At 41.9% G+C, this 71,051-nt stretch overlaps 6 protein-coding genes across 9 annotated transcripts in view; 2 read left to right on the top strand and 4 right to left on the bottom strand.

Moving 5' to 3' along the window:
* LOC308332516 (myoferlin-like) overlaps nucleotides 1-3,459 on the top strand; it is a 41,569-nt gene extending 38,110 nt beyond the window's left edge. For both annotated transcript variants that reach the window (XM_080788461.1, XM_080788460.1), the window contains 9 exons: nucleotides 1-3; nucleotides 298-386; nucleotides 490-585; nucleotides 1,144-1,285; nucleotides 1,448-1,547; nucleotides 1,879-2,072; nucleotides 2,177-2,286; nucleotides 2,737-2,884; nucleotides 3,122-3,459. The exon at nucleotides 1-3 is cut by the window's left edge and continues 137 nt beyond it. In XM_080788461.1, the coding sequence (XP_080644587.1) occupies nucleotides 1-3; nucleotides 298-386; nucleotides 490-585; nucleotides 1,144-1,285; nucleotides 1,448-1,547; nucleotides 1,879-2,072; nucleotides 2,177-2,286; nucleotides 2,737-2,884; nucleotides 3,122-3,160 (921 nt within the window). In that variant the 3' untranslated portion in view covers nucleotides 3,161-3,459. The remainder of the gene's footprint in view (nucleotides 4-297; nucleotides 387-489; nucleotides 586-1,143; nucleotides 1,286-1,447; nucleotides 1,548-1,878; nucleotides 2,073-2,176; nucleotides 2,287-2,736; nucleotides 2,885-3,121) is intronic.
* Nucleotides 3,460-8,643: 5,184 nt separating this feature from the next.
* On the bottom strand, nucleotides 8,644-13,720 carry aarsd1 (alanyl-tRNA synthetase domain containing 1). Of its 2 annotated transcripts, XM_080789967.1 has the most exons (12): nucleotides 13,613-13,720; nucleotides 13,054-13,182; nucleotides 12,399-12,558; nucleotides 12,006-12,063; nucleotides 11,494-11,650; nucleotides 11,202-11,318; nucleotides 10,929-11,059; nucleotides 10,326-10,392; nucleotides 10,146-10,237; nucleotides 9,999-10,053; nucleotides 9,815-9,909; nucleotides 8,644-9,128 (listed from the first exon to the last, which is right to left on the bottom strand). In XM_080789967.1, the coding sequence occupies exons 1-12, from the start codon at nucleotides 13,649-13,651 to the stop codon at nucleotides 8,990-8,992; spliced, it is 1,239 nt and encodes a 412-aa protein (XP_080646093.1). In that variant the 5' UTR covers nucleotides 13,652-13,720; the 3' UTR covers nucleotides 8,644-8,989. The 2 variants fall into 2 exon arrangements, with proteins under 2 accessions (XP_080646093.1, XP_080646094.1); XM_080789968.1 differs by lacking the exon at nucleotides 13,054-13,182 and having other exon boundaries at nucleotides 13,613-13,702.
* A 761-nt stretch (nucleotides 13,721-14,481) lies between these two features.
* Nucleotides 14,482-17,426, bottom strand: LOC308332540 (putative protein PTGES3L). The gene is made up of 7 exons (XM_080788492.1): nucleotides 17,270-17,426; nucleotides 16,558-16,671; nucleotides 16,335-16,401; nucleotides 15,861-15,959; nucleotides 15,446-15,535; nucleotides 15,043-15,105; nucleotides 14,482-14,734 (listed from the first exon to the last, which is right to left on the bottom strand). Exons 1-7 carry the CDS (start codon nucleotides 17,317-17,319, stop codon nucleotides 14,726-14,728), a joined length of 492 nt encoding a protein of 163 aa, XP_080644618.1. The 5' UTR covers nucleotides 17,320-17,426; the 3' UTR covers nucleotides 14,482-14,725.
* A 2,022-nt stretch (nucleotides 17,427-19,448) lies between these two features.
* Nucleotides 19,449-21,670, bottom strand: ptges3l (prostaglandin E synthase 3 like; the record flags this gene model as incomplete). Its single annotated transcript, XM_080790031.1, has 6 exons — nucleotides 19,449-19,457; nucleotides 20,006-20,095; nucleotides 20,356-20,454; nucleotides 20,884-20,950; nucleotides 21,253-21,366; nucleotides 21,633-21,670. The coding sequence occupies 6 exons, from the start codon at nucleotides 21,668-21,670 to the stop codon at nucleotides 19,449-19,451; spliced, it is 417 nt and encodes a 138-aa protein (XP_080646157.1).
* Nucleotides 21,671-23,794: 2,124 nt separating this feature from the next.
* kat7b (K(lysine) acetyltransferase 7b) lies at nucleotides 23,795-34,552 on the top strand. Of its 2 annotated transcripts, none has more exons than XM_080788549.1 (14): nucleotides 23,795-23,969; nucleotides 24,374-24,527; nucleotides 24,754-25,002; nucleotides 25,145-25,227; nucleotides 26,573-26,656; nucleotides 27,242-27,340; nucleotides 27,540-27,650; nucleotides 28,380-28,571; nucleotides 29,017-29,106; nucleotides 29,698-29,838; nucleotides 30,001-30,094; nucleotides 30,852-30,998; nucleotides 32,370-32,476; nucleotides 33,505-34,552. In XM_080788549.1, exons 1-14 carry the CDS (start codon nucleotides 23,952-23,954, stop codon nucleotides 33,604-33,606), a joined length of 1,671 nt encoding a protein of 556 aa, XP_080644675.1. In that variant the 5' UTR covers nucleotides 23,795-23,951; the 3' UTR covers nucleotides 33,607-34,552. The 2 variants fall into 2 exon arrangements, with proteins under 2 accessions (XP_080644675.1, XP_080644676.1); XM_080788550.1 differs by having other exon boundaries at nucleotides 23,795-23,980.
* On the bottom strand, nucleotides 33,746-35,481 carry LOC308332585 (uncharacterized protein). Its single transcript, XM_080788551.1, has 6 exons — nucleotides 35,357-35,481; nucleotides 34,960-35,053; nucleotides 34,822-34,854; nucleotides 34,606-34,659; nucleotides 34,376-34,447; nucleotides 33,746-34,225 (listed from the first exon to the last, which is right to left on the bottom strand). Exons 1-6 carry the CDS (start codon nucleotides 35,465-35,467, stop codon nucleotides 34,185-34,187), a joined length of 405 nt encoding a protein of 134 aa, XP_080644677.1. The 5' UTR covers nucleotides 35,468-35,481; the 3' UTR covers nucleotides 33,746-34,184.
* Nucleotides 35,482-71,051: the final 35,570 nt, after the last annotated feature.

Genomic DNA, 71,051 nt, shown 5'->3' with positions numbered 1-71,051 from the left:
CAGGTTAGAGTTCATGACATGACAGTCTCAAACTTTTTCATTTCATGCCAAATTAACATATTTGGCCATGGACAAACCATCTGAAAATATATTTTTTCCAGGGACCACCATACAAGATTTGCGTTATTAAAATGTATCAGATATTATGAAATGTTTAACATTCTTCCAAGATTTTTGGGAAGTGAGAGACAGATCGCACATCGCAGTGCAACATACATGATGATGATGGTTGCATGGCTGCATAGAATTGTAATGAGGGGCATGTGCATTTGACATACATACATTGTCTCTTTTTAGGGGAGGCTTCAGATGTGGGTGGATGTCTTTCCAAAAAGAATCGGAATCCCTGGACCTCCATTTGACATTACACCACGCAAACCTAAGAAGTATGTTATTTTACCTTGTATAGTTATACTCTGCCTGTGTAGATACTTGCTTTAATATGACATTGGATAAACATTAAACAACAATTGCTTCTGAATTTCTCAGGAATCTTCTGCGAGTGGTTATTTGGAACACCAAAGATGTCACTTTGGATGAGACGAGCATCACTGGAGAACACATGAGTGACATCTACGTCAAAGGGTAGGGTGATGGACAAAGTACATAATGTTGCAAATTTAAGATGTCATGAAATGACTCATTTGCAACCTTTTTGCAAAGCTTTATGCCTTATTTCTCACCTCATATGTTTTCATTAACATTTGTTTGTTAAGTGTTATTTCCATAGCACATGCCCCTCCAAACAGACCTACCTTTAATTATGATGCCGTTTTGAATTTCTTTTCAGGTGACAGTACATTTACTGTCACCTTAAAAGAAATTCAAAACATGTTTCTATGGGAATAACACAGGTGAATGAAATTGTGATTCATATTCATTCATAAAGGCAGTATGCTTGCTTGTGTTTGACAGGAAGTTATTCAGATTGGTCCCTTTTAGAGACTTGACGTAAAAACACAAAATAATTGATTTCTGCAAATATTTTTGCCATCTATTGTTTGGTATGTCCTCATTATGACCACTGATAGGCTATGCTCTAAAAGTGTGAAAATGTTATTTTTCATTTCATTGCCACTTTTAAAGTGTATTACTTACTTATACGGACCAAATTTAAGTAAAAGCTGTAATTGGCTCTACCAGCTGGATGCCTGGCATGGAGGAGGACAAGCAGAAGACTGACGTCCACTACAGGTCTCTGGATGGAGATGGAAACTTCAACTGGAGGTTTGTCTACGAGTTTGACTACCTGCCTGCTGAGCAGCTCTGCCTGGTGTCCAAGAAGGTGAGCGTCAGCTGGAGTATGTTAAAGAAATACTTTAATAAAAGCTTTTCCCGTAGAGGTTTACAGATAAGGGGTGGACTGGATGTGCGTACATTGAATTCTGATTTTATTTTCATTGATGCAATTTGGTCATTTTTTAATTTCATGTTTTCTCTTCGATAGGAACATTTTTGGAGTCTTGACAAAACAGAGTTCAGGACCCCCCCTAAGCTGATTGTTCAAATCTGGGACAATGACAAGTTCTCTTTGGATGACTATTTAGGTGAGGCTTTATTATAAATGGTAACCAAATACAATTTATGGTCTTGATTTATTTACCTAGTAGTTACGCCACACATTTCCACAGAAACCTGCCTTCACATTGTAATTCTGAACTGTCCAAATGTGTTATTACCCAGCACCAAGTCCTATTAGTACTGACAGTAATGACTTGAATGAAGCGCACAGAGTAGGGTGCAGAATGTACAGTATTCTTTATAAATGGACTCAGCTGAACAGCAAAATCCTGAGTATTTAAAATCAACCCCCACTCTTGAGTTAAGCTATCACTTTGCCATAGGTTGATTGGGATCTGACAACATTGTAATCCACAGGTACAGTGGAACTTGACTTGCGGAACCTGACTCCTCCAGCCAAGAGCGCAGAGAAGTGTAAACTGGAAATGATGGAGTGTCTAGATATTGGAGAACCACGGAAGGCTGATCAATCCAAATCTCTGTTTGCACAGCAGTCTGTGAGAGGCTGGTGGCCCTGTGCAATAGAACAGGATGGTAAAAAGGTTCTGGGTGTAAGTACAGGCAAACATGGCCTTTCCATAACTGTGCAAATAATACAGAACTCCTTACTGTTATTATGTTATCATTCATTTTGTGTTTATTATCTGTTTTATAGGGAAAGGTGGAGATGACATTGGAGATTGTAAGTGAACAGGATGTCGATGAGAAACCTGCAGGGAGAGGCAGGGATGAACCCAACATGAACCCCAAGCTTGACCCACCAAAGTAAGAAAGCCCTATATATTCACCTCAGTATTCACTGGAGCGGTAAAATAATTCCAGTCCATCTAACAGTGGTTCCCAAGCGGTGTGCCAACCTTCAAGGCACACTGGTGTGCTGTGAGACAAGTCCATGTGTGCCTTGGGATTTTGTGACAACTACTGTACAGTGTACACATTATTGCAAAATGTAAAACTGTACAAAAAAAGAGTTTGGGATTCTGACTTGCTTGTTAGTAGGCGTTGGGTACCAACTTTGAAAACAACTGATCTAGAAGATGCAAGGCTATGAGGTTTGCTTCATAGTATGCAAAATTTGCAAATATGAAGAAAAACTCCCCCAATAAAACATGTTTTTTGTATGGCACATTACATACTCTCATCACTGTTTATTCATGTAAAACTAATATTAAAACAAATATTTGCCTCTTTTTCTTTTACACCAATAACCACCAGACGTCCAGACACATCCTTCTTCTGGTTCACCAGCCCCTTTAAAACCTGCAAGTTCATCGTGTGGAGAAGGTTCAGGTGCCTCTTCATCGGACTCATACTTCTGATTATAGTGCTCCTCTTCATCGGAATCCTCCTCTACTCTTTACCGGTAAGGATGGCCAAGTTGGTGTTACATCCACTACCCTGGCAGACCCACTTGTGACCTATTTTGGGGTCCTGACTCACAGGTTTAGCCACTGCTCTGCAAAAAAAAAGCTAAAATGAGGCTCACTACTTTTATGTACGTTGCTTACTCACTTAACACACAGAGACTGGTGTACTAAGTCATTACTAATGAGAGTGATCTGAAGAAGTACTGATTTGATTCATTGTTTTTTCATTCCAGAACTACATCTCAATGAAGATAGTGAAGCCATATCAGTGATAAAATGGATCCAAAGGCGAATTTAAACCTCTCAGCAGACCACGGCCACTGGATACACCTTCAACATGAATGAAATGCTTCAAACTACATTTTTTATCTGCACAACTTCACTTCTAATGGGAGAACCTTAATGCACCTTTGCACATTAGTAAAACAAATTCTACACACTTGTTTTCAGTCCTTTCATAAGCATACAGACATGCTTACTTTGTCGCCACCTCCCACTATGTTCCATTTGTCTATCTCTCACACACACACATCTACACATTTGTACTTGAATGCACAATTTTATCTGAAATATCTGACAATCTCTTGATTTTTAATTAAATATATTTTAAATCCAAAATAAATGGACAAAAATGGTTTTGGAGGCAAGCAAACATTTTCTGTAGCACTGAAAACTGTTAACATGTAGTTTGGCCCCAGACTGCTCCAGCTGTCTCAGGTTTATTGGGTTTGCAGCTGTTACCTGTAGGAACATCAAGTTGTTTGGAGATGGTCCTGACCTATTGCCTATTGCACACACAATGACAAACAGCAGACAGTCTCTATTTAAATGGCCTATGATACAAAGTAGTTCAAGTGATATTTTTTGGTTAAAACAAAGTTGTTAAAAAGTTAAACTCTATTGTCTGTTAGTAATGATTGCTACATTAACATTACAACCACTGGTTAGTGTTACATTTAGGACAAATAGCATTATAGCAAGTTCACCAATTCTAACCCTTTGATATGCAAAGTAACATTTGAAACGTTTTCTAACCCTAACAGAATCTAATTTACAATGTAAAATCATTCAGTGTTCATTTTAAATGGCACCAAATGGACCTGTTACCATCCTATTCCTAAACGTAACCCCAGTAAAACTATGCCTAACCCTAAAGTTATTTCTAACCTTATTCTCAGTCAAACAAAATAAAGAATACAAGAACCGCCGCACCGAGCTGTCGGCGGAAAAAAGTTTCTTCCGCCGACAGCTCGGCCGGCCGTTACCTCCAAGAGTAACTGCCAGGACTTTGTTGGCCTTGTCTGGCTGTAACTTGATCTGGACTGGTAATGTCTGTTGTAGCCTTGGATCAAGACTATCATACTTAGATGTATTTTATCGATCATGAAGCCGAGGTAAATTGTTTTGCATTTTGTTATTTTTTCGGCCAGACGTGGATGTTTGTTGTGTAAGAGTGGGGGCTATTTTACCGCTGTACCGAAACAGTGCGTGGTAAAATAGGAGTATGAATCGGCCCCTAAGAAAGCCATTATCCATACTGTATACCGGTACGCCATGTTGTTTGGGTGTGCTGCTCAAAAGGTGACGCTTGAGGAAATATAATTCGATGCCAAATGTATGTAAAAAGATAAATCAATCCAAACGTCCGCTTACAAATGTTCATTGTTAGTGTCAGTCAGATCTAACTAGCATTTGTATAAATACTTGGCAACTGCCAGGCCAAACTGACGAAGTTTGTTTACATGCATTGAGAAATTACGTAATCTAGTTATCAAAACAAATGCTTGAAACAAAGACATTTTGGCTGCTTAGTCATATCGTTATTTAAAACCAGGCCATCACAACCGAATAATTCAAAACATCAATCTACCTGGCAGAGTTAAAGCACATGAAGTGGTGTTGCCTTGATTGCATGTTATAGTAGCGATGTGTTAGCATAATGCTACTGTAACATTATCTTAATGGCGTTCAGCTGAATTGAAGTTGATTTAATACCATTCTCCGACAGAGGACATCGCACATAATGTCCATCCGTAAATAGCATTTATTTGTATTTAAATTTAAACTTTAGTACGGTTGCTTCAGCTCGGTGGGCGTGTCACGAATTCACTTCGCTCAAGATGACGGCTCAAGGACGCGTTACCCTGGTTACCCTGGCGCGATGCGCTGCTCTCATTGGACGCGCTTTGTTGACACAACACTAGCAACGCGCTCATTGGACGAGCTGTGTTTTTCAAAATCAGCCAATGTGTGACAACGAAGCCGTTGCGTTGTTTTTGAAGAGTGCATAAAAGGTGGTGCGCGGCAACGGAACGTTCATTTTCTGCTTGATGCTTGATGGTGATGGTAGTGATGCACATCATGGAGAAGATCATTTATGATAGAGATTTCCTACTGAGCCTACAGTTAATCTCAGTCAGCATTAAGAAACCTGAGGAGCTGCCAGTCATCAGAGATGTCGTCCTGGACAAAGTCAACAGCAAGAAGCCTCTGGGAAAGCTGCTGAACCCAGCCAGGCGTCTACCAGGAAGCATGGACCGTGGCTCTGATTTCAGGCCTTCCTTTGGAGAGAAAAGCTGGAGAGATGGGCCTCGTCGCCAGTTCTCTCTGTCAGTCGACGTGAAGCTCAACAAGGCCAAGGATGCATGGACCCCTTCTGGAAAGAAGCAGCAGAGTCGTGAGGCGGTCAAGGACACAGAGGAGGCCATGACCCAGGATCTGTTCAACAGAGTGCGTGGCATCCTGAACAAGTTAACCCCCCAGAAGTTCCAACAGCTGACCAAGCAGGTGAGGGAGCTCACCATCGACACAGAGGCACGGCTTAAGGGGGTTATTGACATCATTTTTGAGAAGGCCATCTCAGAGCCCAGCTTCTCTGTGGTCTATGCCAAACTGTGTCACTGCTTTATGGATCTTGAGGTCCCCAGTGCAGCTAAGCCGGGAAGCTGTGTGACTTTCCGCAGGCTGTTGCTCAACCGTTGCAAGGCACAGTTTGATAAGAAACTGAATGCTGCCCAGGTGGAGGAGGAGGAGAAGAAGCTTTGCAAAGAGGAACTGGACCATTACAGAAACAAGGCCAGGAGGTGCTCTCTGGGCAACATTAAGTTCATTGGGGAGTTATTCAAGCTCAAGATTCTGACGGCGGCGACCATGGACAAGTGCATCATCAGTAAGCTGCTCATAACACATGACGAGGACTCCCTGGAGTGCTTGTGTGCACTTATTTCCACCACTGGGAAAGCCATGGACTTTGAGATGGCCAAACCTTGCCTGGACCAGATGGAGAAGATCATCAAGGAGAGGAAGAACTCCCCCAGGATCCGCTTCATGCTGCAGGATGTGTTGGACCTCCAACAGAATAACTGGGTGCCCAGGCGAGGAGACCAGGGTCCCAAGACCATCGAGCAGATCCACAAAGATGCTGAGATGGAGGTGCAAATGGAGCAGTTGAAGATCCAGCAGGCCGTCATCTCCAAGGAGTCAATTAGAGGCTCAGCTGACAGATTGGGTGGAGGCCGGCCCGGCAGACAGGGCTCATACACCCCACGACCAGGTAGGGTGGCCAAGGGCTGGAACAGCATCTCCATTTCAACCAACAACAAACACATTAACAACCAGCTACTGGCCCAAGAAAACAAAGGCTCATGGGGTAAAGGCAGCAGCGGTGGACCCAGTGTCAAGCCTGCTGACCCTGGCTCAGAGCTGGGCAGCCGTCCAGCCAGCCAGCCATCCTCTTCAAGCTCCTCTCTTCACTCAAACAACAGAGTGCAAGCCAGGAGCACAACAGAGAACATGAAGCAGGATGCTGCTCCTAACCCCCCACCCCCCCAGACCCCCACCAAGCCCGTCTTGCCCGAGGAGGAAGTGGAGAAGAAATCTACAGCCATCATCGAAGAGTACCTCCACATTAACGACATGGAGGAGGCACTGCAGTGTGTACAGGAGTTGAACAGTGGTCAGTTGCTCTCTGTGTTTGTGCGTAATGGCCTGGAGTCCACGCTTGATCGCAGCGCCATCGCCAGAGACCACATGGGGCAGCTGCTGTATCGGCTCATCAAGGCTGGCATATTGCCCATACAGCAATACTACAAAGGGCTTCAAGCGATTCTAGACGTGGCGGAGGACATGTCTACAGACATCCCACACTTCTGGCTGTATCTGGCTGAGCTGATCACTCCCATGCTCCACAAGGGAGGTATCCCTATGGAACAACTTTTCAAGGAGATCTCAAAGACTCTCATTCCACTGGGTATGGCTGGAAACCTGTTGATAAACCTTTCTGCATGAGGACAAAAACCTCAATACTGTTTTGAACAATGATCTTTTAAACAATTTAAAGTGTTTTAAACAATTTAAACAATGTATTTTGTCCATACTGTTTTGAGCAATTATCTTTTAAACAATTTAAACAATGTATTTTGTCAATACTGTTTTGAGCAATGATCTTTTAAACAATTTAAACTGTTTTAAACAATTTAAAAATGTTTTTAACAATTTAAACTGTTTTAAACAATGATAACATGTAAATATAATGTATTTTTAAATACCTCAATCATTCTAATGACATCTAATTGTAAATATCATTTATGAAATAAACTATCTAAAAATGTAAAATGTGTCTTTCTCTAATATGCATCTTCAAAGGTTTAAGGTTTTTACTGTTAAAGCTTGTGTACAGAGTAAATTTATATTGCTAGACATTGGAGCAGCAATAGTGTAATAGTGTACAATAATACAGTAGAGTACAGTTCAACAATATTCATGAAATAGTTTGACCCAGCTTCAGCTGATTTGAAAGGTGATTTTTGATAAATCTTGAGATTTCTTAGTATGCTCTCTGACACTGAAATGAATGAACAGTCAGCTTCTCTGAGGCTCTCTCTCTCACACACACACACACACACACCTCACATTTCGAGATGTTCGAGAATAATTCTCCTTTTTAATTACACTTTGGTGGTCCTCTTCACAGATTCCAGTAAGTAGCATGTTTAAGATCAGGTAATTTAAAATGAATTAAATTAAGTTTCCTTTCCACTTTCACCATCTAAGGTTCTACACTCTGGCTTTCACTTGATTAATGACATCCTACAAGTTAAAGAAGCAGGACAAGAGGGTTTAGGTAATAGGACATAGAAGCAGGTCATAGGGTTGCATGATTCTGTCCATGAAGTGAGTGATACACTGTATTCAATTGGAAATACACCTTTTGTCAAGTGAGAGTTGAGCGAGAAGCTGCTCACTTTACACTACTAGAAATGTGTGCAGCTGTCACATTCAGCTGTGTTCAAAGCACCCGTCTGTGAGAGTGGGGAGGGCAGCAGGTGGTGTCTGCCAATGACACCTTAGCTAATGACAAACTAACTTAAAGTACATCCACCTCCTGTATAAACAGCTGATAGAATAATAAGTCAACTTTGACTTCATGCGTGACATTACCATCTCATTGCCACTGGAAGATACTAGCTCTGAAACCAAGACACTTCACAGCAGGAAGTGATAGGATTGAGAAGAGCTTGTACTTGCTAGCTATTTTCACACAAACAAATTGTCCCAGAATAGGTTTCAAGTTGTTAATGACACCAATACACTAAAATGCTCAGGTTGGGAACGCATAACCTATATGCATGAACATATTATGTTCATGCATATTTCCCCTTGCATCTGTATACATAAAGCAGGTGATTCTGAGATCACATATTTACAAAGCACTGGACAAAGAAAAAGGCTGATTATTGTATTTAGAGTTAATTTATATTTACAGTACATATTATGAAAATGCCTAAATCGTGTACATTAAAAAGACAATCATCACAACCACATCTGTACAGGCTGTACATGTGTATTAGAGCAAGTCGTTACCACAAAAACAAACAAATTTAATTAAACTAAGATAATCTAGTCACATCTCCAATAATGCTGTTCTCTTGTCGTTCATTGGTTTCATTCGCTGGATTGTATTGTATTGCTGGACCATATTACACAGTAAAATTCTCAGTATTCATTTGTAACCGAGTGTTCAATGTAATAAAATTCAGTTACATTTGTACACTCAGATAAATAAACACTTGATGATTTGACCATGTTAGTCAGTGCAGGGTTTATTCCTCCTCTGAAGTGTGGTGGTTGCAGTACTGCTGTAGTAGGAGATCCACCTCTGCTCTCTGTGCCAGGCTGTTGGCTTTACCTTGGAAGCGCCCATTCTTCCCTGCTCCCTTCCCCTGGAGTATCTCAAGCACCCTGCAGAGGGCAGACAGTACAGCAGCATTCAGATAACCATAATGGGGGTAAAGGACTACAGTTACCTCTAACATTTGTATACCGGTAATTAAGTCCCATGTGTACACAATTATTAACCCACTCCGCATGTACAGTACACCTCCCACACATTTTCATTTATGTGCCAAATTCATATTCCCAGTTAGTTCTCACCTTTCATTGTTGACTGGCAGAAAGGCATTTTATTGAGTGCCAAACAATACTATGCACCTTTTTAGTACCTTACTTATAATGTAGTAGCAACGATAGCTCAATGTGAAACTGGCATAAATCGCAATAACACTCTTGAGATGCTGTGCAATATTGGTGCTGGTGTGCATATATGGCATGAGGCTGAGGTCCAACTGCAGCACACCAGTGCCAATATCTCATGTTATAGCACTCCCCCCTGTTTATGTAAAACTGCTTTACCACTTTGAACCTGGCGTCCCTACATTGAGCATGACTATGATATTTGAACAAATGAAACAAAAATAAACTTGAAAAAGCTGACGGTTGTGAGCTTGATACATTTTCTCCACGCACCATTGTACGACAAAATATAAAACGGGGCTTAAGTGGTAATTGGTTACATATTATATTCAGGTTTGATAGGGTATGCTTCCATATTTCAAATGTTGGGTGTAAGATCCAGTGGTATGTCTTACCGTGGTCCCATCTTGGTCACTGTTCCACTGGGTCCGGCAAGCAGAAACAGCCCAGGTCCCTTCTCCTCTCCAACAGTCAGGAATACCAATGTTTCCTATGAGCAGACAGTAAGAAGTCAGTGTTGACAAAATGGTTTCATTGGTAAGAGAAACAGAAACTCAGACTGTTAAGATAAAATCTTACCTCTGTGCCTATTTCGTTGGCAATGATGTTCATGAACTCGTTATCGCCTTCTTTTCTATGGGCAGAAAATAACATAAGTGATAACAGTTTCCACTCAAAAAGAAATGGGAATTCTGTTGGATATGCTTGTTCAAGAGACTCACTCACTTGTGCAAGCTGAAGAAGTTTCCTCTCTGTGTGTTGCTCTTGAAGTTCTGTGCAATGAGGACAGCCATGTCTCGCAGGAGGCTCAGGTTACTCTGTCAGCAGTTACAATTAGTGTAATGTGAGATTACTGTACGTTTACAAAGGAAATACAGGGTATATTCAAAGGATTTTCTGGCTTACTTTCTGTAGCAGCTTAACAGACTTCTGGAGTTTGTCTACTGCCTCTACATGCTCGTCAGGCCCAGTTCTGTTGAAAATACATGGAAAGAGAATTTTCTCAGATCAAGTTGTTTCACAAGGTCTTGGAATTAGGTCTGCACATTGCTGAAAGATCTATAGAATGATGTTTTTGCTGTTCTTCAGTGATACTGTAGGTGTTGACAGAGCTTCATAACATAATGGCTGAAAGTCTGAAAGAAATTAGATCATGCTCTGGATTTACTCTGAATATGAGTTTTCTTTGAACTTGCATGTTTACTTGTATGCCATTGGCAACTTGTATGCCAAGGATTCAATGTAGAAAACTACAGCTGTTAACTGGCATACTGTTTTTCAAGGCGCCATGTCATTGTTCCGACGTTCCGACTGGCCCCATACTAACCCTATCCCCTAACCCTAACCACATGCGGAAGCCACAGGGTGAGTCTTAACCGGCCACGTAGTCGGACTAATGGGATGTCGGAATTATGGCAGTCCGCTTTTTGAATGTGTTGTGCAGTCCTATTTGGAATCACTAATTTGGGATTATGATCGTTTAGAAGTGTAGAGTAACTAAGAACTCACTTCAACAGAGAAACCAGCGACCGTTCTGTGCTGTAGCTTTTCTCAGCATACTTCAGAACCCTGTTCCCTGCCAGGAAGATCAAGTTAGTTTTATTCTTCTTCCCTTTCTCTGTCCCAAGTAGCTTTATTACCTAAAAGGAATTATTTGAGATTGTTATAAAGTGAAATAAACTGAGCAAGAATATGCAAAAAAAATATTATATAAACTGTCAATGTTTTATATTATATAGGTTTTTGTGTTTCAGTGTGCCTGTGCATGTTAGTCTGTTTCACCTGTAAGTGACTGAGATTAGACACATGGGTTCCACAGCACATGTTGGCATCAACACCCTCAATATCAATGATCCGAATTGGTCCTGCATGATCATCTGGCAGACCTCTGCTCCTCACCTGTGTAAAAATGTACCCTTATTGGTCATATAAAACAAGTAGCATGATGAGTTAATCCATATAGTAATTTAGTCATGAATTTTAATTCATAAAAATAAATCAGTGTCGTTTGTGAATAGAAAAAAAGTGAAAGTAAATAAAAGATAATGCTATGGCAGAGCCACAGAGTGCTTACCTTTTCCACAGCGGGGTCGTCTATAGACAGAAGCTGTACATTGACAGGGACCTGGGCTCTGATCTTGTCATTGACAGCTTCCTCCAGGGCCAGGAGCTGGGCAGGCTTCATACACGGAGTGTCCAGCTCTATGGAGCTTCGCTGACGCCCCAACTCCCTGCAACAGCCCAGACCACAGAGACAACAGTCAAAAGAGGAGTAGTCTGTCTGTCTTCAAAATTCTTTATTGGGAATAACCCCTTGAGATAAACCATGTCTAAAAATCATCTGGAGAGTTGACAATGATGAATTCCTTTCAATGATTAGGATTTTGATCCAAGTTGCTGGAGTGATACAAACGGAAATATGACGAAAATAGGACAAAACTTGATTGATCAGGTGGGAAATGTTCTAGTTTTAGTGGGCAATTATTCTATACAGCAGCAATAGCATGTAACCCCTAAAATACTTAATACAATGCTGCAACTAAAAAAACCTGCATTTGTGTCATAAAAGTAAAATCATGAATATACCAGGATGTGGTCTTGTATCCAAACATGCTATCTGCCAATGCAGTGATCAGGTGTTGACCTAATTGAAAAGAGAAAAAATAATTGTATTTATTATTTTATTATATTTATTATTTTACTTATCCAAACTGTACGAACAGCCAAAACAATAGGGTTTCAGTGCAATACATAATATGTATAATTTCTGCATTTTATGCAGAAATTGGGAAATTCTTCTTTTTAAGATTTGTTTTTGGCTTTTTCTGGCTTTATTGATAGTTTCAAGTGAAGACAGGAAAGAGGGAGAGAGAAGGGGAGAGACGCCGCCTAGAGTAGACCACTAGGCCACCCAAGAAATTGGGAAATTCTGAGAGAATATTTCTCTACTTCTGAACACCTGTCCTAATTTCAGCTCACCCGAGTGCTGCTGCATGTGGTCAAACCTGCGTTCCCAGTCCACCTTCAGCTGCACCTCCTGCCCCTCCTCCAGAGCAGAGCACACAAAGTGCACGGCCTCAGCCCCCTGCCTGGTCACCCTCAAAACAGACACGTCTGCTATCAACCCATGGTCATCTGGCTGAGGAACAACAAAGCAGGGCATGATAAGTGCCAACATACTGTAAATTAATTCAAGTGTGTGTGTGTGTGTGTGTGTGTGTGTGTGTGTGTGTGTGTGTGTGTGTGTGTGTGTGTGTGTGTGTATGCACGTGTGCTTGTTATTTACCACTAAACCACAGCATGCCTATTCTGGGGGAACATAATGCCAATTTCCCCAATTTGTGGCAAAGATATTTGGTTTAGACAGAAAAATCTGCCAATCACGATTTGCGACCTCACTTTTGTCTTCAATGTTTGTGTTTACACACTTTTGTCTTCAATTTTTGTGTTTACACGAACCCTCAAAGCTGGACATAGGAGAGGAGCCCCACAAAAAACAACTACCTGTACTGAAATTGAATGATACTCTACAGTGTAGTGTATCATTCAAATACAGAATCATTACAAATACAGAATTTACAGTAAATGTATAGTGTAGTGACTACACTATACATTTACTGTAAATTCTGCTTACTTGACCACCTCCCTCAGGAAACAAGATGGTGTCTTGGAGTTTGACATTAAAACCCTTCAGGGTCTCTTTCTTTCCATTGACTTCTTGCTTCAGTTCGGCAGGGCAGCAGGACACGACCGAGGTGACAAACTACAACAGAATTATGCATAATAACTTAATGCAAGTTATGCAAGACAAACATTCAACTGCTGTGGTTAATATTATGCACCAGGTGCATGCATGAGGTATTTTAATTACTTCAAAGCTGTCTGAATGTGTGTATAAAAGTAAGTCATATAACATGTCACTATAACTACCTATTGCTTTGAACAAGTATTACATTATTAGGAAAAGCAATAGACATTAGGCTGTGCATTGCATTCGTTACAGGCTGCACAGAGAATAAAACACGTGTTCTGTTTAGGTCCCATAAAACTGTAAACTAGCACCATGCTAACGCTATAGCTACTGTTAGCTTGTATGAATCAATTGCTGTCATGGTTCTCGAGCTTCCATCAAGCTTCTGGTCTTGCAACGTGGACTAGTAATCGCATGCATGCAGCTAATACTTATTCCATACCTCTTTCATATAGCAATCCCGCTGACACTGGAAAGCCATGTTTAAAATAAATGTATAAGACAGTTATACCACACTCGCACGCCTTACAAAACAGCTGCCTGTGACAGTAAGTACGGAGGGCAAGTTAGGACATATTTTACGCACGTGCAGCTACAGTGGCGAAGTGGGAGGTCGCCCCATAGAGTATTAAAGGGTCGCACAGGCCCTAGCCCCCTATGCCCTAGCCCCGCTCGGAACCCTACGTGTCAGTTTGTTAACACTACACTTAACTGTACGTAGGGTTCCGAACGGGGCTAGCCCAAAATGTTAGATTCTCGTAGAGGTTTTTTTTTTGGGCTAGCCCAGACGTTGCAGAATGGTTAACTTCTCTCAACCTGCAGGGTCCCCACTTTACTGTCCCCAAATGACAGTAAAGTGACACTTAAAACATATACAATATTATATTGTATTGCATAGCGGTATGTATATAACTATATGGTCTTGTACCTGTAATGTATGGCTATGACTGTAGTCTAATGTAAATTAGGCCTACGTTTTTAGGGTAAAGAATTTCTTTTCCCGATCGTATTTTGAGCTATAGCTATGCAAATCCTGTTTGTCTGTCAGGCACTAGGGAAGCTGGGTGTACCAGCCAAATTCTACAACCTCCTGTGGCAGCTGCACGACGGGATGAAGGCATGTGTGAGCAATGGTGGCCAACAATCCCCTTTTTTCAGTGTGGTGTGTATTCTGAATTATCACAGCATCTTGGCACCACATATGGAGGGCCCTGTGCAAGGACAATCAACTGTTCATGTCTTATTTGCAATGCCTGCCTAAATGACTGTTTTCACCAAAACCAATAGGCCTACATTTTCTCTCACACAGACGTTGGTTAATTTTTTTTATTGAAACTCTATTTAGCATATGCACAAAGCGATAATGTCATACAAAATTTCACATACGTAATAACTTAAAAATCAGCACAAAAGTGTTCAAAATAAAATATGTACAAAGTTTAGCACACAATCTTCTAGGTGCACCTTATCAGTGCACTATCATGGCAGCCAACAAAGATCCAGATCCAGCCATATGCAGATCCAGAAACAACCGTGGATGTATGGGAAACAACAATCAGTCAGACTGAGGGAGAAGAAGAAGGTGATCACAGTCATTATTTCAATTTTCATGATAGGATCATATTGGAATATATCATTTGTGTTGGGGGTAAAGAGTAACATAATATGAATTATGTAATAATGTCACTATCATCTACATTCATCATTCATTTTACAAATTGGGTAATAATAGTATTACAGTTACTATGTCAAGTATTTCTTTCAGAAACTATACAATATGTATTATTATTTTTATTAACAATAATGCAATAAACAATAATAAGGCTGGAGTACTGTGGTGGGAGGGGTTATATAATACATTACTACACTTACATCAAAGAAATCATCCATACTAGGTTTTGTTCCAATGTTTTTGCTGCCAATGTCCGCCAATGTCTGAAAAGGAAGACCAAACAATCAAAATACTGATACAAATGTAACAATGAGTATTTTGCTGTATACAGTTCCACTTCAACTTAGACAAAATGTGAAAAACAGCACACTGAGATAAATGTCAGATGCAACACATTGGGATCAACTGAGATAAAGCCACAGCACATTGAGATCAACTGAGATACATTATATTCAGATCAACTGAGATATAGCTATAAGTATACATTGAGAGCAAGTGAGCTACAGCCATGCAGTGTATCGAGATTAGAATGAGATCCAACGGAGATAGCCAACAGTACTTATAGTACATCGAGATGCAGCTGATCCCTTTATCTCAACTCACATCCATATAACCCTCCAACTCTTCCTTTCCATCCTCTTCCTCATTTTCCCAGTCTCTCCAGTTGTCAAAGTCCGTATTGATCCAGCTGGGCTACAGAGAAACATGGAGAAAGACCACATGATGACTGTGTTGGCTATAAACCCTATACTTCATAACCCCTAACCTAGTGGGCCACTTTTGGTAAGCAGAACTGGCGGTGCTGGATATGACAAATAGCCAAAAGAAGAAGAAAAAAATTAAATCGCATCGCATTGATCTTGTGAGCTTCTAGATCGGCAAACACTGGCAGTACAGTACTACATGATTTAAAACACATATAGTATATATATATATATATATATATATACACACACACAGATTTATATACAGATCTTTTTAAACATAGTATGTCTTGTAAATATTTCAAAGCACATACCCTGGCCTCGTCTTTCTGCAGTCGAGGCCATGCCACATCAGGCTTGAGCTTCCTCAGCAAAAAATTGATGGTACGATCATACACCCTCTCTCTGGAATCCTTTTGAGAAAGAAGGGGGTTAGCTGGAAACGTAACCTTTTAAAAGTTTCATTAATATTCTTTATTATATTCATATTTTGAATCTTACAATGTCTGTATAATATGCAAAGAAGATGTCACCTGACCTAAATCTTTGCTTTAGGATCACATACATAAGTGCGTATGTGATCCCCCATATGGTTGAGCAGAGTCCCTCAAGGCTCTATGCTGGTGTATTTTTTGTTTTTTCCTCAAAATAGCAGATCAACAAGCTCACAAGGTGTTGCAACTTGCAACGCATTGTAAACATGTCAATCTGCTATTTTATGCGAATGTTTTCCCTCAGAATATGGATCCCAGGGTTTAAGTGGATAATACAAAAAAGCGGATATTTACCCCGAGCATGACTTTGGCATAGAGGTTCACCTCGTTGTAGATCCATTCATCTTGATCATTTTTGCAACTGTTGTGGGTACACAGAAGATAGATACAACAGACACACATAGAGGATACAATAATGTTATTACACACAGGGATTACAATACACACAAAGTATTAGGTTACAATCGATTTACAGAGGATACAATATACTATATTACTATACTAATATATTACATACCATAGAACAATTTTCTCCTTCTGAATATCAACCCGGACTTCCTTTGGTTTCGTCACCCAGACGTTGACATGGACATACTTTTTCCTGTCAAACCATACCATCTTTGCTGGTTGACTATTAGGAGAAAAAAAACACTGTTATTCTTGGTATAGCCTACTCAAGCTCAAGCATTGGGTGTATGAGTGATGATGATGAATGATGATAACTTCATGAAAGTTTATTCAAGAGCACTATATGACTGTATTCAAGCGAGACTATACTTTGCTTAGATTAGAATAGTCCGGCAGCTGACTTTCCCAAATTTGTCCTGACCTCATCACATTTGTCATTTGTGTTTTTAGCCCAAGGAGTGTTTGTTCAAAACTAATGCTTGGAATGGATTCAGTAGCATGAACCCCCCCCCCCCCCTAGTTGTGTCACATGTCACATGCTACTTAAAGCATAATAAAGTTTGACATTTTGGCCTGCCATAGGATGTTAATGGTATGGTCACAAGAAACCCCTATAAGAAATGCTCAATACTGACAACCGGTCAGCAACGGGATTCATGAACGTATGTATAGACAATATTTTTAGGCCATTAAAAAAGACTATACCAAATGTCCCACTTTAAACAAAAGAAGCCTGTCGGCTGCCGCACTAGAAGCACATGGTGTCTCTTGACCCCAAACCAAGATTTCACATTACATAGTGACAAATCCACAACACTTACCTCTCCTCTGGCCTGGCAATCTTTGGAGGCCTGTTGAACCCTCTCTCCATTTTGTTCTGTAGACTGTAGAGTGTAGACAATTCAGAAGGTAGAAGCTTTTGTATGGTATTCCCTCTGAGAGTGTATGAACTGAATAGAGGTGGTACAAACCGCCTGGTATACTGTATCTGTTCAACTGCAACCCTATGGCACTATTTATAGACCAGTTGTATTCCAGCTGCTTGGGGTAAATGAATCCCTCAACCCCCGCCCCCCGACCCTTTAGGGGTTGGCTCTGGAACTCTCTGGAAAGCTGAGGAATCTGTGTGTTTACTTCAAAGCTGACTGATTGTGTGTGGATAAAAGCAAATCATAAAAGCATCATTAATATGTTGCTTATATATCTCTCGAGTCTCGAGACAGATTGTTAAGGTGCTGTTTTCACTTTGTTTTGTTGATGGGTTCCCATATTGCTTTCTAAACGTAATTTTTGTTAAACCATGCAGTAAACACGGGTATATTTTAATATATACAGCAATACATGGCAACTTGAGGTACTCTTCTTTAATATTTCATCATGACTTTTCACAAAAAAACAAAAAAAATCATATCCTGGGGGGGCCCTATCATAGGGGGGAAAGATCGATGAAATATGTGGGTATTATTTTAATAAATATCACACCCGTGTGAAGTGAGGGGCACTATTATAATCATACATCATCATATATCATCTAATTCTGGCCAATCACAATTTGCGTCCTCACTTTTCCGTCTTCACTTTTCTGCCCTGACTTTTAGCTTCAATATGTACTTTGCTCAGCCAATTAAATCATCGCTATGGGGTGATCAGTCAATCACTAGCCAATGTTTGTGTTCACACAAACCCAGAAAGCTGGGCAGAGGGGCTAGCACCCCTTTGGTCCACCCATTCCTGGGTGTATGGGATTTTTCTCTATCACTAAACTCAGGTGAAATTCACCCGAACGCCTGTAGAAACAGGGATATGGGCAGGGAAACAAACATATCATCTATAATATGATCACTGAGCATCATGAATGTACTGAAAGACCCACCCACCCCATACATGATCAACAACATTTTGAAAATTGCAAAAATATAATTGTCCGGTTGAAAATCACCTGTGTTTTAGTGTTCTAGGGTTAAGCAAGTATTAATAATAATAAGGGGTGCACGATTATGAAATTATGACCGATATACGATCTCCGATTATTTGCATTCAGGTTTTTTATAACAGAAGCCCAGGGGCAAGTATTAAACAGACATAATACAATATGAAAATAAAACTCAATCCCCTATCCCACCCTCCCCCCACCCACAACACCAAGGATAGTCAGAAAAACAGTCAGATTATTTAAGACATATCTGCCAATAATGATTCTGATCGATTCCAATATTATACAGAGGACCACAATGGAAACAAGCCTAGGCCCTAGGCGGGGCTTGGCCCAAAGCCTGTTAATAAAGTATTCAATCAATCAATAAATAGCCTATACTACTCTTTTCACAACTGAATGAGATGAGTACACAAATTAAATGAATAAAAATGTAAAGTTTATTTTTTTACTTTACATATTTGAATTGGCTTTTGTTCTAGACTAGAAGTACTAGACACTTTTGATTTATATTGAACTCATTGATGAGTTTATTTTTCTTTCCTGGTGAAAACCGATTAAATAATCGGGATTATTTTGAGACATTTTTTATGGACGATATGGCAGATTCCGATATGCTACCGATTATATTGTGCATTCTTAAGAATAATAGCTCAAATGTATATAGTGCTTATCTAAATACCCAAAGTGCTTTACATAAAGCACTATATAGGACCAGACTTTAATCAAGAATACAAAAACAGCATTACAACATGATTAGGAACATGGAGGGACAATCAATGTAGTTCACCAAAACACACACAGAACAATAAATTGGTTAAAAAGCATTTAATTTAAAGTCTATGCAGCATACACAAAGCAATAATTGTCAATAATGTCATATTACAAAATGTCACATACATAAGTAAAAAAAATTGGACAAGCCAACAAACGTCAGCACAAAAGTGTTAAAATATGTACAAAGTTTAGCACATGCTCTTCTAGAGGTGAGACTAGTATCAGTGCACTTCTCATGGCAGCTAACAACGATCCAGAACCAGAAGTGCAGATCCATGTATGGGGAACGATCAGTCAGACTGAGGGAGAAGAAGAAGGTGATCACAATCATTATTTCATGATAGGATTATATTGAAATATATAATTTGTGATGGGGGTAAACGTGTAAAATATGAATTATGTAATACTATTACTATAATGAGTATATCATTCATTTGGTTAATATTATTACAGTTACTACGTCAAGTATTTCTTAAAAAAACTATATATCAAATGTATTATTATTATTTATTTTTAATAGATTACTATACTTACATCACTGAAATCATCCATAGTAGGTTTTGGTCCTATGTTTTTGCCCACAATTTCATTCATCGTCTGAAAAGGAAGAACAAACCTTTATGAGTATTTTGTTGTATATACTTCCACTTCAATTTAGACAAATCGTGAAAAACAGCACTTTGAGATACACATAGATGCAATACATTGGGATCAACTGAGATATTCTATACAGCACATTAAGATCAAGTGAACTATAGCTACAGTGCATTGAGATCCAACCATAGAGGATCCAACAGAGATAGCTAACAGTACTTCGAGATGCAGCTGATCTTACAGCTCAACTCACATCCATATAATTGTCATACTCTTCCTTTCCATCATCTTCCTCATGTTCCCAGTCTCTCCAGTTGTCAAAGTCTGTAGCGATCCAGCTGGGCTACATAGAAACATGGAGAAAGACCACATGATGACTGTGCTATTAACCAATGAAGCCCTATACTTCATCATATGATATGACCAAAATAAGAAATTAACCAATTTAAAAACTCACAACGCATTGCATTGTGAGCTTGTAGATCAGCAAACACTGACACTCTGACAGTACAGTACTCCATTATTAGCAACACATAGGCCAATTATAGTAAATATATATTTCAAAGTAAGTTTTACTGTATATCCTGAAGAACATTGAAATACCTTGGCCTCGTGTTTCTGCAGTCGAGGCCATGGCACATCACCCTTGAGCTTCCTCAGCAACAGATTGATGGTACGATCATTCACCTTCTCTCTGCAATCCTTTTGAGCAGGGAAAGTTTATTATATTCTTTATTATATTCATATTTTGTTACAATGTGTAATATGCAAAGAAGATATCGTCGCTGTCAGGAGGAAACCACCTAACTCCATTTTAGATTTTTTTGTTTTTTATTTTTTTGTTTATTTTCGTTGTGAGCTTGTCGATCTGCTATTTTCAGCAAAGATATTTAATGTTGAGCAAAAACATTAAAGACACTATAGCATAGAGCCCTGTGATCCTAAAGAAAGAAAAGGTTATGGTCAGGTGAGGAGAAACCACCTAACCAGGAAATGAAAAATATACTTTTCAGGAAATAAAGAACACCTTATATTTTTTAAACAATGCAATACTGCTTCAATTTAAGATCAAGTGAACTACAGCTGGTATTGTGACTATATAATGGATAATACAAAAAAGTGGATTCTTACCGCGACCATGAGTTTGTCATAAAGTTTCAACTCGTTGTAGATCCAATCATCTTCATCATTTTTGCAACTGTTGTAGGTACACAGAAGATACAACAGATTATTATACACAGAGATTACAATGCATGAATGCACACAGTCAGAGAATAGGCTACAATAGATGTACAGAGGATACAATATAGCCTACTATTCAGCTGAATTTATATACTGTGCATGCGTGCGTGCGTGCGTGCGTGTGTGTGTGTGTGTGTGTGTGTGTGTGTGTGTGTGTGTGTGTGTGTGTGTGTGTGTGTGTGTGTGTGACAGAGATTAGAGAGGTGAGAGAGAGAGTGTGTGAGAGACGAGGGGAGATAACAATAGTTCTTGACTCACCGTAGAATAATTTTTTCCTTCTGAAATTCAACCTGGACATTCTTTGGTTTCTGCACACAGACGTTGACAGTGACATACTTTTTCCTGTCAAACCATATCATCCTTGCTGGTTGGCTATTAGGAAACAAAAGCAGTGTTAGCTCAAGCATTAGGTCAATGATGTGACGGCCCTGCCCTGATGATAACTTTATGAAAGTTTGTGCTCTTTAATAAACTTTCATAGTTATCATCATCACCATTGCCCTTATACTCTGCTTATTCACGAGGATTTACTTATACATTAGAAGCACATGATGTATTTTGACATAGACTAAGAGACCCCAAACCAAGATTTCATATTACATAGTCCAGTGACAAACTCTGAAACTCACAACACTTACCTCTCCTCTGGCCTGATAATCTTTGGAGCCTTGTTCATTGTGTTCTGTAGGCAATTCAGAGGGTAGATATTTGTATGGTATTTTCGCTGAGTACTTGAACTGAACAGAGATACAAAGAGTACAAAGTAACAAATGCAACCCTGTCCCTGTGGCACTATTTTTAGACCATTGTTATCACCTGCTTTGGGGACATGACTCCCTCAACCACTTGGGGGTTGGCTGTGGGAAAGCTGAGGAATCTGATGGTTAACAGTGGTTATCAGGACCACCCCCATTTGGATGGGAGGGGGCTCAGGAGGGTTGGGGGAAGGTGTTAAAGGGGCTCAGTCAGGTAAACAAACAGACAAACAACAGATGGCATTCTCACAGGATGCATGCAGGATGGTAAGTTAACGAAGAGCCCCACATTGTTTTGTTTGAATATTAGTGGCAAGTTTTCCTTTCATTTTATTTATTCAATTTCTGGCTTTACAAGAACAAGAACACCTGGTGTAGGACAGTGGAGGGAGAGTTGAAGACCCTGCATCACACCTGGGGTCCTGGGACTTTTTTTGCTGCCCGACATGCCAGCCGGCATAAAAGGCAGAAATTAAGTAAGTGAGTACATGATTGCATTCATGTTTGGAACCAGGCTGCATTTCCGAGTAGGCCTAATGAAAAATGGTCAATCTGATGATTTGAACATTCAGGTACAATAACAGACCTATAAATGGTAGGATGCAAGGAGGGGAGAGGACAGATGGTGGAGGTGAACGGAACACTGTTCCCCCCCTCCCAGTGAGCTGTGGCGTTCCACAAGGAAGCATACTAGGGACTTTACTCTTCCTAATATATGTAAACGACATGACATCAGCTTGTGAGGATCTCCTCACTGGTCAACAAAAACACCTTGAAGACCTTCGTACAAGGTTTCTTTGACTATGCATGCGCCTCTTGGTACCACAGCACCTCAAAGGCCCTTAAAACAAGGCTCCAGACCTCCCAAAACAAACTGGTCAGGCTCCTACTTGGCCTCACCCCCCGAACCCACCTCACCCCTGCCCACTTTGACAGGCTGGAATGGCTTAGGGTCAACGACAGAGTACAGCATCTTGCAATGGGTCTGGTCCACAAGATTCGATACACCACCAAGATACCCATATACCTGTGTAAATACTTCCTTAATGTTAAGTCCACACCCACAACACCAGAGGGTGTGCAACAAACCATGTAGCCTACAACCCAGATTCGGCACAAACAAGGGACTAAATTATTTTCGCTCCTATGCCACCAAAATGTGGAACGCCCTACCAACAGTCATTATGAATGTGAATCCCTTGACTCCTTCAAAACCGCTCTCAAAGGGCACCTACGGACGGCTGCAATTCGAAACTGTCCCCGTAAAATCTGAATCCCCCAACCCCCCCCCCCTTTTTCCCCCTCACTGTATATGTTTCTTTTACCTTTTTACCTCCTTTATGATGAATTCCTGTTCTGTTCTTTGACTATATAGAAGTGTCTATTTGTACGTCTCTAAATGTTTTGATGAATTGAACCCTCTTGTAAACAAGTGCAATGCTTAATTGGGTCGTCCACTCACAGTTAACAGTCTTTTATTGAGTTTGTGCTCGAAATATACTGTTATTCTGGAAACTGTTAATAAATATTTCAATCAATCAATGTATCCTTCAACGTCTTGTTTATGCCCGAAATTATTGAATGTTACTACAGGTTTTGTAGCAATTTAGTAAAAGTATTAGACCTTATTGTCGAATGTTCAAGATTTTCTAATCATGTATACTTTACATTACTTAGCCTAATACGAAAATTTTCCAAATATTTTCTTTTCTTTTTTTTACATTTTGGAAAGAATAGGCAATTTTACATAAAGTGCTACTGCCCTCCCTTCCTAAAGTCGTTTTTAAAGTACTAAAAAAAATAAACACCATTTCCCCTAAAACTACAACTAGACAGAATAAGACATATAGGCCTACAGGGCATGCGTCTGTGCACTCACTGTATTGCACATGCACATGGATAGTGCATGTAATTTATTTTTCTCCAACAATACAGTAATAGCAAATGGCCACTATGTGTCTCTGTAGGGTAAGAAGACTCAGGTCGCCTCCTAGTGGAATAGTGTGGAAGTCTCAGACCGGAAAAGCAATGTTATGTGTGGAAGCTGTGGCGCCAGAGCCCTATCCTATGCTGTGTACATACAAACTTTTGAAGATCAAAATCGAACCTTGACACGCTCTCTTTTCAGCCGCTGTCACACGGTTTGGGAACTTATATTGTTTACAAAATCAGGGATATAAAAACTAACTCGTAGAGGAAAATATGCCCCGTAGGCGACAGGTAAGAAAAATGTAGGTCGCACCCAACACAGGTTAGCTTAGCTGGATGCTCAGCTAACTAATAAAGGGTTGCTACGTCGCTTAGCCTGCTAACAGCCGCTGCATGAGCTATCTAACAGAAGCCATACTGTTGGTTTGGTCACACAACGACAGTGATGGATTTGTAATACAATTACCGATATCTTAAAAATACAAGAGAATACATGATATCTGTCATCTAACTGCTCACTCATAATCGTCTGCAGGGAATTAATTTAATTGAGCATGCAGTTGTCATTCATTGTTGACATGTCTTGCAGTGGCTCAGACAGCACAGCAGCTGTCTGGCTGCGTTCAATATGTCATGTGCTGCTGTTGAATGGTACTGGAATGTCATTCTTTGTTTGTGATTTGTTTCCCTGACAGAGACATGTGGTTGGCAGTGGTTCAGATGGGACCGAAGACTCTGACTCCTCTGCTGAAAGAGAGCAGACCAACAGTTCAGAAAGCGATGGGACCATGATGTCCAAGAGGCAGCGCCTCACCAGAGCATCCACACGCCTTAGCCAAAGCTCTCAGGGTTAGCCCATTTAGCTGTCAAATCTTTAACCATTTTTGCTTAACAACTTGAACCCCTGCACCCTTTCTCTGGTGGGAACATTTGCCGAAATGTGGCGTGGACAGAAAAATCGGGCCAAGTACAGAAGCAACTCATGTTCGTTTTGACTAAGAATAGAGGGGTTTAAGTGGTTAATAAATTTCACCCTGTCCGCGTTAATGATGTTTTTTGTCCACTGTCACTTCAGATACCCCAGATTTGAAACGAGCCGGGGACCATGACGAGTCTCCACCGTTGACGCCCACAGGGAACGCCCCTTCCTCAGAGTCTGAGCTGGACATCTCCAGCCCCAATGCCTCTCATGACGAGAGCCAGGCCAAAGACGCAGCCAGCAGGGACTCGGACAAGGACCTCTCCCATCGCCCCAAGCGCCGCCGCTGCCATGAGACCTACAACTTCAACATGAAATGCCCCACACCGGGGTGTAATTCTCTTGGTAAAAAAATCTAGTGCCACTCTTGGTACAACCACTCAAGAAGACTGACACCATTTGGATGAAGTGAATGTGATTAATGTTAATGCCCCTTGTTATAAGCTCAGTGATGTTGATCTGCACTTCCTCCTTTTCTTCGGTCCAGGTCACCTCACAGGGAAACATGAACGTCATTTTGCTGTATCCGGATGCCCTCTTTACCATAACCTCTCTGCTGACGAATGCAAGGTGAGTCTGAAGCCACTTATGTGAATTGGAATGGTTAATGCATTTAATTGTGTCATCCATGCTGTGGCTAAAATTTGCCTCAGTTCTATTATTACATAGGGCCTGAGAAGTCCTTTAGTCATAAGTCACTCTGATATTTGTTTATTAGCATGGCATTATTGCTTTATCTGTAGCACAAGCTGCTATGCTTGCCATGGACAGATTGTGTCCTCGTGATAAAGTCTAAGCATTAAGAATGAGTCTATAGAAACATACAGTATAATCTGGTGATTGAAAGCCATACGGTAAACTCTTCCTTAGAGATGTCATAGTGCAGAATGCCTCAATAACATTGGATGGTGGTGGTGGTAGATTGTCTGTAGGACTGCTTACTATACTACTTAGTCCAGATTAGCTGGGTTTGTCTATGAGTCTGTCCACTGACTCATAGTATAAAAAATACTTTTAATGGGGTCATGTCACAGTGACCAGAGGTCATACTTGTGTCCAAGAAAGTGGACTTTGGACTGAAGTCATTAGATTTGCGTTCACAACGTTGTGACAGACAGAAAACTCAAAAGCATTATACCTCCAGCATGGCTGTCCGCTGGCCTAAGTACCCGACTTATGTGTTCGGTCACTGATTTTCCTGGAGCAACTGATGACACTTATCACAGTGAATACCACAGCCAAACTACTACTAGTGATGCTCAGCGCATCATCAAGGACACCACCCCAGCCACAAACTGTTCACAATCCTACGACCGCGGCTAGGCAAGGAGGCCTACCTCTGTATCAACGGCCACCAGGTTTCTGAACAGCTTCCACCCGGCTACCATCAGATGCTGAACAAAGGCCTGACCGCCACCTGTCTTCAGGCTGGCCATGGATTTTACTTTTCCTTGTGGATCTATCATGTGGATTTTACCTTGAGCCTGACAATGTGCTACACTCGCACCATAATGTCTAATCTCCTGTACATACCCCCTGCTGTGTAACCTTATGTTTTACCCCTACTGTACCAACTGGGTTGTGCCATGTGTTATGTAGATATCTTAGAATTTTGTCTATCCTTGAGATAATTTTCTTTACAGTTTGACTTTTTTCCGCCTTACTCTAACCGTCTTCTATTACTGAAAACAATAAGAAATATGGAGCTTGCACAAAAACTTTACTCCTGTAAACCTTTGATATGACAATTGATTCTGATTCTAAATGTATCATGGAGGCCCCCATGAATTGATTAATTCTTCTGTATTTAACACGGAAGCACATTGTTCCTGTAAATACATTTTCTGTGCCATACATTTATTTCTATGGTACTTCTTTTTTTTTCGTGCATAAATTCTTTGATATTCATCCCCAGGTGAAAGCTGTCAGCCGTGAGAAACAGGAAGAGGACATGAAGGGACAGGATGAGGGCAACACACGCCACGCCACCCGGCACCAGGTATTCTCATCTTAAACTGAGATTGAAGGGACATTATCTGAATTTAACATTATCTACACATTAGTAGGGCTGAAATTCCATTAGGAGTTTTCTGTACGTCTCTGAAGAAACCCTGTTGTTGTGCAGAAAAGGTTACTCTAGTGATGATGTCATTGATGTCAAATCCATGAATGTAAACATGCTGGTTTTAAGCTGCTACCATCAGTGGCCGTGAGTGATATTGTCCTTCTTAGCGACAATGTGGGTGAGGTTGATGTAATGTCGACCATAGAGGCATATTAGTCTGTATGGACATGTTGTTTCTATGATAACTATCAATAATTTAATGAAATTACACAAAGGGTGTGATAGTACTCTTGTTCTTCTCATTGCTGAATGCCTGTGGGCCGTGATGTGGATGATATTGGTAGTTTGTCCTTGATAACGGTGTCTGCTAAATACCAACATTATACCAATTAGCCCTTTACTAAATCCCACCCCAAAAAGTGATTGTCCAATGTCAATCCAATGTCAATAGGGGGAGTGTTGTGAACATGTTTCATATATGAATGTCAATGATTGATGTGTTTGTATCATGTCTCTCAGAACCCCACATCAAAGCAGAGCAGATACAAAGAGCAGGTGACTGAGATGCGGAAAGGGAGAAACTCTGGACTGCAAAAGGAGCAGAAGGAGAAGCACACGGTACATGTACATCAACACTCCTTTTGCTTTGTGTGTGAACACATGCCAGTGCCAACCTCCTATTGCTGTTGACAATGCACAACTGTGCGCCCTTTTCATTGAAAACAATGATGGGTGGGATAACTCTAGCACTTGTGAAGAGGGGTTTCCCAGTGGGACTGTAACTCAATCTCTGCCCCTGTTTCTGTGTGGTCCTCAGGAGCATCGGCAGACACACAGCAACACCAGAGAGCCTCTGTTGGAGAACATCACCAGTGAATATGACCTGGAGCTCTTCAGGAAAGCCCAGGCCCGAGCTTCTGAGGACCTGGTAATAGACTGTTATTTATCAATATCTCTATCTACAAGACTATTTTGTAAATAATTGTCTAGACTGAAGTGAGTGGTTATTACGATATGGCTACCATTTCCACCCAGCTGGAAAATTGTATACACTTGTCGAACACTGTGTCTTATGGGCTTTAATGGATAACTGTGTAACAACTGTTGCTGATGTAGATCAAACAGCTGGTAGTGTTTACCAAAAATGTCATTTTTGATTAGCAGTGTTTTGTTACACTTTTTCAGCTGCTCTCTGTGTTAATTTATTCCTTTTCGCGACAAGTATTTTCTGGTGCATCCGGCTTGGCCGAGCATTTATATTTAAACACAGTTGGCTTTTTGGGGAGGAATTAATTAGCATGACTAAATGAAAAAAAAAACTGGTAAAAATAATTGTCTAATCTAAATGGAAAAAAGAGAAGGGGGGCAGAGTGGCAGTTTTCATTTTCTCTCTCTTAGTGCCCATTTGTTTGGAACACCCGTCATTGATCATTTCAGGGGACTAGGGATGTCCCGACGTTTTTTTACTCCCGATCCGATAATTTGATTTTGCTGATCTGCTGATCCCAATTTTCCCTGATCCGAATCATTTGAAAATGAGGTGATTGGCCCCGATTTCCAATCATGTGATCGGACAGCCCTACTTGTATGAAGAGCACAGACAGACATATTCCATGTGTAAATCGACCTTCTCGACCCCACGTTAACCCGTCCACAGGAGAAGCTACGTATCCAGGGACAGATTACAGAGGGCAGTAACATGATCAAGACCATTCTGTTCGGCCGCTACGAGCTTGACACCTGGTACCACTCTCCCTACCCTGAGGAGTATGCACGCCTGGGCCGCCTCTACGTCTGTGAGTTCTGCCTTAAGTACATGAAGAGCCAGACCATCCTCAGGAGACACATGGTAAGAGCTAGAGCACTGTTTCCCAAACAGTGGGCCGGGACCCATTTGTGGGTCGCGGACACATTGTTATGGGTCCATTAGTTTTTGTTTCCTTTCCTACATTTGGGTTTTTATTATTATTATTTAAAAACATTTTCAAAAAACAATCCTAAAAATGCTAAACTTTTCATGAATTAATGACAAAATCCAATAATGCTTTCAGTAATGTCATGAAGAAATTAAAACAATCTAAGGAAAACAATATATATAAAATTAATAATAAAGAAACTATATTGGATAAAATAATAAAATTAATTCTATCCAAAATCCAATCCCTGTTGCTGGTAATATTATCCAATCCTGTTTTATAGTTTTATTTTTTATTTTTTATGTCTTTGAAACATTTTGTTGTTTATAATTTGTTTATATAATCTATAATGCATTTTTATTGTGGCTGTGTTTCCAGGCCAAGTGTGTATGGAAACATCCACCTGGAGATGAGGTCTACAGAAAGGGAGCCATATCTGTGTTTGAGGTCGACGGTAAAAAGAACAAGGTTGGTGAGATGTGATGACATTGTGTCGTTTCTATTGTCCATGGCTAGATTCATTCTGGTCTCAAAGACCATTGTTGGTGTTCAGGTAGATCTTGTTGAGACCTGAATGGAATCAAAATGATCCTCTTCTGCCCTCCTCTTGTCGCTGTTCTAACACCACTGTTCTTATATGATCTTATAGGAACATTGAGATGTTGTCTAAGCATTATAATTCCGACTGATATAAAGTATGAATTTAAGTTTATTTCATTAAAAGTATAATAAACAATTTAAACATAATGCCTTGTATTTTGCGGGCAGTGATGCTACTGTTGTCGTCGGCACTACTGATAGTTCACAAGTTTGACAGCAGCGGAATTGGAACAGCTGGCACTGATTGACTAAAAAGCTTTTGCAAAAGGACTGCCCCCATAAGAACACTGGATTTTTTAATTAATTTTGTTTTCGCTATCCTGTTAAGCTGGTTTGCGTATAAAGGTGAAGAATAGGGATGCCATTTCATTTTGTGTTTTGTGTGTAAGGGGAAACATGTGAAAACATGGCATCACCCTCAAACTAGAAGCCAATGTGTAAATGATGCTTTGTCCCCAGATATACTGCCAAAACCTGTGTTTGCTTGCCAAGCTCTTCCTGGACCACAAGACACTGTACTACGACGTGGAACCTTTCCTCTTCTATGTCATGACGGAGGCAGATAACACAGGCTGTCATCTAGTGGGCTACTTCTCCAAGGTAGTTTATTGTATTGCGTAATTTGTTTGTCAGGGCACTATTTTATTAAAATGGTGTATGTACAGCAATCAACTTCTAAAAATAAATAATGATTTTTCCATTGCGTCATATAGATTTATTATTTATTAAGCAACTAATGTATCCTTTTTCCCCCATGTCCAGGAGAAGAACTCTTTCCTCAACTATAATGTGTCCTGTATCTTGACCATGCCACAGTACATGAGGCAGGGATATGGCAAGATGCTCATCGACTTCAGTAAGTAAAAACTGAATGTTTTTACAGATTGTAGGAAAATAACAGCATCTCACTGAAGGCTTACTAACCGCGGCTCCATCTCCCAAGAGTGATAGTTTTGCATGTCCTCCAACAATGTTGTCTGTTCTACAGGAAAGGAAAGAGTTGCTTACTTTCTGGTTTACTGATACTGTGTCCTCTACAGTATCTCCCATGCAAACTTTGAGTGCCTTCATGCTGCATCAAACAAAAAAAGATAGGTTGGGTGCTGCTCCACTACAATATACATTTGTATACATATAATTGTCTCCACCAGGCTGAAGGCACGGGGAGAGTATGTTTTGCAATCCGTCCGTCTGTGTACAGCTAATCTCCGGCATTGTCGGCCCGGTCGATGCCAAACTGCACACACATCTGCCCTAATTTTTCAACAATGGCCTGTTATAGTGGCACCATGAGGCAGAGTTTTGCAAAACACATTTCTTTATATTACTCGCACACATTCTATCCATACGTCACGCAAATCGGTATACACTATCTCTATAATCATGTGATCAACACGGACCTGTCCGCTTCCCCATATTCCAATTCCATCCTCATTGGCCTCATGTTTTTTCCTTTGTATGCACACTCCCTAGAGGCCAAGGAAAAACCTTGGACCTGCATTTTTCACATCTGCGCCAACAGACTCCGTATAGACTAGACAACACTAATTAAGTTGAACAACATTCCCCTTTAACTGATCCTCTTTTGACTGTTCTCTCCCTGCTGTGTTTAGGCTATCTGCTGTCCAAAGTTGAGGAGAAGGTTGGCTCTCCAGAGAGGCCTCTGTCTGACTTGGGCCTCATCAGCTACCGTAGTTACTGGAAGGAAGTGCTGCTCAGATACATGTATAATTTCCAGGGCAAGGAGATCTCCATCAAAGGTTTGTGAGAAGCAACACTGCATAGCACTACTAAGGCATGTCACAATTATTGCATAATCGCATTCGCTCTCCTCCTACTCTTTGGCTTTTCCCTTCAGGGGTCCCCACAACGAATCATCTGCCTCCATCTCACACTGTCCTCTGCCTCCTTCTCTCACACCAACTAACTCCATGTCCTCTTTCACTACATCCGTAAATCTTCTCTTTGGTCTTCCTCTAGGCCTCCTGCCTGGCAGTTCCAACCTCAACATCCTTCTACCAATATACTCACTATCCCTCCTCTGTACATGTCCAAACCATCTCAGTCTGGCCTCTGGCTTTATCTCCAAAACATCTGACATGCGCTGTCCCTCTGATGTACTCGTTCCTGATCCTAACCATCCTTGTTACTCCCAGAGAGAACCTCAACATTTCAGTCTCTGCTACCTCCAGCTCTACTTCCTGTCATTATCTCAGTGCGACTGTCTCTAAATCATTCAACATAGCTTGTATAGTTTGTACACTTGTAACCTTTCATTTGCAATTATTGAAAATTATCACATTTATTTTCCATGTTGAAACATCTTCTAAAAATAGTGGAAAAAGTATAAATTACTAAAGGTCAGTCATTTCTTTCTTTAAGTTATTATAATATATATTGTATTATATTTGTCATATGTGCCCTGTGCATTTTAGACAAAGTCTAAAAGGCAAAATAAAATAAATTGTATTCATATTTTGCATACCCTCTATAAGGAAGTTGAAGTCTGTCGATGAATAATTCATTCATCCACTACAATTCACATAAAACAGTAGCAGAATAATGGTAGCAGGTTGACAAATGGTACGAATTGTCTATTTGGTGTTTATTGTTTTACACTGTCATCCAGTGACAAGAGATCTGTTCCCCAAGGTCTGCATTTTAATACTTTCAACAACCTGTGTGGATGAATCCATACATCTATGTCCCGACTCCCAAGTACCGGTATATACACATCATTCACACCTTTGGACCAAAATGCATATGTAGCAGGATTTTACATTGCATCCCACTCTTTAATATATAGAATTGCTCATTCTGTGCACCCAGTGTCATTGCGAACGCAGTGATTGCGAACGCAGTGAGCACTTACTATGAGACCTAGCAGATCATGTCTGTGTGTGCGTGTGTCCCCCCTTTGTGCCCATATATGGAGCTATGTCCAAATATGGAGTGTGTTGCATCAATACGTCACCATGACTCAGCCATAACCATATAAGGAGTCCCCAAAGCAGCTATACGACCAAAGCCCAAATATGTACGAGCTGCGTTCGCTTCCCGCGTTTGCGCGTCTTACTGGTAGTCATGTGCCAAAATGATTCACTATTGTAATATTTGCATGGTGTATACAGAGATAAGTCAGGAAACCGCGGTCAATCCAGTGGACATCGTCAGCACCCTGCAGTCTCTTCAAATGCTCAAGTACTGGAAGGGAAAGCACCTGGTATTGAAGAGACAGGTAAGATACTAATACAAGTTGATCTATGTTCTCAATACGGCTTGTGGGACCCTTGCACTCACCTAGCATCCCAGGTCTAAGTTGGTCCCTGGTTGATGGTTGGAATGAAAACAGCATTGTCGGGCACTGGAACAGGAGCGCACACCAATAGTGAAGATGTGCTGACCACAGGAGATTTATAACCATTTAAAAGAGGGGAGGTCGTACAGCTCACAATGCAAAACCTTTTTCTTTTGAGAAGAAACCAATGTTTCTGCAAAGTCCAAACTCCTCTCTTTTAAATGGAATGAAAACACCTGTATACCTCTGTGTCCCAACTCCCCAGGGTCGGCAGTAAGCAGTGTTTCCTGATGAGTTTAAAAGGGAACACCAGTAATGTTGGGGGACATAGATACCTAGAAGCACAGCTACAAGTTCTTTGAGAACCACTGTTGTTTTACTGTGGCGTAGTCATTACTGTAGACGGGTCTAAAACACATGTGTACTACGAGTCAATATCCAAATACTGATATATTATTGATTTCAGCTGTTCCAAAGTTTACAAGACCTGTTTTAATTGCTACAGTACATTGTATTCAATTGTTTTGTATTTCCAATGTATTTGTATTTAAGTTAAAATATTACTAACTTTTGCACTGAATAATTAATGGTAGGGTAAGTGAAAATTGGAACTGGAACACTCCCACCTGCAAAGTGCAAATGTGTGTTTGGTTTATCAAAGCGCTGGAGAGACAGAGTTACTGTTACTGAACAAACACTCGATAGCAATGATTACTTATTTATCGGCTTTAACTTCTTTTTTTTTTTACCATATCACTTACCCTACCTTTAATATCCCTTCATTGTATTATGCAAATTGGGCCCCTGAAGTGAGAGTGCACATTTACCCTGTCTATCATAAAAGTTGCCCAGACCTTCTTTAAACCATAAAGGAATACAGGATAAGAATATGCAGAGCACAAGGGTAATTAAACTGACTCTCATAAATTAACAAACTTGGTTTAACTTTGTTAATTTCTTCTTCCTAGGACCTGATCGATGAGTGGAAGGCCAAGGAGACTAAGCGAGGCAATAACAACAAAACCATCGACCCCAGCTCACTAAAATGGACCCCACCCAAAGGGACATAGGTTCAACCCGCAGGCAGGCTGCTGAATGAACAATACCCCACCAGCCACAAGTAGCCTATAAACGTACCAGTCAATCAATTATCAGTGTTCTTTGTTTCCGTCTTTAAGTCCGGAAATATCCCAGTAGCCCTCTCATTACATTTGTTATTTCATATTTGAACGCATATTTATGTTTTAAGCGCCATGAATCACAATTCAAAGTGTTCCTGACTGAAATATTGTCAAACAATGAAGGTCGGAGAGAATTTGAATTTTACCTTTCCCATCTCTTGTTAGCTTTGAATGTCTTTCTACTTGCTGACCTTTTTATCCAATATGGCAGATGACATGAATGTTTTGCTTTTCTCACACACACACACACACACACACACACACACACAAAACCACATTGCAGCTTTTGCAGCAGCTTTTTATTCAAAAGTGCATTTATTGGTGGTTTATTTAGTTTGGGCTACACAACATCAGCATGACCTTTGAATCCGGACAGAACAGAATGTTCTCTGAGGAGTGATATATATATTTTTTGGTTGGCATAAAGTTGTATAAGATCATGCAAATGTATAATTCCTGGTCACGTTTCAGTAATAACTGAGTTGGGCCCATTCCTCTTGTTGTGAATCTGCCAAATAAAGAAGAACAAGAAACCTCTTCATAAAAGCATTCTGATATTTTAGAGTTTGTTTAGGATGTCATTGATGTGTCCACTATCGTTCTGACAAATTGCACAAAGGAATAAAACAGCCTCAGGTTTTTCTATCTACAAAGATACCTTGCTTATCTGATTCCTGTGATACATCAAGTGCACTGCTGGTTGCAACTGGAATTATTCTGGTTAAAGACTCTGCAATAAACAGAAAATCGTTTTAACATTTTATTAGGATGGTTTTAACTTGGCTGTAATGATAGTTGTTAATGTGTAGTGGTGCTTTATTATATTCCTTTTTTTTTTACCATTAATAAAGTTGCCTTGAGATTTATCTTGGTTTTATTTGTTCTTACCACCACTAGTAATGCTTCTCCCCATCAGGCCCACAAACATCTCTCCTTTATTTCCTAAAGGTGCACAAAGCAGTCATTAATTCACCATTGACTAACTCATATAATAGCAATTACAGAAAATGTTTTAGAAAAGTATCCATGTTGAATATGGGATTACAGTCAAGTGATAAGGAGATTTATTTTAGACCGTTCTGGCTTCAATCACACTCCACTTACTTCGTCTGCCCATTTTAATAGGTTGTCCTGTACCTGTGATACAGAAAGCCTAATTATTGGACTGTATGTACAGTACTAGTCTATATTCTATAACATTAAACAAGAAACATGTAAGTTATACAAAATTCTTGTGGCTACCTGAGCGTTTGCCCATGAGTCCATACAAGTGGGGGACTTTAGTTATCTTTCGAGTAGCCGACCAGTTGTCCAGTCTCGCCTCCAGTGAATCATCCTGTTGGAAACAAAAATAACACGTCATTTATCTATGATCTATAATATCAATATTATTCCATTTGATATACTGAATATTATTGAAAGAATTAGAAAATGTGTCAATAAATCACTTAATTTGTTAATTTCATTGATATTTTAAATGTGTAAGTATTCCATTTAGCAAAGAAGCATAATTATTGCTTTAAATAATACATGAACAGACGTACAGTATGTATAATATTCTTTAAAAATACAATATATCTGTAAGACTTGCATTTCTATATCATTCGTTGGAAGCTAACAGTAGATTGCTGCCACTCACCTGCCAGTCTTTGGAAAGCCATTTCTCCTTATTTACATTGAAAGACAGTCCCTGACAGGTTTGCACCAAGGCACAGAAGACGACTATAAGCTGTAACTTCCAGTTTTCCATTAAGGCTTCTAGTATACCTGTTCTGTGTCTTCTGCAGCAAAGCACCTATTTTTCTATCAGTTGTATGGACTATGGACCAATACGAATATATTAAAAAAAAAGAAACTTCCCAGATAGATACAATGCAATGTCTTCCTTACTCATACTGCCTGATCACACTGTATCCGAGGTCCATTTATACCACCATACTCCATGCAGCTATAGTCCCCTCCCCTTTAAACATGCTCAAATTATTAGAGACCCTCTGCTTTTTCATTTTCCACATTACTCATCCAGTAAACGGATATGTACAGTAGTAGCTACAATGATTTACTCAAGCCCACTTTTGTTATTGAGCCTGACAAGTTTTACAATGTCATTATCACCATCACTTTTACTTTTTGAATTAGTCTTTTATCAGAAAAGAATCACACCATTGATACAAAAATACTGTGCAATTTTGTTCAACCAGTTGCTCCTGTTTTTCTCACAATATACTGTACTGTAAGTGGTTCAGAGATTCCCCTTAGAAGATACGCACACAGGTTACAGCATATACTGTAACAGACATTCTGCCATAAATATTGACCATTTAGTTGCGTATTTCAATTCCATGTATATTAGATTACTATTTGTCAGAAAATATACCGCTCTGCTGCCTCATTTGTCTTTGTGATGTGTATGGGTTTCTTTGATATCAGCCAGGACAGCAGGCGGCTCAGGTCTTTGAACAATGCTTTGTAAATACAACCTTCTGCTTTGAGGTTCACGCTTTAATAGTCAGCCAATTGACTTAGTGAACTACAAACTAACCTTATTAAAGCATGGCAAGCCCAGTAATGACCTATAGGGTTCTGTGGTTGGCCCGAGAGATATGTGAAGCATTATTGTTTCCATTGCGTGCCGTGTTGTGATGTGACCCTCTGAAGAAGATAGTCCTGCAACCAGGGTTGTGGAGTGGGACATTTGGTATAGTCTTTTGTATTGGCCTATAATATATTACCGACAGCCAGTCAGCAAGTGGATTCATGAATGTATGTATAGACAATATTTTAGGCCTATAAAAAAGACTATATACCAAATTTCGCACTTGAAACTAAAGAAGCATGTTGGAGAAAGGCTGGTTACAAGTCCAAGATCCACACTGAAGCCACACTATTTCTATGTATATCCTGGGATCCACATTTCACATTATGTTTTTAACTTTTTGGACATCCAGGTTTCATTTCTTAATTGAATACAATAGGTCTCTGATCGGGCTGAAACCTTGGCCAATTTTCTTTTTCCACAACACACTCTGGCTATTGAAAGTTGTGGAGAGGCAATTACTTGTCAATCGGTCACCCTCTCGAAACAGGCCTGACACACGCTTTGATCCTTTTACAGGTGCTTCTCGAAGCCCAGGACAATTTGGCTTGAAAGGCAATTACACCTGAACAGCCTTTGTGTGCACATACACAGCCCACAGCTAACATGGAGTTGTGACTCAAAAAGGGTTCGAAGGGCCAAGAATTTGCATTTTAAATGTCCCCTGCACAAAGAGCCTGTGTAATGGCAGAACGCTGTATTTCCATGTTATTAAAGGTATATATATATATATAATATTGTGAAACCCTGATGACCCCAGACGTGTGCCATATTCATCGTTTCAAACAGGTGGATCATCAGAGCAATCATGTGCATGAATCATATGCATGGGAACAGAAAGACACAAATTCATTGTCTGTGTTTAAGGACTATTGAATTCCCAAATGGCCACTGGAGTAGCTTCAATGAAACCATGGAACATTCATCCACAAGGACATCTTGCCTCTCCCTTGCCTTATCGAGTCCCCATCTGGAATGTGTCCTCAGTTTGATAGTCATAATGGTTTTTCATAGTGACTTTGGAAGCATCTGAAATCGCATCACTCACTGTCATTGAATGGATATAAAAGAGCCATACATGCTGGAGGTTTGGGGAGTACAGAACCTATTCTAATATCCGCTGCAGTTCTCCATCTGACTGAGAACAGGGTGTCCTGACTCTGCTGTGTACACTGTAAAACCACCGGGTATTCATTTAACTCTGGGAGTGTACAAATGTACCCCCACTCCCCAGACCCATTTCACAGCTGGTAAGATTTAGGCCATGATTCAGGGATGAAGTGATACAGTATCATGGGAAATAATAATGTTTTCGATGATAGATTCCCTGGCTAATGGTTTCCTAACAGCCTTCATACATGGATGGATTACACAAAGAGTTGTCTTTTGATTGATTCTTATTGACTTGGTCGCACTTTTAATATTCTAACAACATTATTGTAATGGAAGTTATCACTTATATAGAAACTGAAATCGGGCCTTAGGCCCTACTGTGTAATACTGATCAACAGGCAGAGAAATTGGACACAGCAGCCTCATCTGTGCATCGTTTGTTTTGTGGTTTGTGTTAATAAAAGCCATCATCTCTTCTTTTCCTCCCCTAATTGAAATCATGTGACTGCTTCTAAATACCACCACCCTGGAAGATTTGTTATTTCCATACCCTGCTTAACTTAACACAGGACATTTTGTTTGAGAGCAACCTGCGAGGTGTAGGCACACACATAATCTATGTCCTGTTCAAGGATGCTGATGGATACATTGCCTGTTGCAGCGATTTAGTCTACAAATGTTTTTTGGGGTTACGAGATGGTCTTTATAATGCCTTGCCTAGGTCACCCTGTGTTTTAAACCCAAGTTTCTTGAGATCAAAAGGGCTACATGCTGTTCATACAAGGAGTCGCCACGGGGGGTCGCCATGTGACCAAAACAGGGGCCCCTCAATACAAATTGCATCTGTCAGAGGCTGCTTAGAAACATCTTTGCCGCCGTCTTTGTAATAGGACACCCACTGCTTGAGCCGGGGCCTGTAATCTCCCGTTGACAGATATTGTATGTTATCAGATGGGCAGAGGTCCACAAATACTGAAATGTGATGAGTTTAGTCACAAGAGCCTCCTATCATCACGTATACGTATAGTCTGACATAGCTGCTTTAAATGGGTCCTGAGGCTGGCTGCCTGGTAGGCATGCTTCCTGCCCACTATCTCTTCACAATCTGTGATCCATCTTAACATGGACAAATTAGTCCATTCATGGAACTAAGTGGGCTTTAGTGGAGTTTGTCTCACTGAGATGATCAGAGCTACTAGGGTGAAGGTGAAAGGTGATGATTCGAAACATGCAGTGATGGTGGAAGAATGAAGTAGTTATTCCGTTTTTATACCACAAATAACAGTCTATTTAGTCTATTACAGTAGGTAGTACAACTCCTGCATTGACACAATAGCCTACTTGTCTGTAGGCTATCTTCCTTTACTTTGTTAGTTTTAATGTAAATGTAGCCATTATCCCATACCAGATAATTTCACAGTCATAATAATTGGATTATTGTTAATATCACTGACAATGTTTTGCCCATAGGTCTACTATAATAACTTGTCTCATAGACTATTAGACAGTCACAGGTGTCATTAATTACCCAACTAACTGCAACACAACATGCCCCCGCCATACCATACCAATGTGCTCACTGGAGGAAATGTGGTCCGTGCATTTCGTGGAAAAGTGGATATATGACTATTAAATGCACGTTTTCTGCCAGAACTTTCAACGGGATATGAAACTAGATGAATAGCTGACGCAGGGTGGGTGAGGTAAAGAGCGCTACAACTATACAACCTTTAATGCATTGCCGCCAGCTCACCGTTAATGCTCCTCACGGGAGTAACCTGGCATGCATGGCCATTAGACCCTCGTGTATTTTATCGATTTTTAAAACATGTACAAAAAATGCAAAGTATAAGGTGCTTTAACACCTGATGCCCCAAATGGGTGCGTGTGCAATGTATTAGTTCGTAGTTTAGTTTATGTCGGTATCCCAATGGCCATAGACGGCGGTAGTGAGGGGGCGCATCCGGTGAAAACCGGAATTATACTAAACGTAAACAGGATATAAACTAGGGGGGAAACATGGCGTTCGGCCACAAACGGGATTAAAACACTTCTTTATTGAAAACTATGGAGTAATACATTGCACAAGCACCCCTAGGTCTCTAACTAACATTTGGGACATCAGGTAAGCACCTTATATTTTGCATTTGTACATGTTCGGACTGGAGCCCTACTTGGCCTCACCCCCCGAACCCACCTGATTGATTGATTGAAATATTTATTAACAGTTTGTAGAATTACAGTACATTTCAAGCACAAACTCAATACAAAGACTGTTAACTGTGAGTGGACGACCCAATTAAGCATTACACTTGTTTACAACAGGGTCCACATTGTTCAATTCATCAAAACATTTAGAGACATACAAATAGACACTTCTATGTAGTTAAAAAACAGAACAGGAATTCATCATATAGGAAGCAAAAAGGGAAAAGATACATATACAGTGAGGGGAAAAGGGGGGGGGGGGCGGTGGGGGGATTCAGATTTTACAGAGGCCAGTTTCGAATTGCAGCCATCCATAGGTGCCCTTTGAGAGTGGTTTTGAAGGAGTCAAGGGATTCACATGTCTTAATGACTGTTGGTAGGGCGTTCCACATTTTGGTGGCATAGGAGCGAAAATAATTTAGTCCCTTGTTTGTGCCGAATCTGGGTTGTACATGGTTTGTTGCACTCTCTCTGGTGTTGTGGGTGTGGACTTCGTTTACATTAAGGAAGTATTTAGACAGGTACATGGGTATCTTGGTGGTGTATCGAATCTTGTGGACCAGACCCATTGCAAGATGCTGTACTCTGTCGTCGACCCTAAGCCATCCCAGCCTGTCAAAGTGGGCAGGGGTGAGGTGGGTTCGGGGGGTGAGGCCAAGAAGGAGCCTGACCAGTTTGTTTTGGGAGGTCTGCAGCCTTGTTTTAAGGGCCTTTGAGGTGCTGTGGTACCAAGAGGTGGATGCATAGTCAAAGAAGGGCTCCTTGTACGAGGGCTCCTGTTAAGGTCTTCAAGGTGTTTTTGTTGACCAGTGAGGAGATCCTGTAAAGGAATCTTGTTCTTTGATTGACTTTTTTGATTACGTTGGTGGCCATTTTATCACCGGAAAGATTGGCCTCCACCTCACCCCTGCCCACTTTGACAGGCTGGGATGGCTTAGGGTCGACGACAGAGTACAGCATCTTGCAATGGGTCTGGTCCACAAGATTCGATACACCACCAAGATACCTATGTACCTGTCTAAATACTTCCTTAATGTAAACGAAGTCCACACCCACAACACCAGAGGGAGTGCAACAGGCGCCCTGCACTTTGTCCTTCTTTTATCTGTTGTACTATGTTTTTGTATGGACGTGGTGATGGGTGCCTGCACATGTGCACACATGGCATCAACGCATGGTGTTGTGTGCAGGGCTGCAGGCGCCCTACACTACACACACTCTTTTTCTTTTACCCCCCTTTTCCCCTCACTGTATTTGTATTTTTCCCTTTTTGCTTCCTGATGAATTCCTGTTCTGTTCTTTAACTACATAGAAGTGTCTATTTGTTTGTCTCTAAATGTTTTGATGAATTGAACAATGTGGACCCTGTTGTAAACAAGTGTAAGGCTTAATTGGGTCGTCCACTCACAGTTAACAGTCTTTGTATTGAGTTAGTGCTTGAAATGTACTGTAATTCTGCAAAAATATTTCAATCAATCAATCAAAAGCCCGAGATGCCAGCCACCCGTCGGATAAATTGAGTGTGCAAAACTATACCTATATTAAATTGTTTTTATATGATCAATATAAGTAAATTCATATATGATAACCCCCACAGTAGTTTTTTGCATATTTTCCTATATAATTCCTCATTTGCATATATAAAAATTGTAATAATAAATCATTCACTTCGCGTAAGTAAACAACAGGGGAAGTTTCATAGTGATAACAATCTAATATAGGTAGGGTTTTGCACACCCAATTCATAAATAATGTTTGGAGTTCTGGCTCATGGACTAAGAATCACAAAGAACTGAACGGGTTCCCATTGGGAAGGGCCTCTAGAGTGAAATAAATAAAATAATCCCTTTGATTTGAATAGAGGTATGGCTTATGCTAAAATGTCCCCATCATGTTACAAATATATCTAATCAAATTCAAACAAAATCAAAAAAATTAATTCATTCCATATGTTGATCTGCCCCCCCATGCCAAAGCACCAGCACTCGCCCAGCAGTCTGCCGTCACATAGCCACGCGGATGTGTGCACACAACCTCGCCCTCAGGCTATATATATTTACTTTACTGGTAAATATATAAAATGTATAAAATCTTACTGTGTTCACAATGTGCTACCATATTCTTCATTACATGAGGAGTAATGGCCGTCTTTAGAATAAAATGCTCCCAACCCCCATTACAGGATAAGGAAAAAAATTAATAATGCATTAAGCTGGACAAAAATATGTTTTTATGACAGTTGAACATGCCCTTGAACATGCCCTACATCCTGTAATTTTTTTTTTTGTTGAAAAAGTTGAAATGGCACCGAATAGTAAGAATGACCCAAAACACATCTACTTAGGTTACTATGCGACTTGACCTTTGCAATGCCAATGCGAGTCTGTGGCAGTAAGGAGTCAGAGGGTAGGCTCCAAAAATCACACGTGAAATCATTGACTAAGTCAAGAGTCAAGACCTTAGTATTCTGAGACAAACGATAAGAAGCACTAAATGTTTAAAACTGCTTGAACTGTAGACTACAGACATTAGCCTGCATAAACCTAATCTTACCATTATTATGATTTATTGATAATAATTAACAAGAGGGTATGTCATTGTTTGTAATTCAATTAGGCTTGCTTGGTGGAGAGAGACCCTATGCTGTGTGGTGAGAGGACAGACCAACCAGATGAGCAGACAAGAAGTGGAGAAATAACTTGATGGGAGAAGACTACCCACAACAATACAAGGTACGAAGCATACTCTCACTAAAGAAGTAGCCTAGTATTACAACTATATTTGATAGCTGATATAGTTAATTAAATATTTAGTTTTTAGGCTACATCCTCAGGCTAAGGTTTAGGCTAAGATTCAAAACTGTATCTGAATCATGAATTAAAGAAATGACACTTCTTCAAAGGAAAGCACAGACTATGAGCATTGGTGAATGGTGAGTGCATTATAGTGCATTGTATTTGCAATACTCTGAATTATATTTTACTCACTTCATCTTCTGTCTGTAGAAGATCAAATTAGTTTGACTTTTCCAAGTTGTAGCATGTATCCCCCATGAAATTACTTCTGGCATCATTATGAGAGATGACAAATTGTCTCACACAGCAGCTCATATTTTGCCTGTGCACACGTTAAATCATTGACTAAGTCAAGACCTTAGTATTCTGAGACAAACGATAAGAAGCACTAAATGTTTAAAACTGCTTGAACTGTAAACTACAGACATTAGCCTGCATAAACCTAATCTTACCATATTATGATTTATTGATAATAATTAACAAGAGGGTATGTCATGGTTTGTAATTCAATTAGGCTTGCTTGGTGGAGAGAGACCCTATGCTGTGTGGTGAGAGGACAGACCAACCAGATGAGCAGACAAGAAGTGGAGAAATAACTTGATGGGAGAAGACTACCCACAACAATACAAGGTATGAAGCATACTCTCACTAAAGAAGTAGCCTAGTATTACAACTATATTTGATAGCTGATATAGTTAATGAAATATTTAGATTTTAGGCTACATCCTCAGGCTAAGGTTTAGGCTAAGATTCAAAACTGTATCTGAATCATGAATTAAAGAAATTACACTTCTTCAAAGGAAAGCACAGACTATGAGCATTGGTGAATGGTGAGTGCATTATAGTGCATTGTATTTGCAATACTCTGAATTATATTTTACTCACTTCATCTTCTGTCTGTAGAAGATCAAATTAGTTTGACTTTTCCAAGTTGTAGCATGTATCCCCCATGAAATTACTTCTGGCATCATTATGAGAGATGACAAATTGTCTCACACAGCAGCTCATATTTAGCCTGTGCAGACAGTGCACTAGGCCTACAATAACAGTACTAGACAGCCACTGGGAACACCATGAATGTTGTTAGTTTAGGGTCAATCTGGGAACCCATCTGCGAAACAAAGGGAAAACAGCGCTGTCTCGAGAGACTAGTTTAGGCCAGGGTAGTGTGGTTTCTATGATTAGTGTAGAGATGTGAAGGCTGTGTGGTTCTGTGTTTGATTTCATGCACTAGTCTAGTGCAACATCCAAGCAACCACCTTGATCATTGTAAAAGACAAGATTCAGGAATTAAAGTGAATTGACTGCCAGGAATATTTCTTTCTCAGGCTTCATTTGTGGCTATAAATCGTGTGCAGTGCATTACTTTGTTCAGATTTGTGTAAATTATGGCCATTGTGGATTATTGTCAGGGCCAAGGCCGGCCCAGGAACCCCCCCAGCCTCTGTGTGAGTTGCTCCTGCTACCACTTAAACCTATAGGGTTCTAGAGTTCAAGTGTTGACTTTGCATTTCTTGTCACATACTCAGAAGCCTTAGTCATTCTTGTAAATTCACTTTGAATATGTCAAAAGAAAGAAATGATACCTTTGAACTTGAAGCAAGTTAATCTATACGATTTTAAAGCGGCTGAGTATTCCATTCAATATGGACCATTCAGTTCTGTGGGGAGAAATCCAAAACGCAAGTGCAAAATAGCTTGAGAGTCTATCTGTCTGTCTGTCTGTCTGTTATTGTGCTGTTGGCTCATCCTGCCGAGATGCGGGTGAATGTATGTCTCTGTTAATATGCTGTTGGCTTGCCGGCGCTTAACTGTGTTTATATGTACATGCTGTAAAATCCTGCTGAGATGCAGGTGAATGTTTGTTTTAGTACATTGTGTGGGTTAGTTGTGTGGAAGTACTAGATGCTGTAAAGCCTGTTGAGATGCAGGTGAATGTTTGTTTTAGTACATTGTGTGGGTTAGTTGTGTGGAAGTACTAGATGCTGTAAAGCCTGTTGAGATGCCAGTTGAATGTATGTCCTAGTATGCTTTTGCCGTTAATTGTGTGTACGTATGTTTACTGTAAATCCGGTTGGGGGGAGCTTTTATCCAGGGGTCCTTGTCTCCTAATTTGCCGATGTATGTATTGCTCAGATATTGCACTTGACAACAAAATCACTCTACAATATCTTTTATGCAGTTATTTTCTCCAGTTTTTATTAGTTTGGCATGCACATGAGAAATGCCCTAGCCCCGACGACCTTACAGGCATAGCATTTGATGTAGACATAACACTATATGCATAGTTTCATTATATAGATATTCCACTGTTACGTTCTTAGCTTACGGATGATTCATGATAACTACTTGTTTATGTATATGATGTATTGCCATGCTTTTTTGTTCTTGCTTAATGTAATGTAAATCGCTCTGGATTAAGAGCGTCTGCTAAATGCCTAAATTGGAAATTAATAGGATATTCATCTTTCAGGCAAATCAATCACTTGAGATTTTATTCCCTTTTCTCATAATATTTATGAAAATGTAATTCTGTCACTAGTATTACAATCTAAAACACATGCCACACACTAGGCCTATGATACTTGTTGGTTCAACGGCTTGAAATCCTTTTGAATATCCTATTTACAATAACATTCACATTCAACTTCTGTAAACAAAATGGGATTTGGGTTTTGCTATCCTAATATCATACTTTGTCATATTGCTGTGTCACTTGCTCAGCACACAAAGGAATATACAGGAACCTGGACTTGAATGAGTTTCACCTCACAGTTATAATGTGTGGGTTTGTAATGGCACATTATCGTTATGAGGTTTTAACGACTGTGACCTATGATGGAACCATGTTTGACAAATTACTGTTTGATCAATAATACAATTTATTTACATTTTTCTATCTGGATTTTGATAGACATTTGACCTCTTTCACCTTTGGTTTTTATGTACAATAGGGCTGTTGATGTTAATTTAATAGGTGTTATCCAGACAGCAGGGGGCAGTATTGTCTAACATTTAAACTAGCAAAGGCCAGAAGCAGTATCACTGCCAAGCTATTGCTGCTGCCTCATTGGAGTCATTTTTGACGAGTCATACAAATGCTGTAAATAAATGTTTGTTGCCCATGGGTGTCTGAATTCAAAGGAACAGGCCAATGCATTGTAAGTGTCTCACAAACCATTACCTTGTTTTCCCCATGTTTGTGGTTAACAAAGTTTCTAAAACTAAAGCAATGTGAACGCACCGTAATGGCGTGGTCGGTGGGAATGTGACATGGAATAATATTTGTTTTAGATTTTTGTGGTTTTGTCCATTCTGTTATTGGTAAGCTTTTAAGTAAAGACATTCAGGTCTCAGCATGTTCCTGCCAACAAAGAAATGCAACATTTGTTTCACACTATGACCTTGTATAGTTCTCAGTGGCTGGATTAAAACCACTTGTAGATTAAAGCCTTGTTTTTACACAATGCCAGTTTTGCAGGAATTGATAAAAGAACCAACTAATATTCTTGACATCCATGCTCAAGGCTTGTGTAGATTGTTTTAACAGTTTTCAACTAGGGTTCTGGATTCTGGGCAAATAAAATTCACTCGAAATTGTAAGCAGACATTTAATGTTTTAAATCAAGCAGAAAAATTACAAACCCCAGAATGGAGTCGCACAGGCTTCACACGACAACAGTGAGTCCACACATGCTATGAATTTGAGAACATCCTCTGTGTGTCATCTCTGTCAGTTGAATTATGCCCTTTGTCTAATGCCTATTTACTGGGCAGTTAAGACACTACGACATGTGCACATGGCACAGCTAATGGTGATAAGTCATGTGTCTTTTAAGCACTACGTTATGGCTTGTGTCTTTGTGAGCACCTATCAATCTGTGCTTGTCTAATCTATTGAAATCACAAATAGGCCATTACCACCGGTTTTGGTAATCTTCAGTGCAGTCACCAAAACATTGCAGCAACCCGCACAGCAGCAGGGGACACTCATTTGGAGGAGTCTGCGTCTATACAATGGTAGGCGTACACAAGCCCAGTCTGCATTTGAGCTATAAATTATCATCAGAGTTTGCACGGTTGAATTTGGTCTTAATGCTTTTAACTTGCTCGTCCCTCAAGTTGTTTTTCCTGTTTGGTGTCCTGTGGCACTTTACAGTGGTTCCTCCAGGGAGCCGTAAACTTGGGTCGCTTTGAGGCTCTCTGTTTGAGAGTGAAGTCCTGCCATTGCAGACTGGGCCAGACTTTGAGAGGGTTTGGGCCGGTACCGTGGCCCTGCTGTTTCTATGTATGTGGCAACGCCAGACAGGCTGGTGGCATGGGAATGTGCCACAGCACGCCAGTCAGGAACTATGAAAGAGGCTGGGTTAGGAGCACTGATCTAGAAATTGGAATGGTGCAGTGGTACAGTATTTGCGTGCATATGTGGGCCTTCATGTGCTTGTGTCTGTACACCAGTAGTTCTGAAACGTATTCATGTCAAGGACTCCCAAATTGATATGTATTTAGCCTTTTACCCCCATATAAAAACGTTTTTTACCCCCAGCAAGATTTATGTTTAAAGGTACTTACAAGATTGTATAAGCTATGAGCTTGTGTACATGCTATTTTTGAATAACCAACGTATAAAATATGGATGAAGGTTCAAATTATTGTGATTGTGCTATATTAATGAACACATTTAGCTGGGGACCCCTGGATCCCCCAAATGGACCCCTGGTGGTACCAGGACCCCACTTTGAGAATCACTGCTGTACACAATGTATGCACAGTTTCACACGTTCTTGTAGTTTGTTAACAAACACATGCACATGCAAACTAACCGCCAACTGCCACCTTGCACATTACCCATTGCACTAGTAATATACCGTAATACCTACAGTATCATGTTTTTATAGGCAGCCTTTGCTATTGACTTTCTATGCCGGAAATGCAGGTGCTTGGTCACGCATGACAGCACTGCTTTACACAGCTAGCACAACGCAGAGCAAACACCTTGTAAAGATTGCATGTCATCACATCTATAGCAGCTCCTCACTCAGACGTGGGCAGGCCTCTGGTGGAGGCCTTATCTGGTGGTTCCACTTTACAGAGGTGCAGCCAGGTGGTACAGGTTCACTGGAGCATCTTTACAGAGGTGCAGCCAGGTGGTGCAGGTTCACTGGAGCATCTTTACAGAGGTGCAGCCAGGTGGTACAGGTTCACTGGAGCATCTTTACAGAGGTGCAGCCAGGTGGTACAGGTTCACTGGAGCATCTTTACAGAGGTGCAGCCAGGTGGTACAGGTTCACTGGAGCATCTTTACAGAGGTACAGCCAGGTGGTACAGGTTCACTGGAGCATCTTTACAGAGGTGCAGCCAGGTGGTACAGGTTCACTGGAGCATCTTTACAGAGGTGCAGCCAGGTGGTACAGGTTCACTGGAGCATCTTTACAGAGGTACAGCCAGGTGGTACAGGTTCACTGGAGCATCCCCAAACACAAACACCGGGACGGGAGACGGCCCGAGAGCGGAGGGTTCCTTGTTTTGAAGTGGTCCGAAAATGGATAGTGGTAACTTCATGAATTTTAAATCATGGAAAGTTATGCCTGTGATGTTATTTATCAAAACAAAACACCCAAACTCTGTAATGTGGTTTATACTTGGTTGTGCCTCAGAAAATAGCAGATCTACAAGTTCACAATGCGTCACAGCGCAATTAAGTGTAAATCAGACATTATTCTTGTTCTTCTGGCCTGCGCCTGGTCATGTACTGTAATGGTCCTTGCAGACTGGACACGTTTTTCGGAAAAAACGGTGCAATGTGATTGTGTATTTCTTTGATGCATCTCTCAGTACCAATGACATAATAGGCTTACACTGGAAGTTGTGGATCTCAGCCAAGACTTCATTCAGTCCAAGCTAATGAATACCTTTTTTCCCTTATTTACAAGAGGTTTTTCTTTGATGTACAGAATTAACATGAGTCATGACTTTCACTACTTCCTACTTGTGTTGCCAGGATCTGTATTTACATTACTTGGTTGCACTGTAATTATTTTGTAACCACTAAATGATTATGTATTAACATCCAGTCTTATAGTAATAATACTGGTAAAAATCATTTACTGCACCATTTACTATTCCAGATAGACGGCTAATTTAAAATGCTTTATGTTAACATTGATTTGACATAAATTATGGTTTATTTGTGTGCAAAGAACCCCAATTAAAAAGCAATGCAAACAAGAAATGAAACCGTACAAAATGCATGAAGGTTGTATCACATTCATACTAAGCACATTTATAACAAAGTATGAAACCCTCCCAAGATTTAGCACTTAACCTAATTCTACTGCTGTCATTTACCTTATATCTTATTGAATGTGGGATTTTGTTTGTGTTTATTATTATTATTATTATGTACCCCAGACCTGAGTATCAAATTTGCCCCTTTCATGTTCCTACATGTTCTGAAATGACATACAAATCCTTGATCTTCATCTCTATCTCTAATCTTTGCCAGTTGACAATGCTCAGCTATGGACCTGATGTGACATTTAGTATTTATCTCCAACGTCAGTGGAATCCTCTCTCCCTGACTGTAATTGTTCCTTCTGATTCTCCCAGCAGCCACTTGGGTCAGAACCCACGGGTCCCGTGAGGCCCATAAACGGCCCGCTAGAGATGTGCTTACTGGCTAGGCTCATGTGGGTTCTTTGACACTTTGAGCCTATACGGCACGGCCTCATTTGGTCAGATGTGCTTACTTTGTCCATGAGCCAATCGCCAATTCATTCCCAAAGCCTCAGGGGTTCAAAAGCCAAGTGCATAATTGCCCCTTAAATCAATCTGCAAATTTCGTGGTATCCGAGCAGCAAACAGTTGGCCCGGAGTCATCTATTCACAAGCAATGGCCGTCCATGGTATGTGTTTAGAGTCACAATAAGTACTACTGTGTCTCTGGGAAAATTGCATTTGAATCAGAGCAGATATAGTCAATTATGGACCACTGGCTTGCATGCATTTTACATTAGGATCAGTAAAATTCAACCCATTTGTTCAACCTTTATGGGTATCATCATGTTTTTTGTGGTTGTGATGGTAGGAGGTGGGGGTGGGGGGGGGGGGGGGGGGTGTATCAGGCCGGGCCACACAGCTAGAACCAAGTCCCCTCTCTTTGTCAGAGAGAGAGATTCTCCCATATTTCAAGATATTACATTTTCTTCCTCCCACTCGTTCTTCATGAACTTGACTCAGCTGCTGTAAGTGTGTTTGTATACATATGAGGGAGAGAGAGCAAAGAAAAGAAACAAACAAACCCAGGACTCTCCTGTCTCTCTCTTTTCTCGTCTCTCTCTCTCTGTCTCTCTCTGCTCTCTACACCTTAATAACAGCTCCTATCCACAGACACTTTGATGCCCTGGGCTTTACGAGGCTTGTTTTAATGCACGCTCTGTGTGTGTGTGTGTGTGTGTGTGTGTGTGTCACTCTCTTTCTTTCTCTCGCTCTTATCCCTTACTGTCTCTGCTGTCTGTATCTCCCTCTTCCTCCCTCCCTCTCTTTCTCTCTCTGCCTGTATCTCTCTCTCCGTCCGTACAGTATGTGCACTCTTTCTCTTCTCCCTGCGTTGCTCCCCCTCTCCTTCCTTCTCTCTCTCTCTCTCTCTCTCTCTCTCTCTCTCTCTCCTACGTACCCTGCTGTATTTGCAGGCAGCTTTAGTGCCAGACACCCTGAGGCACCAGCAGCGCCAGCTAGTCTTCCCACCTCTGTTTTTGTGGTGAGAGATGACATGTCGAAGCTTTGAAGGGCAGGAGGGAGGGAGGGAGAGAAGGAGGAGGAGGAGGGAGGGGGGGGGGAACACATCACTCGGCACAGAAAGAGAGCGAGCGACTCAGTCAGAATGTGGCCTGCAGTCTGCCCAGATCCTCTTCTCTTCCCCCTCGTTCTCTCTCTCTCTCTCTCTCTAGCTGTCTATGTGGGCAGGGAGGAATGGCGACAGGAAGCAACCCCCCCTTTCTTCCTCCCTCCTTCCTTCACTCAATCACTCCTTCCCTCACTCCCTCTCCACCCCCTTGTCTCTCTCTCTCTCTCTCTCTCTCTCACCCATACTGATCAAACCATACTGCTTGATTAACTCTTAGCCATTTGTAGACCAAGTTCCTGGTATGAAAATCTCTCTCTCTCGTTCTCTCTCTCCCTGCGAAACTGTCTCTCTCTCTGTCTCTCTCTCTCCTATAGGCGTGTCTGTGGATCATAACTCACCTGGTGTAGGCGTGTGAGCTGTGTGACTGAGTGACGGACAAAACATGTTTGAATTCAGAACCTCAGGCGTTACTCATGCTCTCACCCAAAACCCAGGAAACGGTAGCAGCAGCAGTACTTTTCCAACTGCTTTATGTTTATGGTCTGGCTTTGTGATTCATACTACATTTGTCCTTCCACCTTGTCTGCAGTGTGCACGCCATTACATTTCTTTTCACGCTGTCATTCAACTGAAGAGTTTGTTCATTGTTGTTAAGCGTGACTTATCTTTTTTGATAATGAGTTGATAAGCAGGTGCTCTAAGTTGACAATTCTGAGTGAGATAACCAGAGGAATTTATGGTATATGATTTGACTTTATACTACTTTCTTTCACGTTTAATAAAAAAAATGTCTTTTCTTTTTTTGGTTGAAAGTTAGACATTGTACATAGGCCTACCCACCTCTCCTACATACAAAGATTAGATTAATATAAGTATTGTATTACACGTAAATGTTTCACAGTGTTTCATATTATTTACATCATGGTTGCATTACAACGGCAACAACGAAACACACTGGAACACTGATATACAATATGCACATGCACAACTACATTATGTAAATACCTACTATGTTTTCTCTTCTACAAAATTAAGAGGACGTTTCTTTGTCATTGGCTGTCATTTTTCCACCTTTTTCCCAAACGGAAACTAGCATTTTTTAACCTTCTTTCCGCTCTTAAGTCGGCAATCCTTTCAGCTGTGTGACTGTTTGTCTTTTACTGGAGGAATGCTTGGTTAGCTTGTTGAGTGTTGTGTGTATCGGGGCATGGGGATTAGTAAGGAGACAGACGGTGTGGAATCAAACACAGCCACTGATGTATGCCCCCTGTATAGGTAACCTACAGGGGGCATGGCTTACAGAACACACTCGCACAGACGCATGCACGCACAGATGTCTGCCCATACACTTTAATTGTATGGGCAGAATACATATACTGTACGTGGCATGCACGCCACTCACACATGTATTTAGCTTGGGCATACATGGTTTTCATACTGTAAACTCAAAGTGGGGTTTGGGGACCTCCCAGGGGTCCTTTAAGGGGTTCCAGGGGGTCCCAGAAATATTTTATATTTGGGCTACTATAAAATAGCTACTATCTACAAGCTCACAACATACATCTTGACAAATGTTCTCTTATGTGTGCCTGGCACAAAACCTTTGCAATTGGGGGTCTGCGGCCTGAAAATGGTTGAGAACCACTGCTGTAAAAGACCCAAATAAATTAGAGTTGTTAGCCACTGCTAACTTCATTGTTGTTTCACGTGTGTACGTGAAAGAGAGAGTGCCGTGTCCTTATTGTACCTGAGCCACACACCATGACAATATCTGTGTGTTTTCACTGCGCCTGTGTTTGCATAACCTATATCATTGTAGGCCAGTTTGATATTTCAGTCATAGCGAGCGTCAGAAAGGGAAGAGATTACAGGGTTCTGCAGCCATTACATACACCATTAGTGAGACAAGGTGTTATTATGCCGCTGGTGTCAGGTGAGATGTCAGAGCACTAGCCTCTATGTCATTCTTACTATTGCGAGATCAGCAGTCTTGCTTACAGGAACAACGGATGGAGTCATGTGAACACATGGGACACTGACAGATGTGTTTACATTTACCGTCAGTGGAACGCCACAAGATTCTCTGACCAGCCAAATCGAACGTATCTGTCTGTCTGTCTGTCTGTCTGTCTGTCTGTCTGTCTGTCTGACTGACTGACTGACTCAGAAATGATTTATGCAACAGCTAATGGATACTAATAAGAAGACGTGGAACATGAAAATAGAGGCTTTTTAAATTTCTTATTGTTGGAGAAACGCCATTCACTACAATGAAATAGTGTATAAAGTCTTTTTAGTATAAAGGCAGCTTTTGTTCTAATTCTAAATTGTTATCATTTTTTATGGAAACACCATCCATTTTGAAAGTATTTCCCCGCATGTATGTGATTCAGAGCAATGACTTTAGCACTTCAGATATTTTCTGGGGGGTTTTGCGTGCAGGAAGTCATGTTTTGGTACTCAGTACTGTACTGATATGGCGCACAGAGAGAGAACAGGGCCTTCCATTCAATGCCAGCGGACATTGTTCTAACCCTAAAAATTCCCCCCAAAAGTGAAATTTTCTTGGAGACGCACCGCAGTGTTTGGAAACGTCCGATTATGTAACTGCCCATGGCGCTGGAGCATGCACTCCTGCTATTGTTTTGATGAATGCAGTTGTAACCTACTGGTACGGCACCAAATTTTCTTTCACTTTCAGATTTGAGACAGCACTTCCCTTCATGCTAAAGGCATCAAGAAAATGTCCACCGCCGCAAATGTGAATGAGCACATAAATTTAAAACCCTCCTCTTTTTTTCCTTCTTCTTCACCCGGTCGTCTTTCTTGTTGCGTCTAAATTTTCCATGGACTGGCCTCCCTACTGCTGAGAGTGCTGTTCCTCGAAGCCACAGTGTATTTTGAAGCGAGGTCGGGAGAGAGCTCCAGGCTCCAAAAGCAGGCACAAGACTCCCTGTGTTCCACTCTTTAGCTGGGGCTTGGCTCCGATTCCTGCCCAGAGAGCTCCACACACAGCCACAGAGAGTGTGTGTGTGTGTGTGTGTGTGTGTGTGTGTGTGTGTGTGTGTGTGTGTGTGTGTGTGTGTGTACACTATGTATTAAGAGATTGCGTGTGTACACTGTATGTATTAAGAGATTGTGTGTGTGTGTTTATGTGTGCATCTACAGTATGTATTAAGAGAGAGAATGAGAGAGTGCATGTGCAATGTATGTGTGTGAACATAGTACACAGTATAAACACAGTACTCTCAGTCTCACAGCTACTAAACGTATGTAGAAATAGTCTTGGTTGACTCAGTGATGTGTTCCCCCACACACAAACACAGCCTAGGTGTGAGTCACTGAGTCTAATGCTCAGTTTTTGTTGAGAGTTTTTGCGGGTTCTCAGTTTTTGTAAAATATCCCCACACCCCCACCCACCCCCTTCTGTCTCCCCAATGGTTGAGTCTGCTATAGTTACTGAGCTGGAGGCGGGCCTATATGTGCTGGAGTTGGACAGATCCACCCGAGAGGAAGAGAGGGGAGTTCTGCTAAATTGGTTCCATACCATGGCTGACACTGGTGAGGTCATCTCCCCATAGAGTCCCCATAGAGGGATGGCTTGGACTGATGATAGCGCGCCGACGATTCTGACGACTCTCGAATTTCATAGTCTCATTCTTGCTGCCATTATAGAGAACCCCCCCAATCCATACAATATTTCAAGTCTTGAAAGGGAGAACAGATTGTCCTCAACCATAACCTGTACTGAAAGACAGACCTACAGCATTTTGAAAAATAAATGAATACATAAAATAGTAGGGGGAGCGTGCAGGAGGTAGGGTTTGGCGTTAGTTGGGCCTCACATCAAATCCTCACACTCGATTAACACATATGGATATGACATCTATCCCAAAGGCTCCTTTAAGTGTGTCGACGGAAAGCCGTTCATCTGTCTTCGTCCTCCGTCGGAATATCCTCCTGGGGTCTGGAAGTCTAGGACGCAACACGCAAAACCGCAGCGAGTATAAATAAATGGGGCCGTATTTCTCTCGCTGCCTTTGTCTGGTTGGGACGCTCCGCAGAGGGCCCTGCCAAGTTGAGCATCTACATTTGGGTTTGGCTGTTCCCCTCTCCCGACGGCCCGGCCCGGGCCAAACCACAGGAAAAGGAAGCGAATGGCCCTCTCTCTCTTGAAGGACTCGAAAAATATCGTCCCGGTCGGGTAAAAATGGCCGGCGTGAAAGGCAACATTCAGTCCCTCCACTACAAACAAGAAGGGCTTTGAACAGGGAGACGGTGGGGCAAGCTGCCTCCGCTGCCTGTGTTCTACCGTTCCCAATCCTCACAGTTCATTTGAGTTCCTACAGAGTGCCTTGTGTTTCCTGGCAGGCATATGCCACAGCCATTTGAGAATGGTACTTGGAAGTGTTTATTATTATTAATGGTCATGCAAGTTTGTGAGATGAAGTCTGTATGAAAAGCAATGTAAATAAACCGCCTACAACTGTACAGTTGTTGTTCTCGTTGCATCGTAGGACCACCATATATGGACGCAGTGTGTTCAGTATGGCTGAAAAATAGAAGAGCATATGTCCAAGCGGTTATGTATTAATTATTGCCATATCTGGAACAAAGATCCTGAGCTCTAGTATAACAATGGCAGATCAATGTACTGCACTTAATTGCTGGATGGCTCTGAAATATTTGTATTGTTGGTGTCTACCATCTGCATGGGTAGCATCTATGCCCTCCCACAATAGCCCCAAATCATTTCGGCGAGTGGAACAGCCAGAACTCAGCCATCGTGTACCTGCAGATGCTTATCCGTGAAATTGACTTGATATGTGGTGGCAACGGCAGGGACGTCTTTCCCATTGCAATGTTTTTCCATCCGCCCAATTATGGAACTTTATCCCCCCGACAAACACACAAACACACACATACATTGTAAACCAATGTCACAAGCGCTCAAACTCAAACAACACTAAAGTACACTAATACTCCTACTACATGCATACAGTACACACACACACACACACACACACACACACACACACACACACACACACACACACACATGCAAACCACACATGCACAAACACGCACCGCACACATCCTCCCCTACTCCCACTCGTCGTCTCGTTCCTTGACAGTGTCTGTGACAGAATATAGATGCTGGGTTAGTGTGGATGGATCTGTGGCGCGCTCATATGTATTTATCTCCTTGTATGCACAAGCACATATTACGAGCCCGAGCCAGCATGTTTGAGCACTACTCGGTGCGTGCACGCATAACCTGCGCATGCTTTCGTACGCACACAAGAGGTTTATGTGTGTGTGTGTGTGTGTGTGTGTGTGTGTGTGTGTGTGTGTGTGCGTGCATGTCTGATGTGTGCAGCGAGGAGGGCCATCTGGTCACCCCTGCCATGCCGAGGTCCCTGTGAAGTGCTGTCAGCGTGGCCCCGTTGTGGTGTCCCGTGGCGACGGCAGGCTTGCTGCACAGCACTTCCAGCCCAGGCAGCCGACCTCAGAAAAGGAAATTTGGGTCGCACAAATGGAGGGGTTGCTCCCGAGCTATTTCCAGAGCCCTCTACCGGTCCAACGCCACCCACGATATTCCATATGAGAAGCCGGCGTGGATGTATGCGTGTGGTGCCTGTGGTGGTGTGTGCGCGAGTGTTGGGGGGGGGGGGGGGGGGGGGGGGGGGGTGTGTGCGTGCGTGTGTGCTGTGCGCGAGATTATGAGTGAGATTATATGGGCATGTGTTTCTGCTTTGTAAATGAGGAAGTGCACGCAGGGTGTATGTGTGTGCATATATGGTGTATGTGCATGCACGCTTGTGTGCATGTGTGTATTCACATGCTTGTGCGTATTAATGTTCCATGAAATACCACCACCAGTATCCCATCCTGCTAGGCATTATTACTTGGCCCGACAACTTTTCAGCGTGGCAAAAGAATCATTAGCTACACTTGCATAATTTCCACATTCACGCGCAATGCCTCACCAGTCACATGGCAGCACAGATAAGGCACTGGGCCGCGGTTAAGCATATTCGATGCCGCCACACAATGGGTAGCAGAACAAGGACGCAAAACCACAAACTCATATCCCATAAATCACAAGGCATAAATCACTGTCAGATTCATGGATATCGCATGTAAAGAGTACATACCTTAGCGCGGACCGAGTCGGCCGCTTTCTTGCCTTGGCCTGTGTAAACAGTTGCGGCCTTCATGGTTGCTGATCGTGGAAATACGATGAGGAACACAGAGGAGCACCCGAGCCTCAGATTAATGAGAAACCTGCCTGTAGGAAACTTTGGTTCAAATGAGATCATGGGCATTTCTCTTTCGATGCCCATCAATCGGGTTTAGTGGTTTTCATGGCGGTGCCGCCGGCTGCTCTGTAGACATCGGAGGGAATAACGCTGAAACAGGACCTCAGATCCACTTGCCAGAACCGGAGCGGAGGTTCTGCTGTGTAGTCACATCAGGGCATGGCGACATTTCAGTGATGATGAGGCGCATTTAATGATGTCTGATGAAATAAAAAGGAGCGGGTCAACTCGTAGGCAACTGGGATCAGGAGACACACTCGTGTAGTTTAAATGAGCAATACCATTTGAGAGGAGTGCTTAAACTGTTATATAATATAATAATTATATATAATTAGCGGTCATGCATGTTTTGTGTATATGCATATCAATATGTGCATGCATTCAGGTTTTGTTTCCTGGCTGGTTAGACAGTGCAGCTCAAATTTAGCACAGAATAAAATCATGAGTATTCATTTGATGGACCAGAGATATATATTGACTCTCACGGTGAACACTCACAGGTCTATTTTTTACACACGATGCAGATCATTCCAAGAAATCAGACTGAGCGTCTGAGTCTGTATATGAGAGATAACAACCTACCATTTTATGCTCTATTCAACTACACTGTTATGGTTGCAGCATATGGTTGAGCTACAGTCTGAGGGTTAGGTTGAGTACGTCTTGCAGCCATGTACGTGATATGCATTGGCGACGTATGTTTGTTTACGGTAGCTCAAATGACTACCTCGCCTACCTTGCTCTTGATGTATCCAAGGAGAGGTAAGCAAGTAAACAGGCTCTTAAAACGCCTACAGGCTCAAGGCACAAGTCCACAGCCACCCAGGGGGAGACCTCCAGCGTCTCTCAAAGTCCTCCCTCAGGTTGCCGGGTTGTGAGTATTAAGCTATGGTTATTTTAGGCCGACCTGCTCCAGAGGCAAAATTACAGTGCAAAGACCAAGGGGTGGGGGGTGAAAAGCCAAGTGGGCTGGCCACCATATAATTTTCTTGTTTCTCTTTCAAAGGATGAGGTATTCCTCGAGGAAGCCCTGTTAAATTTACAAGCCCTTCGGTTAGGTCAGTGACCCCACATCAACGGGAAAGGGGACATGAGGAGACATGGACAAAGGCTGAGATGTGCCCCTGTCTTGGCGTTTGATGGAGCTCCAGCCAAAGGTCATTACTCTTCAGCTTTATCTTACAGAGAAGTCAGAGTAAATACACAAATTCATTAATCAGGCAGTGCTGGAGAAGCTACTTAAAATGTTATCTATTACAAAAGTCAGTTGTTTACAATACTTTCTGTGCCAACTAATGTGATTTGTTACTTTTGTGATACGTCGGGGTGGCTTATTGTCAGTATCGGCCAAGCAACAAGGACGTCTATTGCTTTCAAAAGATACCCTTAAATTATACACAAAAGGACTAGCCTTTGTGCGGAAAGTGTCACAATAATGTTATTAAAATAGAATTTTAGAAGCCTCAATTGCAAAGTCATGATGAAAAGCTGCAGTATGTTATATTAGAAAAATCAAGATGAATGGACAGACTCCCTGCATTGTCATTAGTGTGCATACATTTGAAAGAGCCATAAGAATCTACAAATGGCCCGGGCCGCCAGCGTAGTGGTCCGGGAAACCTAGGCTGACAGCGTAACCTGGGTTCGACTCCCGATCCCGACGTCCTTAATTTGCTTCGTGTCACTCCCCATCTCTCTCCCCATTTCCTGTCAGTCTACTGACAGAAAAAAACATCTCCAAATAACACTATTTTACTTGACATGCATTATTATATTACTAAATTGTTACCCATGGAATAAGTATCGTTATTACATAATCAGAATCCTCTTTATTGTCACATCGCAGGTTTACAGGTGTAAAACAGTTTTGGAGCAAGCGCCATAGTTTTTCTTATTTTCAGTGAAAGAAAAAACTGAAACTAACGTTTTTGTTTTTAGTTTTTCTCAAAAGGTTTTGAAATGATCCCTTCAAGGTTTCAGTCCGGTTGCATCTGTGACTTGGTATAATACCAGGTGATATGTGGGGTCAGACGGCCCATAAAGCTCTCACATTCCAAAGTCGGCTGAATAGTAATATTTTTGGTTAAGACCCCGCGAGTCTGATCTGAAGAAATAAAAAGTCTCTCCTGCCTGAACAAGAGGCAGCAGCCTTAGAGGACTGAAAATGATCACTGCTTACTCCCCAAGTGTTTTTACCTCCAGACGTCTCTGCCATAATTATGCCAGTCTGGAAGAATTACAGGTACCCTGGCATTACTTTTGATACACACCGTGATACACACACACACTCACACATGCACACGCACATGCACACGCACACGCACACACACACACACACACACACACACACACACACACACACACACACACACACACACACGCACATCTCATTCTTCATCAAATGATACTCTCCTCTCTCTCTGTGTCTCATGTTCTCAAGTTCATAAACTCAGGCAAAACCATTCCGCTTTATACGGAGACTTTGATCTCCGCCAAGATGGCCTCGGCAGCTATAATTACGTGCTAAATGTCACGGGCTAAATTACGACCGGGCAATTCATTACACTTGAAAGCAGATGAGCGCTGGCGTTGAAACATCTCGCCGGTAACACGCGCACACATCATCATCATCATCATCATCACTGAGTGAGCCATCAATAAGCAGAGTGACAATCGATGAATCAGCAACATTGGGTTATCCTTGCCCATTGGGTACAGTACCGAGTAGGGGGCCTTGGAGTCATTCCCTCTGTGTTCTTCAGGGGCCTCGGCAGCAGCAGCAGTATGGGGTGCTGGGGAGAGAGAGTGGGGGTGGGGTGGGGGATCCAGAGCTGCAGTGCGGCTTGCTGGTTAATTATGGGTCGCGAGCTGCAGCTCGGCTGGCCTGGGCGGGTGTTGGAGCCAGTGGGTCTGGCACAGGGAGGTCTGGCCACAGACCCCGGCGGTGACGGCATGAAGTCTGGGACGAGTCAGAACACCAGCCCGGGGTTTGGAGCATTCCTCACATTCCCTCCTCCCATGGCTGCCTGCCTGTATGATGTGTGTGCACGCATATATACTGTGTGTTTGTGTGTGAGAAATAGGGAGAGACTACTGTATCAGTGTGTGTAAATGTGCATGTGTGTTGTTGTGACATGTTTTGTCTCTTGGTTATATGGTGTGTGTGTGTGTGTGTGTGTGTGTGTGTGTGTGTGTGTGTGTGTGTGTCGCTGTTTTGACTACTGTTTATGTGCATGTTTATATGCACATGTTTGTGTCTGTGTGAGAAAGGGGCTATAAGGGGGAGTATAGGGAGTATAAGTGCGATTGATCAGTATCTGTGGGTGAAAATATGAGCATACATATTATCCTTCCTGGCAATATGTTTTTGTGCGTACTTAGCATTGTATGGGTATTTGTAATCTCATCTGCAGGACAGTATCAATGCCAGGAACCCTTGTAAGAAAAGGGTGCTGTCAGGATATGTCTATCAATGTTGTGTGTGTTTTGTATTATGGGACAACAGACATCCCTTAATGGAGATTCCCACAGGCAATTGGAACTCAAATGCAGAGGCACTGCAATCATTGATCTCAAATGATCTCTCAAATTTAAGAATGAGTTATTACTCTGTTTAAAGTAATATTGAACTTTGGTATAACCTTGGGTTGTGTAACTAGGCCTACTTATGCGAACAAGAAGTAATCCTTTTTCTTAGTTTTGGACAAGTGAAATGGTATATTTATGTTGTATTAATCTGCACCCTTTATCAGTGCAGAATCTCATGGTAGTCCGATATCAATGCAACATAGAATCTTCTTTCACGTTCAAAGATAATAAATAGTCATTGCCATTGCATTTTTCCTTAACAAATTCTTCCCAAATTAAGAATTTGTTTGCATTCGTGCATGTGCTAAAATGTGGTTTTGAGACCTTTTCCGCCATGCTATCAGAATGAATGCGAAATGTGATTCTTCATTCCCTCTACGCAAAGAGCACAGGAGCAACTGGGGAGAACAAAATGTCAATGGACAGCAACATTCTCTTAAATTCAGCTTATCTTTTTGGAAGAGTGTGGCTGATTATTTATTAGAATAGGTAGCACCTGTGTTGTGCTATGTACAAAGACTCTGGTATATGGCACATGCCCAAACACTAGAGAGATCATGACCAGAAAAGTAGAACTTCAACACTTTATCAACAAAGTAAACATGTTTGTTTTGAGAGTTGATCTTTATATTCTTACTTTCACTCTTATTCTTATTTATTTAAAATAAAATGAAACAACTTGATGTGGCAAATTGACTTTTAAGTTTAAGTTGAGCGTCAGCACTAGTGTTAGTGTTACAGCAATGGCAAAACATTTGTGATTCTGTAAAAAAATGCCATGTCAGCAGAAGTTGACTTGCACTCAATATCATCCAAAGGTTGTGATCTATGGACCAATAGTATTTCTTAAGCCTACAGATGTAATAATCCAATCATTATAAATACTGAGTAGTCAAATAAAAACACATTTTACTACTCGGAGCCCACACAAGTCGGAAACGATAAAAGTCAAACTATGTATGTTGGGTAATGTGAATGCATGCCCCACCCTGTTATGCAATACCCATTGTACCTGTCAGAGTACTCACTGTACCCATTTAGAGTACCCAGTGCGGTACCCTCTACCATATGACCAATCAAACAAAAATAGAGATACAGCAGGGATATCTGATGTTGTCAAAAAACCACTGTGTTGATGACATACATACAGTATACATGCATTCATCTCTCATAAATTGTTCTAACAAAACGTATATACAACATGAAATGTGTTTGTATATCGCTTCCTGCTCCTGCATGAGCCCAATATTTGGACTTGTATCACAACCAGGTACAGTACCTAATAATACCTACAACTTCAGGTTCACTTTAAAAATGCACATACTGTACAGTTGAGTATGTTCTTCCGGTTTAAGCAATAGCCTACCTCAATAACAGATCTGTGCTTCCAATGACAATTAATGGGAGATTGACTTTTGGCAGTTATAAAATGCATGCACTGTGCTGAACCAATGTATTCTCAAGCCAAATATTGATTGATTGAAACACAGCCTTGTCCTGCAGTCATCTAGAAAGGCATTTTACTACATTATTGTCTGGTGCTGGAGGAGAATAGGTTGTTGGGGGTATGTATGACAATATAAACTAAGCGCCGAAGCGGTAGAGGAAAGTAGCTATTGATATGACATCACAGATTAAGGGGTGGAGAAAAAGTAGGCTCTGGTTATTACTGAAAATGAATGTTCAGTACACACTGAGACTAGGGTTAAGGGTATAGTGGATGTGGAAGTTTTGATTCCTCAGTCATTTAATAACACTTGAACCCAAGCGTTCTGGGGTGAACCTTTGGTGAAAGTAGTTGATCTACAAGCTCACAACGTGATGCTGAAGATCCTTAGTGTAGAGAGAAAAAAGGAAGGGGCCTAGTAGACCCCTCGGGGACAAATATATATATTTAATTGGTTAAGGAATATTCCTGTATTTTATGTTTAATTTACTTTAAATAGCATTTCCAATGTATTCAACGTCAGGCATGTATCAAAGATGTATTGGTTTGTTTGAGATGGAGACATTAGGGCTTAGGTTATATAGAGAATGCATTAGTACCCCAAGGCCTAAGTAAATATGCACAAAAGAAGTATTTATATCTCTGTCAATCCCTGTTTGATATGCCACGGCTGACACAAATGTACTATAAAAACATCAACTGTTACCAGAGCCATGGTCACAGGGTCTTGCAAGTGACAGGAATGTGCAGGACATTGTGTGTTGCGTGTGCATGTTTATAGGGTGCAAGACGTGCCACAGACATAGACAGGTGAGTGGGCTGCAGGGATGGTGAGGCGTGGTGTTTCAACACACGCAAAAAGAAACACAGATCAAAGGCAGACTGTGCGTCAACAGGCTGCAGTGTGTACACAGCCCAGACAACTCTTTACAAATCTCTGTAACTCGTTTATTCTACCATCGTGACAAGGGATTCAGTCCCACCACATGGGCTCGACTGTGTGTTGTAAGACAGGTGGCACGTCAAGTATGCTGTAGTGCAAATGCTAGCGCGTCCACATCCATGTTGTTCGTCTCGTGTGTGTTTTACAACTGTAGGGAAGGTCCTCCATCTTATTTATAGCTCACTTGATGTTGAGCTATGCTAGAGCAACAAAAAAGAAATACGACAAACTAGGAAGGAACCTCCTCAAAGTCGTCTTCATGTATCATGCTCACAGCTTCACCCAAAAGGTACATGCCGGCTAGAAATAGCTCTAAAGTGCGGGAGAGGGACACCAGAAAGGCCCTATTTCTCTCTTCTCCACACAACCTTTATTTTGACAAGGCAGGGTGAAGTGGGTATTTATATATGGAGCTGTGTGCTGTGGTTTCTCCACAATTACAGAGTGGCAGTGCACAGACTGGGAGGCGTGCTGAAGGTTTATGGAGGGGGGGGGGGGGGGGTATTCTGAGTGGGGACATGACGGGACCAGCCCTCCTCAAGACTCTTACAACCCAATATATAGACGCGGGACCCAAATACCACACACTTGCGTAGATAGAAGTCCTCGTGTCCATACATAACACACAATCACAATCAGTGGTGGAAAAAGTACCCAATTGTTTACTTAAGTAAAAGTATCAATACTGCAATATAGAAATAGTAAAGTAAAAGTCCGGAATTCAAAATGTACTTGAGTAAAAGTACAAACGTATTGGTATCCAAATGTACTTAAAGTACCAAAAGTAAAAGTAGTCGTTGTGCAGAATGTCCCATTTCAAGTTTTCAAATGTATAAACATCTTAAATTAATTAATATTAAATAGCAGATCTACAAAATCTACAGATCTACAAGCTCACAATGCGTCGCATCACGAGCTTGTAGAACGGCTATTTTCAAATTGCCGAAATGTATATAGGGCTAGAGTGGTTAATGTAAGTGGTTAATGTAAGTGCCCCCCCCCCAAGATGAACTAATTGACCGCAAACAAACAAACAGGGTATTACCTTAAAGCAGACTCACTATGTAAACTTTGTTGAATGAATCAAATAAAAAATCGTCCAATCTGTATGATAAGTAGCCTTGCCGAGCCATGAGGCCCATAGGGCAGGAGCCTATCTCCTGTTTCTGTAGCGTGAGGCAGCTTGATGTACAAGTACACCCCCTGGACATGACGCTAGTATGATGCAGTATGTTAATACAATACGATAAGGTATACAATTGTCATCCGTAGATGTATTTTGTCTCCCTGCTCTTCTATTGAGACATTTAGATTGTGTCAAAGGTCATGTCTCACCTAAACACAAGATCTGGCACAAATTTTGACCGGATGGGCAAGATTCAATTCATCCCTATAGTAAGCCGTTTAATTTAGTTTTCTTCTTATTTTTTCTTAAAAAGAATCAGCATTACGGAGGGACACCGGGTTTGAATCCGGGGTAGAAGAGGAAAGTTACCTTAAGGTTACTTAAAAATAGAAAACTCTCCATTAAATCTGTCCATGAACGTGTTCTCTCCTCCGTGTCATCACTTCAGTGACCAATTGACCATACCCTGGGTGGGGGTGACCATACCCTGGGTGGGGGTGACCATACCCTGGGTGGGGGTGACCATACCCTGGGTGGGGGTGACCATACCCTGGGTGGGGGTGACCATACCCTGGGTGGGGGTGACCATACCCTGGGTGGGGGTGACCATACCCTGGGTGGGGGTGACCATACCCTGGGTGGGGGTGACCATACCCTGGGTGGGGGTGACCATACCCTGGGTGGGGGTGACCATACCCTGGGTGGGGGTGACCATACCCTGGGTGGGGGTGGCAAAAGGGCCTTTCTGTGTGTTTGCATGTTCTCCCCGTGTCCCCTAGGGTAGGTACCCTCACAAAAAACATGCCGTAACATGTGTGTCCGTCTTCACTGTAACTGTCAAAACACAAAAGCCAAAAACAAATCTTTAAAAAGAAAGACGGCCTCATCCTCACAGTGAAAATCTATCCTGGCTCCATCAAATCTTTGTAGCCCCAAAGTTTTATAGTTCAATACGGCTCAATTTCAGTATTTACGGTGTGGGTTTATGAATAAATATTTTATTGGTTGGCAAGTATGAACAGAATTTTTACCTCATCTGAGTCAAACCTCTTTACCCCCGCCTTCCCCCCTTGCCACCCCCAAACCTTTACATTGCAATAAGGCTCAATTTCACTGTTTAGAAGTTAGGTTGGTAATGTTTTGAGAGGTTCTGGCGTGGGCTGGAGCTTCTCTTTGTAGGCCTACCATATTATGGCTCTGACATAAACAAGGATTTTCTACCAAAAGGCTCTTGCACAACCACTGCGAGCCACGTTGAAGGAGAACAGTGGGAGTTTGTGTTTGTTTCTTGGACGCCGTGTTGAATGTGGCCTGAGCCTCCACAGGGACGAGCACAGAGAGGGGGGGGTTGTGGTTCTGTGGGGGTGCCTGGAAGTCAGTCAGGGCGGTGGCTTGAACCACCTTCCCTCCGCAAAGCCAACATCCACCCCACTCCCCAAATACACACATGCATGCACGGGAACACGTTCAGACGAGCACTTAATGTCATACACGTACCATGCCCAGAGCATGCTCAAGAACGCAAAGTGCATGTGGACATGGACACATCAACCCCCCGAGCTCTAACACATGCATGCACAGCAGGCACACACACACACACACACACACACACACACGCACACACACACGTCACACGCCCGTGCTCCAACACATGCACACCCCATGTAGTCAGTGTAGTGTGTCCAGGAGGGTTGGCGTGCCAGACAGGAAATACAAGACAGCTTTGTTTACAAGGACAGCACATGATGCAACGGCCATGCACACCAGAAAGACTGGTGCCACAAAACCAGAGTTCACCAGACGCCTGGCCTCCAGAAATAGCCATACTACCGTAATGAGATGCAAATTAACAGCTCTATTAAATAGTTGAGTTGATTGTGTTAATGTTTGTTCATTAAGTATAGGCCACAGCCCACTATATGCATTTTCTTGTAAAATAAATTATGATAACATTAAATAAAGAAAATGTTTAGGTTTCCACGGCACTGTGCTTTATGTTCTGTTTTGACTCGCTTTGCTCTGCCATTGCTCCTTATATACGTCAGGCCTGGGCTTTGAAACGTAATACACCTCCATGGCTGTGAAGCTGCTACGGTGCTAAGCTGTGAGCTTGTTGTGACTCCACGCTAGAATGACAGATACATGTGAGTGAAAAACAAACAAGAGGTGCTGAGGTGCCAGCGTTGATGGACACACCGGCACACTTCCTGGTGGGCTGCCATACGTCTCTTCTGGTGGTGAAAGCCTCCGGGTTGGCACAGCTAGCGCTCTGAATGCATTTAGCTGAGGTTGTCGTTGGCAGACGGGGCTAAAGATGGTATTTTCCTCAATGGCAACCTGTTCATCCCTGTCTACCGCCGTGCTTCTGCTTGTTCCCGCATCCCACGCCTGGATTCAGACGCCATAGCGGCATAACAAAATATGCACATCAAATGTGGCATTCAAATCGCAAAACCTGTACCTTCTAGCCACATTAAAAGATATCACTGTGTCAGGATGCAGACAAAGGCGTATAAAGGCCCATAGAATGCAGTTTAGCCATTGGTTGTATTTGTGGTCGGAAGAGTCAGGGTTCATTGTAATATACACGTTGCGGTTTGGAGCATAACTGAAAATAAATAGGAGTAATTTGTGATGTCAGGGGTATGGTGAAACCAGAAGATGCCGCTAGCTGAGCAAGTGAATGAATTATTGTAATATGAGCAGACTGTAACCCTACCCACACATATAGCAATGGGATTTTTTTATTCTTTTATTTTTTTTTGGTGGGCTCGGTTGGGAGGCTGGCCGATATTTCAGATTTCCTTTCCCTAATACAAAAATGAAGCCACTCCCACATCCAAGAATCACATGCACACACACACACACACACACACACACACACACACACACACACACACACACACACACACACACACACACACACACAATATCTGTACAATTCAGCTTGATCAAGTGCAGAGACAAAGCATGCTCACAATAGACAAAATGTATAGAATACTATAATATTGTATTCTATAAATGATATAAATAATATATAGTAACTATATATTATGTAATTTACAATGTTACTCTTTACAGACCTTATAGTCGAACTACGGTGGCAGACACTAACCAATGAAATGTTGGGGGAAGGGGCATGAGTTGGAGAGAGTCTGTAACAGTGGAGAGAGTTTATGGTTTATTATGGCACAAAGTGCCGTGTGAGTTATGACTTGACTTATCGTCGCTTGCATGCTGCTGTAAATGATCTGCACACATTACATCATTGTTTAACCCATTGTGTATGCATGTACAGTACAGTATATACACAGTACAGTACAACAAGGTAACCTCTTCATCGCTATAGCTGGCGTAGTACTCTTCGTCACATACTGTATATGCCTTGCTGTGTTGCCTGACAGCGGTGACATGACATGACATCTGCGTGGTAACTTTTATTTTCTCAACCTCTTCCTCTTCTCTCGGCACTCCCCGGTAGATCAAATGGAGGCCTACTCTCGTCACCTGTCAGAGGAATGCACCGGCACTCACATCCGTCAACAACTCAACGAGAACAGGCATAGCTATGGCCCACTGTATAGGCCCCGAGAGGGCCTCAGGGTGCTGGAACCTGACTGGTGAATTGCCTTGGCATTGTGTGTGTGTGTGTGTGTGTGTGTGTAGTGTGGTACGAGTGTGTGTGTGTGTGTGTGTGTGTAGTGTGGTACGAGTGTGTGTCAATGCACAGGTTACACAGGTAGCCAGACACGCAAACATTGCTTGAACGCACCCATATTGTGTGTGTGTGTGTGTGTGCATGAATGTGTCAGTGCAGGTTGCGTGCGGTACAAGTGCGTCAATACAAAGGTCACACGCACACGCACGTAAAAGCCAACAGACTGTGTACTGCGCTCACTCACGCCTGTTTACGAGGCACCGACGCAGCCAGTGGCTGTCACCACGTGACCAAACGTGTTTCGCTCTGCTCGGGGCGGCCTGTATGATGTCTGCGGTTTAGACAGGGTGTTCCAACGCGCTCACCACCAACCTGAGAGGGAGAACGAGAGAGAAACGTAAAGAGAGATAGATATAGAGAGAGAGAGAGAGAGAGAGGGAGAGAGGGGGATTTGAGCATGTGTCAACAGGCATACCTGTAACCTGGGAGATGTGCCCTGAAGGTACCTGGTGATTTTCTCATGATTGTGATGGCCAGACGCAGACGACAGGCCTTTGCAAAAGTAGACTCCTCAGCAGGACTGAGGTGGCTTAGCGTGGCGTCAGACACACACACCACCGCATTCCATTGGGATGCTCTTCATGCACCGGGCGGGGTGTGTGTGTGTGTGTGTGCGTGCACACCTGCCTACCTGTGTGTACTCTTACTGTATGTGTGGGTGCGTAATGCGTGCACACGGATCCCAATTACTGTTTGTGTCTGCGGCCACCGAGGGACGGTGTCAGGGGAGCGAGGAGGGAACAGAAGCCCAAGTCCAACCCTGAGAACTGGAGGAACCAGCATAGACGTCAGGGGACTAAAGGGAGTCTAAGGGGCTTAAGCTTGGCCCGACACAAACACTTACCTAGTGTGTCTGCTGTCTCCGTCACTGTGTACTGGAAAACAAGGGCTTTGGTGGAGACACTGATGCGAGGGGTACCCCTGGGCTGCTAACTAGGCCCTGATTATGTTTTTCTTTTTCGAACATATCTCATGTTTGTTTTAGGTTTGGGTAATGTTGAAGTAATGCCATATCAACTCACAATATTCCTCTTGTGTCTTCCCCTTCCTCTCTCCCATGGAACTAGTATTTCATCTTCCACTGCTGTCTCTCTCAGAAGTGGTGCCCAAACCAACCTCGGCGACAAGGTGGCCCTTAATGTGTGGGTTGGGGGGAATAATCACGCCCTTTTGTGTCAGTTTGGAGACAGAAAAAGAAGGCCTCCCGACAAAAGAGACGGCGTTGCCTGTGAAAGTATGGGGGGTCGTTTTAAGTGAGAACTGGCGTTGCGTGACAAACAATAGCGAGTGATTGCCGTCGGCTGTCATGCAGCAGGAGATGAAACGCCCGCTCAGGGCAGATGAAGACAGGCAGAGACTGAAGTGGCTTTTTGCCACCGCAAACGCACACACCTAAGAAGCCTTTCTCTGTTTGATCTCATTTGTCACCATTTCCTTTATATGCTCAAGTGACAACCGAGGGTTACGTGTGCACTCTCTCTCGTCATATGGTGCCCATCAGATAAGACAAGGAAATGGAGTGTGTGTGTGTGTGTGTGTGTGTGTGTGTGTGTGTGTGTGTGTGTGTGTGTGTGTGTGTGTGTGTGTGTGTGTGTGTGTGTGTGTGTGTGTGTGTGTGTGTGTGTGTGTGTGTGTGTGTGTGTGTGTGTCTCACACGCACACACGCACACACACACACACACACACCCTTGCAGACCAGGGACTTATCATAAATTAGCATATAAGGTTACGGCCCACCCCGCATATTCATTTGCCTCATGATGGCAGTCATTATGTTGTAATTACCTGTCTTTCTCTTGTCAATAATTTACATTAGCCTTTGCGTTTGTGCCACGTGCACATGGGCTCAGGCAAAAACCCTAATTGAGGCGAGCTGATAATATGATAATGAAGATAAACCGGTTGTTGTAGGCTAGCCCCTGAAGGTGAGTGGTTCACTGCTTGTGTAACTGTATTAATAGCAGGGCTCCTCCAGGACCAGAGGATAGTAAAGCAGGGAATCTCTAATTGCCCTAATTATCAAGGGAAACCCTCATTCCAGCAGCCTGGTGGAGCAGGCTGTCGACTGTTATGACACTATCTCAGGTCATTAGATTCTCATCAGCCGGTGAGGCATACAAAATACTAAATCAGGTGACACACAGCGCCCACCCCCCTTCCCCCACCCTACATACAAAGACATTGGAGGGTAGAATATTAGGAATGTTATTAGCTGTGGCCGGTTTTAATTGAGGAACATGCAGCTAAGAATAAAAACGGTATTTGGACCATATTAAGCTAGAGCATTCGTTCTATCCTTAGACAAATAGAACTTGTTTGATCTTTAAATGTCAGCGGAGGGTACCTGTGGTTTTTGGGGTGTGGTGCCCAGTGTGTTTTCTCGTGTGTGCTTATTCGTCTCAGAGAGGCGCCAAGCTCTGCCAGTGGCTGGGAACAGGGTGGCATGTTGGCGCGCCACCAACACACAGAAACAATGTACTCACAGACTCACCTCGCCTGAACTCTGTTTGTTCCACGCTCGGAGCGAAGTTTGTTCCGAGTGTTATGTCTTTGTGGTGCTGCCAAGATGCTACTCAGAATTAACTTGACTGTTTTTTTTGTTAAATAGATGATGTGTAAGGTAAATAGGATTTATTTATGGTTCACGCATCGGTGACGGCACATGCAATATAAATGAATGCAGAGACAGTCACGCATGCTGCATATTTGTTTCCTCTTTGTCTCTCCCTTTGTCTTTCTCTGTCACTCCATTTATGTCGATCTACCACTTTATTTGCTGTACGTATGTCTACACACGTGCGTGCCGAGCACGCGCACACACACAAATGTGCGTGCTAAGAGGGGAGCAGATTGACGTTGGTGACACGGCTAATGTCTCGTCCGTCTCGTGTCAAGAGGTTGGGATTAGTCAAGCCACATGAGGTGTCCTGTGTACATTATTTATCAGCAAAGTCTTCCTCGTCACTTCCATTATACCCTGCACCACTCTGCTCCACTCCACTCTGCCAGCCAGGAGTTTTATCGCTAGTACTGTCACTGTGTGGCGGGCGCCGTGCATATTAATTAACGAGATGGAGACAAAGTGTAGTCGGACCGCCATGACACCCTCCTAATGAAGCATTAATCATCTTTCCGCGGTCCCGCCATACAGACGCCCCAGAAATGGGTGTCGGGTGTAGCGTCGGTGGAAATGTCCGTGTGCCGCGGCAATAAATAAATGGAGGGCTGTGATAGACAGTTTTGGGAAGGCCGAATGTGAGACGCACTCTCTTGTGTTCGAGGAGTTACAAAGTAGTGTCAGGACTCAGGCCAGAGGTCTTAGAGATACTAATGGGTAGAGGTGAAGGAGTTTCAGTGTTGGCATGAATTATTGAATATGATCAGGTATCCTGAGCCGCCAACCCCCCCCTACCACCACACACAGTCAAAAACACACATGCACACACCCCCACACACACGTTTGTATTATTATACTTGTGAGGACATCAACATTCTAGGGTGGAATAAAAAATAAATTGGGCCATTTGAACCCTAACCCTAGAGACAGATACTTAACACAGAGCCCGCCAGAAACGAGGAACACGGAGGGTTAAATTAGTACCCTAGCCCGCCAAACACGAGACTCTCGTGT

The sequence above is a fragment of the Protomyctophum bolini genome, assembly GCF_963924005.1.
Source record: "Protomyctophum bolini genome assembly, chromosome: 18".
NCBI lineage: Eukaryota > Metazoa > Chordata > Actinopteri > Myctophiformes > Myctophidae > Protomyctophum > Protomyctophum bolini.
The sequence above is the reverse complement of the archived record's forward strand: the minus strand, read 5'-3'. Positions and strand labels throughout refer to the sequence as shown.

Bases quoted from the DNA above. Each gene is read 5' to 3' on its own strand.
- LOC308332585 (XM_080788551.1), bottom strand. From the start codon at position 35,467: ATGGAAAACTGGAAGTTACAGCTTATAGTCGTCTTCTGTGCCTTGGTG. The intron at 34,855-34,959 runs GTAGCCACAAGA...TCTGTATCACAG, and splicing joins ACTCATGGGCAAACGCTCAG to GTACAGGACAACCTATTAAA. The intron at 34,226-34,375 runs GTATCTTTGTAG...TTTATTTGGCAG, and splicing joins ACAGGAATCAGATAAGCAAG to ATTCACAACAAGAGGAATGG.
- aarsd1 (XM_080789967.1), bottom strand. From the start codon at position 13,651: ATGGCTTTCCAGTGTCAGCGGGATTGCTATATGAAAGAG. The intron at 11,060-11,201 runs GTGAAACAGACT...AATTCCTTTTAG, and splicing joins CTAATCTCAGTCACTTACAG to GTAATAAAGCTACTTGGGAC. The intron at 10,054-10,145 runs GTGAGTGAGTCT...TTCTGCCCATAG, and splicing joins AACTTCTTCAGCTTGCACAA to AAAAGAAGGCGATAACGAGT.
- kat7b (XM_080788549.1), top strand. The intron at 26,657-27,241 runs GTATTCTCATCT...CATGTCTCTCAG, and splicing joins GCCACGCCACCCGGCACCAG to AACCCCACATCAAAGCAGAG. The intron at 28,572-29,016 runs GTAAGAGCTAGA...CTGTGTTTCCAG, and splicing joins CCATCCTCAGGAGACACATG to GCCAAGTGTGTATGGAAACA.
- LOC308332540 (XM_080788492.1), bottom strand. From the start codon at position 17,319: ATGGAGAGAGGGTTCAACAGGCCTCCAAAGATTGCCAGGCCAGAGGAG. The intron at 16,402-16,557 runs GTATGTAATATA...TACCCACAACAG, and splicing joins AAGGAGAAAATTGTTCTATG to TTGCAAAAATGATCAAGATG. The intron at 15,106-15,445 runs GTGAGTTGAGAT...CTTCCTTTTCAG, and splicing joins AGTTGGAGGGTTATATGGAT to ACATTGGCGGACATTGGCAG.